Source organism: Dryas octopetala, chromosome 1 (assembly GCF_963921425.1).
Source record: "Dryas octopetala chromosome 1, drDryOcto1.1, whole genome shotgun sequence".
Lineage (NCBI taxonomy): Eukaryota > Viridiplantae > Streptophyta > Magnoliopsida > Rosales > Rosaceae > Dryas > Dryas octopetala.
This window is the reverse complement of record NC_141366.1, coordinates 14302054-14371927: the sequence shown is the minus strand read 5'-3', so window position 1 is coordinate 14371927 and position 69874 is coordinate 14302054. Positions and strand designations below refer to the sequence as shown.

The window sequence follows — 69874 nt, the reverse complement described above, 5'->3', positions numbered from 1 at the left end:
CTTTGAAGGGCATGAAGGAGATGATGAAAAGAAGATAATCTGATAACATTGAGAGCATATCAATGTTGGGTGCCATGGTGATAGAAGGCGTGTATGTAGTAGTGTAAATTGTGAGTTTGCTTAAGCTTCTTGGATAAGTTAAGTGAAGGGGTTGAAATAAGTGTTTGTTGCAGTGAGCTTATATAGGTACAAAGTTAGGGGGTGCAGATGAAGTGAATTGTTGTGGCTATTGTTTGGGATTAGTGAAATATTGAAATGTACGTTGTACAATGTCTGTCTCTTCTGATTTGTTTGGAATTATTGACTCTTACCAAATGAGAGAAAAACGAAAAATGTTAGATACATCCAAATTTTTTGAAATTTACTGGCATGTGATATGTGACTTTGACAATCTTAGTTGTTCAAGAATGTAGATAAAACCTATGTAGTAAGTGTTTTTCCAAGAAGCACTAAAAAGTGTTTTAATTATATACATTTCTTTATATATATATATATATACTTGACATAGTATTCGTATGTTAATTCAAACATAATTAGGACTTTGGCATGACAAACTTATAGTACTTGTCATATAAAATAAGTGAGTACGGCATGAGAACGACATGGGTAGGGTCATCATAACTATGACATAAGTAATGAACTGGCCAAACCGAAGTTTTTTAAGCAAATCAAACATGATTTGGTACAAAAGCGACATGAACACGAGCATGAGTACAACAAGCGCAAACACAAACATGAGCACGAGCACGAAAACGAAATGGGCCGAATTGGGTATGACTTGTTAAACAATTCTTTTCTTAAAAAAAAAATTTTAGTAAAAAAATACTATTAAATTTTAGTTATAAGAAAAGAAATATATAACATAAAATAAATTTCTAATTGTAAACATACAAAAAGAAAAAATGGTCAGTGGGCCGTGCCAAGCAAAGCCCAAACACAAACACAATTATTACATTGGCCAACAAGTACAGGGCACCAATGAACCGAAATTAAGAAACCAAAATTTTCATTTTCAAATTAAGAAATCAATTAAAATTTTCATTTCCCTAGCGATTTTGTAAATAAATTTTATAAAACAAATATCATGACGAAACTCATGAAACAACATTAGCTTAATTTGCCTTTGTATGTTTCTCTCTATCGAGACCTCAAATTTATTACTCTCGTCTCTTGCAATTTTGTTTTGAATGGGTTTAGGGCCGGGGTTTTAATCATTTGAAGAAACTTTGGTTTGGATTGAACTGCCATTAACTTCTGTTAGGGCCCTGTTAGAATATTGTGGCATGCTGGAGAGTCTGACTCTCAAACATTGTTGGAGCATAGACTATCTTGAGATTAGTGAGAGGAACTTGAGGCTCAAAAGCTTGGTTTTGGACAAATGCATGTTTCTTAATGACTATGCTTCAATTCAAGCACCAAATCTAAAACATTTTAAGTACTCTGGTGAAGTAATCAATTAGGATGACAGATGCATACATAAGTAGGGGCTTGGAAGAGGCAGACCTTGACTTTGGGGTTGATTCTACATTCTATGATGATATAGGTGATGTTCTCTATCAAGTCCTCTCTCAGCTTTTCCCTATGAGGGTATTGACAGTTTGCACCTACATGCTTCAGGTACTACTTTTCTTTAAGTTTATATATGTGTGTGTGTGTCATTTCTCTGCTTTACATTTATTTAACTATTATTTTTATGTGTTAATTGTACGTTTGCAGGGTATTCCCTTTGAGAGAGGAACCATTTGGTTTGGATCCAAGGGATTGTTTGAGGGTGACACACCTAACACTTTAAACAGTAATGCATGATTTTGAGTTATTCGGCATTGCATGTTTGTTAAAGAGTTGTCCTTAATTTCCTGAAGGTGCTTACTATTGGAAATTATATATTATATAATATTTAATTTCTGATATTGAATGAAAAATGTAAAGTGTTGTTGTCTAGTCCAACGGTTACAATATTCATAATGATGCATGCAGTTACGTTTGAATTGCAACCAGTCAACTTTGGTCAAATACCAATAGTTGCATCTGTGCAATATTGGTTGTCTGTTTTCAAGCTAAGTTCAGCCACTTTCATATTGCTAAGCGGTGCGACATATTGAAGTAATTAGTTGTGTCTCTTCTAATGATAAGTTTGTAGTTTGGATGCTTTTGAGTAACAACTTTTACAGAACAACCACCATGCTATTTTCAGTAGTCATGTTGGTTAGTAAGCATCTTTTGGGTTCTATATAAACCCTCTCTTTCTCCTTTCGGGATTATAAGAGTTTTCCCCAATTCGATCCTTCTCTATTCTTCTTTCTATCATTCGAGAGTACAAAACATAATTGGTTAGCTAGAGTTCAAAGTTGCAGTGCTTCAACTTGAACTTGGAATTATCGATTGTTGTATCCTGCCTAAGGAACTGCAAGCACAGGGCATGGTCAAAATTCTGTCTTTAGGTCATTGCAATTTGCAAGCCTCACTCACAGTCAATTAGTATTTTTTTTGTCTATATTTCCATCTACTTAATTAAAGTTTGTATACATCTTGGTGTAATTTTATTATTGAAATTTTTTGTTATCAAATCCATATTTCTAATTATTGTTCCTACACTTACCATCAAATTACACCCTGGAAGAATTTGTCATGAGGTGATGTAGTGGGTTCTCATAAGTCATATTTAAGAATAATAGTAATTCAAGCGGCAAAAAAAAAAAAAAAGAATAATAGTAATTCGGGTTATCATCGCTAGCTAGTTCTCTCGCATTCTGTATGCAACATATATCATGATATGATGATATATATGAAATTAAATTTCTCTATTTTCTTTTTCTGATATCTCTTCAGGAATATGATCCTCCATTTGAACTATATCCTCTTGATAGTTTTTGGAGACGGGCCGGCCAGACGGCATGAAATAGTTTACCGGTTTATGACGCGAACGTTAAGGGTGGTTGAGGTAAAAGGATTCAAGGGAACATAAAATGAACTTTAGCTGCTGAGTCAACTACTTTCTCATGGTCGTGTTATCGAAAAGTTTAGGACCTGTTTGGTATTCTATTAAAAAAAAAAAATTTTCAAAAATAAAAAAACAAGTTTTAATCAAAAAAACGTGTTTGGTAGACCATTTTCAAAAATAATTTTTAGAAAAAAATACCTCTTTTTAAAAACAATAAAACATTGTTTTTTTCAATTTTTTTTTACACTTCCTTTTTCCTTAGTTGCCATTATTTTTATATTTTAAAATTTGTTATCAAATTTCATACCAAATAAGTTTTTGAATTTAAAAAATTGATTTTGAAAACTCACATTTAAAAAAAATCTCAATTTTTGAAAAAAGAAAATTTGAATAGGATACCAAACGGCCCTTAAAGTTTTTGTCTCTCAAGAAGTGGGTAGCAATGGAAGAAATCCTGAATTGTACCAAATAATAGCTCAACAATTGCATAGATTTAGACAAGCATCTCATAATTTGCAAATTAATTACAATTGTTTACTCATAATTTGCAAATTAATTACAATTGTTTAATCAACTTTGTGTGCGCAGTTGAAGAAGTTTTAATTTCATACTCAATGATGAATGTGAAGTATTTCTATCTTTTTAGATAGTTGGATTATTAGTAGTTATTAGGATTCTTATGGATTGTTTAACTAAATGATGTAATCCTTCTCAAGTAGCCAATATTTTACGCGTATTAGATGTTCAAAATAATATATAATTCTACAACCGTACATTATAATGAATTAATTTGCATCTTCAAATATAACGAAATTTGACTAAATGACGCAATATCCCTCTTCATTTAATCAATATTAATCCTACACATCTTAAAATATTAGATAAATTACGTCTGTGCATTAATGAATCTATGTGATTCTACACGTATATTAAATTCTAAAATATTTGATAAAATTAATGCGTTCGTGCATTAATGAATCTATGTAATCTTACATGTATTTTAGATTCCAAAATATTTGATAAAATTATGTCTGTGCATTAATGAATCGATGTATATTCAAAAACAAGATTCCAAAATATTAAATAAAATTACGTCCGTGCATTAAAGAATCTATGTGTATATTCACAAGCACTTCAGGCATGCCGTATTAATTTTCCTCAGCTTCCTGTGGCTTGTTCTGCTGTTTTGTATCAAGACTATCGATCTGAGCCTCCAAGAGGCCAGATGGTGCCTAACCAGTTAGTTTGCTTTTTCTGTTTAGGGCCTGAATGCCTCCATTTTACCAAAAAAAAAAAAATGAACAAATTAAATTAAAAATGAAGATATAAGATGTCTTTGAATATTCAGAAATTAAGCTTCTTCAACTGCACAAAGAAACTAGCTTATTAATTGCAGGTATCACCAGAAGCATGCAAAATATTTGTTTACATATATATTAAATATTTAAAGAACTGTTATTTTCAGACTGGGGGAGGCTCTTCTGGTATCATGCAAAAGTGATTGAGCCCTAAGTTGGTATATTTCTGGGCTTCCATGATTATCCTCTTCTTTGGAGGTAATGAGATCAAGCCTTTCCAAGAGACGACCAAACATGAGCAGATATATTACCAGCCGCACTTCATTCGGTGACCCCTTGAAGCCTTTAACCACAACTACCCTTAAGGTTTGGGTTATACACTGGTAAACTGTTCCATCAAGCGTCCAAACTTCTTCAAGCTTTAGTTCAGCTGGAGTTACATTTTCCTGATCAAGAGATTTAACACAGGTATATAGGAAAAATGTTAGACCCCATACCATAGGAAAAGGATAAAAAACGGATTTGCAGACCTCTATCTAATTAAACGTTCAAACGCCTAATTTAATTTGAGCGTTCTGACATCCAGAATATATTTCGAACGTCTGTTTAAGATCCAAATTTTGATCATCTCATATATCATATATAAATGTTACAATTAATTAAAGAGAAGTTGATAGACAATATCACCCATAATTTTATTAAATTCAGACTCATCACCAAAGTCAAGTTCCACCTCTTCCAATCCCCTAGTTCTCTCCACATCAAATGTGGCCACAGGGCCAGAATACTTCAAGTATCTCAGATTTGGTGCCGCAATTGTAAAGTCTGAATAATGAAACAAGCATTTATCCACAACCAAGGTTTTGAGCTTCAAGTCCCTCCCACAAACATCAAGAAACCCCATATTCCAACAGTTTTTCAGACTCAGACTTTCCAGCAACACACATTTCACTAACAGAGCTCTAAGAGAAGATCTTGGCAGTTCAATCCAACCCAATGAAATGTGCTTCAACAGACCAAAATTTTCAAATCCCAACACATTGAAATTGCATGAGAATAGGGTCAACGATTCTAGGACTTGGTGGTTGTAAACAGACAAAGGCAAATCAAACCGTGCTGCATGAGTGTCAAGACCATCTTCATCCCATGTGGGATCAGAGAAATCAAGCCCTAGCACTTTGACATTACGCGCTAGAGCAAACCTTATACAATTTTCTAGGAGAACATTCGATTCTCTAGGCTGAGAAAATGTGAGAAAATACTTATCTATTCTGGGTTCTTGGTAGGTTGCCATCCAGTGTTGCACAAACTCAGTGAAAACCCATCTTTGGTAATTGGAAAAGAAACGTTCGTTGAACTCGATGTTCGTGGTGGAACGCCAAATGAGACGCCAACGCGGGGACAAGACAGAGGTTCTTGCTGCTGCTTTGAAGGGCAGAAAGGAGATGATGATGAAAAGAAGAGGATCAGATAACATTGAGAACATATCAATGTTGGGTGCCATGGTGATATCAATTTTAGGTTCTTGAGTACTGTAGTATAGTGTATATGGTGAGTTTGCTTAAGCTTCTTTGAAACAAGTGTTGCAGTGATCTTGTAGAGGTACAAAGTAAGGGGGACCAGAAGAGGCTAATTGTTGGCTCCTGTTTGGGGTTGGTGGAATCCTGAACTGTACGTTGTACAGTGCCTGTCTTCTTCTGATTTATATGGAAACTATTTGACTCTAACCAAATAGAAAAAAACAAAAATGTACGTTAATAAGAAACACCTAAACTTTGACAATACTTAGTTATGACATTTAATGAGAATTCAGGTAAATCCAAATAAGAACAAATAAGCGCATTCGCTTTTCGCTTTATACTATAACAAAAAAATATAAAAAGTTATGTTATTCCGTATCACTTCGAATTTAAACAAATGGAAGTAAATTTGCAAATGTAAGATTTAAAAGAAACCAAAACTTGCTTAATGTTATGTGCCTCGCAATTTTCCCGCAAAAAATTAACTGAATATTACATATTTTTTATCTCTAAACATTAGAGTTAAACAAGTGAAATTAAGACAGATTTTATGTTTAGTGTTCTACCATCCATTTGATTAATTAATTAATAAAAAACATATAATTAGGCAAATGACAAACCACAATTACTTTATGTTTAGTGTTCCACATCATTGTGTCATTTGAACGAGAAATTATTCTCTATAACCGATACACCGTCATATGGTATAACCAATCCAACGTGTCATAATATGGATGAGTGTTATTAATAGTATACCCAACTAATATAAATATACCGTCCAATAATACTCTTACACATTGGATTGGTTACACTACGTGGCGGTGTATCAGATATATCAAATAATTTTTCCATTTGAACTGCTTAATAATTGTTCGAATGACCAATATTTTTTAATTTGTTTGTTAATTAGGATAGGGTTCAGTATTCTTTTAATTTGTTTATTAAAAGGTGTTGAATGATCATTTCCTCTAAATATGGAGGGTATCTTTGTCTTTTTAAGTAAAGTCAAACAATGGATTTTCATCTTGGACCAATATTTCAATTGATCCATTCAATTTGGCAATTTTCAAATTAAGTCTATCCACGAGATCATTTTGTCTGTTAATTGGAAAAAGTTAATTGCCAATTTATTCTTGATTACAAAATGTAGGTTTGGGCACGAACCCGAAAAAACCAACTAACCCGTCCAGGTCGATTGGTCGGGTTAGGTTGGGTCAAGTCCACATTAGTGCAAGTGAGCCCGCCACAGTCAAGTTGCCAAATCGAGCATAATTAGGTCGATTTTTGGTTTTGGGCCTCCACCGACTGAAACCAAACCAACCGGCCGACTTATAAATAACTTAATATATATTTTTTAATTAGATTTTAGGTTTAATTTTTTATACTTTTATTTTCATTTCCATTTTCCTAGATTTTTCAGTTTCTCAATCTCCCTTTTGAACCTCAGTCCACAACCATCACCATCACCATCATCTTCACCTTCACCTTCGATCTCCTCCACCAGCGAGCTCTACCACCACCATCCGCGATCTTCTCCACCACGTCCATCACCATCGAAGTGACGATCACTACCACCTACATCTCTCTCTCTCTCTCTCTCTCTCTCTCTCTCTCTCTCTCTCCTCCCTCTCTCCCTCCCTTTATCTCAAGTCTAAGATCTTAATCTAATCTCTCTCTCACCACAACTCCACAACGATTATTAAATCGCATATAACCCATCACTATCTCGCCAAACCGATATCTGACTTGTCACCCAACCAAGACCCGCACCAACAATAGACCAAAGAGTTGGTCAGTAACGATTTGGAAGATCGACAAACTGCCACCTTGGTTCGATTAGCGGTTTGGGCACCAATCCGGCCAACGCCCACCCCTAGCAAAATGTTTAAAGTACTAATTAAGATACAATTCGATTAAATTAAAAGCACATGATCAAAATAATAATTGTTCCAAATTTCATGGATTAAAGTTGTAATTTAGGCAAATTTCAATATATAATATTTTAATTTTCTTAAGTATATAAATAATTTTTTTTTTTGGTAATCGATTATCCGGATAAACCTAATTTTATGTTCCAAATTCCAATGATGATGCAACACTAAACGGGGGAGGCTACGCCGACCACTCCATTTTACTGAGTTCACCATCCTACATCAATATTTGTTATAATTCCAATTTTGCCCTTACTAAAATTAACAAATCAAAAAAATCAAAATACCCAACAGCAACTCCCTACCCGATCCCCACCCTCTGTGCCAACTAAGCCACCTCCACCGCCACCCCTTCCCATTCCCCATCACCCCCTTCCTATTCCCCACGACTCCACCTTCAAAACCGCCGCCGCAAACAAACCCAGAACCACCCTGACTCCATCGTCCCTCTCCAATCAGACCCCCTACAAGAAACCCAAAACCCAGAACTCTAACCCGACTCCCCTTTCCTACCACTGCCTCCTACCTCCCTGCTAGTCCCAAGACGAGACAGTGGCCATCGTCAACTCGTCAGTTCGTGCAGACCCTCGACGGCAGCAAGGACGATCCGCTGCTCGCAGTTGCTCGAAGATTTGACGGCGACAGCAAGGATGATCTGCGGCTAGTGGGTGCTCTGACTCGGTGCTCGGGGCCTTGACGACGGAGAAACCCACGCTCCGCCGTTCGTCGGAAAGGAGGAGGGGTGGAATCGGATGGGTTGGGTCGGTTGTTTTTTCATATTTTTTTCTTTTAATTGTAAAGGGTGAAATAGGAAAAATTGGGGTTAAGGTGGTCAACTAAGCAACTTAGGGTGGTTAGAATAGCCCCCTCAACACTAAACGGATACGTTTCTTAAGTAAACAATTAGGGATTGGGCTTGGGCTTGAGCTTGGGCTTGCACACTCTCACTCTCACTCTCTCTTCTGATTCCTAGTTCCTACACCGCCTAGGCTTTCGTCGTCAGTCGTCCCCAACTCCCCATATTCGTGCTCCATAGTTCAGGCAGAGAGAGGAATCGGACTTTGAGAAGCTTCAAGGTTGCCATTGTCTTTGAGGGTGAAAGCAGAGGACTCTGTCTCGGGGTAAGTAGATTTGGTTCTTACCATTAGCTTAAAGAATAGGCTTAATTGTGTTTTTACCACCCAAAGTTTATATTGATTCACACTTTACCACCCAGAACTTTATTTGTCCCACTTTACCACCCAAAATTTACATTGATTCCCACTTTACCACCCAGAAATTTATTTGTCCCACTTTACCACCCAAAGTTTACATTTATTCCCACTTTACCACCCAAAATTATTTTTCGTGTCCGAGTTAACCTTTTTCCGTCTATTCTGTCACTCTAGATTCAGGGGGTAAAGTAGGAATCAATGTAAACTTTGGGTGGTAAAGTGGGACAGATAAAGTTCTGGGTGGTAAAGTCATAATCAATGTAAACTTTTGGTGGTAAAGTGGGACAAATAAAGTTCTGGGTGGTAAAGTGGGAATCACCCCAAATTTTGGGTGGTAAAAACACAATTAAGCCTAAAGAATAATTGGGTTTTGAAATTCATGGAACCAACAGAGATTAGGGTTTTCAGCTATACATTCACGTTTTCTTCTTTTTATTTGTGTGTGTCTGTGTGAGTACATGAAAGGAATAGTGATAGGGGGATAGGGATTTACAGAAGGAAGAGGGTTCAGAAAGAGATGTTGGGAGCGATAGGAAGGAGAGACGGGCAGGAAGAGATGATACTGATGGTAAATCTTCAAGATCAAGACATGGTACTTCTCCATCAGATCGGCAACGTAGGAGTAGCCATAGATCTCACTCACCTCAACCTGCTGGTGATACCAGAGACGAGGAGAGAGTAATTGAGAAGAACCACGAAAGGAGTCATGGCAGAGGGAGTGATAGAAGTACGCGAAAGAAGTCATGGTACTTTTAAAATCCCAATACTTTAAAAAGAAAAGAATTTAAAATCTCAACAAATTTCCTTCCTTAGTATTTCAACTTTTTTTTTTTTTAAACTTTTGTTTGCTAATTTGCGTGACATTAATTTATTCGGCATGATTTGTTTTTTTTTTTTTTTTATTTGTATAGTCCAATGTAATTTGACAAAGAAAAATTTGTGATACATAATGTTAACTTGTTAGGTCTAAGTGTTGAGAAAGCGTACATATGAGATACAAATTCGTGGTATAGAATTTGACCAAATTTCACTTTTGGTGTAATTTAGCTCATTTCCTTTTTATTTATGTACTTTCAATTTTTTCAATTTTGGTCATATAATTTACTAAGCATTATAAATTAGCAATATCGTCTATTAAGTCGTTAAATTTATTACAATTTTGGTGTTGTATATTACAAACAGTTAGCAATTGAAAGACGGATTTAACTACTTAATAGACGAAAATGCTAACATAAATTTGAATTACAAATTTTGTAAAGTATAAGACTAAAATCAAAATAATTGAAAGTATAAGAATGAAAGTGAAACTAAGACCAAACTATAGAGACCAAAAGTGAAATTTGACATAAAATTTTACTTTAGAATATCATGATCATAATTTTATAAAATTTATCATCTTGATTTCAAAATATCTGTTATTTTTTCCCTTTTGACGGAGACAATGATGTCATATATTAGTCAATCTCAAAGCTTTCTTAATAATAATAACAATGATCTCGATGAACATCTTGACAGTCAGATCCTCACTTTTTTTAGTTTTGGTAATCTTAATCTACGTGGTGTTTCTTAAACCACACAAGAAAGAATTCTCTAAATCATAATTTTTTTTATTGTAAACATTAATTTATAATTTATGCAGTGAAGTACTTATCCACACACTTTGGTTTTTTTTTGGCCAAGCACACAATTTGGTTAAATAAAAGGAAAAGACGATATGAATGATGAACAAGACCCTTTCCATTATCCAAAAGAGAATGGGATTCTTTCTTTTACATGAACAGGAAATATTTTATTTGTCAGCATCATGCAGACGTAAACATACACCAACACAAAGTAAGCACACATTTATTATCTTCGAATTTATATATTTCCAATGTAAGATTGTGTTTTGTTTTTAATATAATAACAGAAATGCCTACGCACCTTATTCAATTCCTACTGTCAATATCTCTGCAGAGAATGTAATAAAGATAGGAAAGATCAATAAATTATTTATTGACAAGACGTGAAAATGTGGCATGTCTAGCTACTCAAAAGTCATAGAAAACCAATGTTTGGTGCAGTGTTACAATGTGACATGCTGACTGTGTTGCAATGTGACATGTCGGTGACATTACCAATTCATACAAATCATAAAACATACATAATTATCAATATCTAAATCTTAAATTTTTTTAGACAAAAAAAACCTTAAATCTTTACCCTCGATGATCACCCCCATGTTTGTTTAAATTAGTGGTATTATAATCACATAAAATCTTTTTTCATTTAAAATAAGTGCATGCACAACAAATCATTAATAATTAAAATAGACATTTTCCAACATCTCGAGCACACACAATAAGGAAAAACTGCCACAGAAGCCAACCTGCACCAGGATGATACTGACTTCTATTAAAATCCTGAATACAAAGCTCACGATGGCCAAAGCATACCCACCAAACCAATTGGAATATGCTCTAATCATATTTGAAGATTCTAAACAAGAAATGCGAATACAGTGATGTCCTTGATGGTCCACATTAGAACCTAAAAGGTCCACATTGATGGTCCACACCTAGTCCCTGCTTATTGAAATATTTCTCTCTCAACAACCTTCCTTGGATAAAAGAAGAAAAACAAAAAAAACACTGCCTAGTCCCCCTTGTATAACAGTAATGTTGTTTCAATCATTATTGTTATCTACAATTACACTACTGGTTCATATGACCAAAAAACCAGCAACCATGGAACTTCACAGCAACTCTTCCACTGCCTCTGCCTAAACCACATCTCCACGCCCCCTCCCTTTCCCATCATTTATGTTTGATGTAAATGACTTTCCCAAGTCCAAGCTTCTCACTGCTTTGCCTGAAGAAAAGAGAACAAAATGTTTAGGCTGAAACCATGACTTCATAACTTAAATAAAGGGTAGAATACATGATGGAAGAAACTAGTCAATTCAAGTAAAATTAGGTAGGCTTTGATGGTCCAAGCACACCATGACAGTGGTCACCTAAACACTAAACAAATCGAGTGTCCTATTGGTAGCAAAGGAGCACGATCATCCCCAGTATTAATATCAGACACATGCACCCCAAGTGGCTCCAGTTCAGAGCCAAGGCTCTACCTAACCTTTAATCAAGGAATCTCTGTGTGCAAATCCAAGGTAGGGAAGGCAGCTATTTGGGGTAGATTTTGTGGTTGAAGCAATTATAAAGTAGCAAGTCTAGTTCAAAGAAAACAGCGAGTGTAATGTTGCAATGCCATTACTATTATAAGCCCGTGTACAACCCACACCCTACAAACAAAGCCGTGAAAAGAAAGCAGACAAATAGACTTTGTCTAGATCTACATAGAGTAAACCAATTTGCATCAAAGAAAACGTTACAATACGAAAACAATAGTGGCCCACAACATAATTTAAACCTCAGGAAATAATGGTAAACCAAAAAAATTTATCATAAACGTGTAAAAAGTTAAGGGCGGTAATGAAGCAAAAAAGCCATGAATAAATTTTGAACAATCAGGCTCAATTCATAAAGAGAACATGGGTTTACCTGGGAATACAAGAATGTCCCAAAAATAGCAATAGCAGCTCCAAGAGCATTGACAGGCTGGACAGGTGTGCGGAATATAATGATGGAGGATACTATGACAGATATACGTTTCATGGTGTTTCCTACGCTGAATGTCAAGGGAGAAATCTCGTCCAGGGACATGTAGGACACCTGGTTGTAGAGGTGATAAAAGACACTCTGAGCCGCCATCCACCTATTGCGTGCAATCAACAGAAACTAATATATTAGAGGACAATTATAAATAAAATAATGTATCATCATATTAAACAAGAACAGACACATAGAATTGCTCCTAATGATTAAGGGTCCAAATAACATTTACAACATATGGTCTCTGCAACAACATCTCCTGATGTTTCCGTACTCGAAATTAAAATCTAAATTATGGATGGCCTATATAATGAGTAACTAGCACCTCAACTGTAAACATGGAAGCATTTAAAAAATCAACACAGTTTTACTATTGTTTATCCGATGAACTCCACCAATACCATTACATTAACATAAGAGACCCTGTATTAAATAAATGATGAAGCTACAAACCTTCAGCAAAAAAAAAAAAATTGATTGCAGGAACCTATTATAACTATCAGTTAAATATCAAAGAGGGTTCACAACTTACTACTTTGTTTGCAAGTAGAAAGCCTTCATAATCAGTAAGAATATGGTCATCTAATTAGATGAACTTCTAGCACTACGTTTCAACCAAGATCAGCATGCATTGTCCCTTTCATCATGTGCATCCTACTTAAGCGGATCAAGGACATCTCTAGAAGAGATTTGGCTTGGACAGAAATTGTCACATTGCATTTATTTAAGAGAAAATTCAAAGACTTACAGGACAAAACCATACACTCCTAAAATATTTTCACAAGAGTTGTTGCATATGGATTATCTTGTTCCGGCCATGGAACAACACTTTCAATTATTGATTTACCATGTTCCTTATTTTCTACCATGGAAAAACAAATACAGACTGAAGAACTGAAAATATGGAACCAAACAGTAGACACATGACAAATATGTAATTACCATATCAATTGGGGTCCAATCTGGGAGTAAGCAGTTTCAAATCCAGCTGCCCACATCTGAGGTCCCTCCACCGCAATTGCAAATGGTGTGAGAATTACAAGAGACAAAATAGATAGACAAGCATAATAGTTCATTCCGCTAACAGACTTCCCCTTCATGCCCTTCTTCGAAAAGATGTTCCGGAAGACAAATGCCAAGTTTGATATCATGGCCCCCATAAATCCTGAAACAAACAGTAAAAGGACCACATGTAAGACTCTAGTACCTTAAGAAAAACAACCAAATCACATTTCAGCCCAAATAACCTTCTAGAATGACACTTTAATCCCACTTTAATGACAGAATAATTAGCCACAACAAGACCATGCAACTGGCTAAAAACTCATCCCGCCTTTTGGAGAAACTAGAGAGAGAAAGATGCTGGCTATGGCACCTAACTTCAGATAAAAGGGAAAAAAAAAGGATCATACCATATGAAGAATGGAAATTTAATCTGGTTGCAAAATGTATAAAGCCAAAATACGTAATTTAAGTGTTTAGGTCATGAATGGGGCAACAGTAACACCTAAAGTGGCTTTATTGCGAAGAAGTCCCTATATATATATATATTTTTTTTTTTTCTTTTCCAACATAGCCTAACACAGATTGTAAAAGAAATAATACAAGGTACCAACTTAAAATAACAAGAACGAGAATTTTTTTTTTTAACAATTCCATTTCCTATAAAGAAAAATAAAGGTTACCAGTCATGTTGAAGTTAAGCTCTGTCAAGGCAGCAAGACCACAACCACCAATGATTGGAAGGAGGGACAGGTAGACCGACGCAGGGAAGCTCTCACCCAACAGAAACCTCGAAACCAATACACTGAAAGCAGGCTCTCCACTCTTGATGATATGGGTGAAAGAAACTGCAACCTTAGACATACTGACAGTGGCAGCTACGTGTCCAATTGTATGTGCCACAGCAACCTGTTGTGAAAACAGCATACAATAAAATCACAATCCAAATCCAAAAAAAAAAAAAAAAAAAAAATAGAAATTTCAAGAAAATTGATAATAAACCACCAAAACCTCTAAGTCATTGTTGGCTGGCAAAAAAACTTAAAAACTTTTTCAGCAATTGAGACCTCTCAAACAGAGGCAACCACTAAACTAAGTCGAATAAACTAAATGGCTTTATTGTATTCGAATTACTCCTATTTTTCAATATCAAAACTTCACTTTATTTCTTTTCCTTAAGTTTCTCAGCAACCAAACAAAATGGTTATTTTCACTATAAAAGACGGTCAAAAATCTTAATTCACTTTAAATATCAAAGTTTAAAGACCATAACATAAAGCACAAGAAGTTAAAAACTTCACTTTCTTTCAGATTCCCACAATTTCTCAGTAAATTCAGTTCATCATTCACCCAAAACCAAAAGAGTAAAAGAAAAACTAGCAACCAAATAAAACCCAATTCAACTTACAGGAAACAGAGCCTTCCAGAACTCGAAATCGGTCTTGGGCGCCTCAGCAATCCTTGTAGCCCAAGAGATCAACATGATCAGAGACCCACATGCCAGAGACAAAGTGGAGGTCAACCAAGGGAACGGGTAGGCATTCAAGACCTTCTTGTTATATATATTGAAAACCACATTCAGAGCCCACCACATAGCAAAGTACACACCGATCTTCAGCTTCTTGGCCGCCTCTGATCGAGTCTCGGCCTTCGGAAGCTCGATGTTCGACTTGATCGGCTCCGATCGGTCTGCCTCGTAAGCTTCGCACTTTATCAAACTTCTTCGAGGCTGCTGCTTTGGACACCCTCCAAAGCTCTCGATCGCCGACACGTGTAAAGCCTTCTGTACCGAAACAACTGATCTCTGAGACTTGTGCTGCACCGGAAGAGAGGGCAGAAGCAACGATCTCTGCACCGGCGGCCGAGTTTTCTGCCGCAGAAAGATATCAGCAGACCCATTTGTCACCGTCGAGTATTGTCTCACAGAGCAAATCATGATGCAAAAGCTTAAATCTTTGGATGAAATTAAAGTGGGTTTTCTCTGAAACACAGAAAAAACCCAAAGATCAATACGTCAGAGTCGGTTTTGGCAGAGAAAAGCAGGAACCCAACAAAAGTTCAAGGCTGCTGGAGGAAAAAACAAAGGAGAAAAACTTTGGCTTTGACTTGAATAGCTAGAATAATCACTTAAACCCAGAAAACTGTAGTAGATCTTTCAATATATAGTAAAGATCAAGGCCTTGAATAAAATAAAGGAAAGCAAATATTTTTTTTCTTTTTTTTTTCTTTTCAGACTGCTAATCGGAGTAGCTCTCAGAAAACAGAGCAGCCTAATAAATAAATGATACAGAGAAAAAAAAAAAAAAAAAGGATTTTTAATTTTTATAATTAATTTTTTTGACGGTCAGGTTTGGTGGAGAGGGGTGGGTTGGGGTGTGTTCCTGTGGGACTTTGAAATCTACAATTTCGATGGGTTTCGTCTCTGAAATCTCAGTCCAAAGTCCAAACAGAGAAGTATGTTACTAGTCATGTGAGTGCGCATCTTTTGCATTAAAGTATTTCATCAACTTTCCCTACTTTGACAGGGAGTACTACAAACTCTACGTTTCTGTTTCTGAAAGGTAGCTTTGTGGGGTTTGATATGCTGTAGATTGGTATATGCTTAATTTGATGGTTCCTAGGTCCTAACCAATCATGTGTTGCCTATACTTTCAATTGTGGAAAAAACCTGTAATAGTTATATGGGCTGATTTGAAATCCCATGAGATAGATTTTATTTTGAAATTGAAAAAAGTTTAATGTGATAAAAATAAGAACATATGTGTCATTATGTTATTAGGTTGAGATACCAAATTAGTCATATCCCTGTTACATGAAAGTTTATTTCTTTAATTGTTCTTATTTTAGTCTTGTACTTCTAAAACATTACAATTTGATAACACGTTAGCATTTTCGTTATTAAACCATAAAATCTATTGTGTTTTTTGTCATATATTTTACAAACTACTAGCAATTTAATGATAAATTTAACGACTTAATTAATAGACGAAAATGCTAACAACATGTCCTTCAATTATAATGGTTTATAAAAGTGTAAGACTTAAATAAAAACAATTGAAAGTGCATGAAGAAAGGGAAAGTTGGTCCAAATTACAAGGACAAAATGTAAAATTTAGCCTATAATCTTTGTAGCAAACAAAATAGCTTTGTGTAATTCTATTTGGGAAATCTTATTCACTCCAAAAACAACTTTTTGTAGCACTAATAATGTTAGGATATCAAATTTGAGATATTTTATGAATGCTTAATTATGTATATTTCTTTGAATTATATTTCATTAAATTGTCTTCAAAATTGTCGGTTTTAAAAAATTTCATTAAATAGTGAATTTTATTCAAATAACAAATGCCATGAGAATTTCAGCCTTTCTCAGAGATCTCAGAGAGATGAAAAGGAACATGTGTATGATATTCAATGCAATATGAAAAGGATTCAGACAAAGAAATAAAATCTTCCTTAGGCACAAATGGAGAGAAAGACATACATGGACATACATTGCCAGCAATTTGTTTCTGAAAAGTAATGCCAGCAACTCTTTGACTGGTTACCAAACTGTGTTACCAATTCGGCCAAGATACTCAGATACTGCTTTAATGATTTACCTAAAAGAAAAAAGGAATTGGTAAGATACTCAGATACTGCTTTAATGATTCACCTAAAGGAAAAAAATAATTGGTAAGATACTCAGATACTGCTTTAATGATTTACCTAAAAGAAAAAAGGATCATTTTTCATTTTAGGTAAATCATTGAAGCAGTATCTTGACAACCTAGTATTTACAAAACTTGATAAATATATATATCTTGAAAACACTTTATAAGTGTGACTACAACAGTCCCTAAATGCTTCATAGGCTGAGTAGTACCCTATAATGGCAGGAGTCCAACATGTTCTTGCCTTTCTTTACCTCCTCACAATCTCAGTATTTCATCTTACATATTCAAAACCAAATGGTTTTAGCCTAAGAATGATCCCTAGAGACTCCCCTGAATCTCCTCTATATCCTGGAAACCTCACCGCACTCGAACGAATTGAAAGACTGATTCGATTCTCGAAAGCTAGGGCTCGTTATTTGGAATTAAGATCGGCTCCAAATGCAACAATTGAACCAGAAAGTATAAGCCTCACTTTGCTCCGTGACAACTTTTTTTATATGGTGCAGGCAAGCATTGGCACCGCAGGCACACGTGTGTTCCTACTTTTGGACACTGGTGGTGGCCTCATTTGGACCCAATGCCAACCTTGTGTAAATTGTTATAGGCAAAGATTTCCCATCTATGACTCGGGGCAATCAAGGACATATCGAAAGCTTCCTTGCAGCCATCTTCTTTGCCAAGGTGGTCGTGCCCTATACCAATGTGTAAACAATGAGTGTGTCTACAACATTGGGTATGGGGGCGGGGCATCAACCCGAGGCATTGCTTCCTTCGAGACATTCACATTTATGACTTCTACGCGATTTGACAACCTAATCTTCGGTTGCTCCATCAATAATCAAAACATCCAATTTGCGAAAAATGGTGTCATTTCTGGGATCATGGGGTTGAGCTTTTCCCCAGATTCATTGGTGTCCCAATTGGCCGATGTGACCCAAAAACGTTTCTCATACTGCATGGTACCTTTCACCGAAGCCCAAATGGCTCCCGGCATAGTGAGATTTGGAAATGACATACCCTCACCAGCTGCAACCATTCACACAACTCCATTTGTGACACCACCTGGATCACATTACTTCCACTTGAACCTTTTGGACATAACTGTCGAGACCCGCCGAATCGGATTCCCACCTGGTACGTTCACGTATAGACAAGGTGGGACCGGTGGGTTCATCATAGACTCGGGCGCCCTAATCCCCCAACTTGATCAAAATGCCAATGGGCGCAACGCTTATAGGGAAGTGATGAAGGCATTTCAAAACCACTATGACTCTTTCCATCTTCAGAGGATTGGCAAAGTGCCTGAAGGGTTTGCATTGTGTTACAAATTTGCGCCGGGTTTTGATCAGTTTGCAACCTTGACATACCATTTGGAAGGAGGTGATTATGTTGTTGATGGAAAGTTTGTGAACTTCTATGAGAGGCAGGAAGGTTACTTCTGCGTGGCAATATTGCCTGGAAATGGGAAGAGCATACTTGGAGCTTGGCATCAGCAGAATATGAGGGTAACTCACAATGGCAACATCAATGCACTCCAGTTTTCTACTGAGATTTGTGCTCATGACCATCCTTGATTCTATTCCTCATACTTTAAATTGCAGTTTTGGCGAGTTAATTTGGTGTACTTGTGAAATTGAATTCTAAATAATTTACATGAAGGTCTTTAAACTAACTAGTTTTGCTTCTTCAATATATTGTTCAACATCTAATTCTTATATTGGAGAAAAGCGAGTGACTCGATTAGAGCATTAGTGTAATCCCACAGTGAAAAAACTTGCGAACAATATATCGATCTAAACTAAACCGTGCTAGCTAGAGAGTGAGCAACATTATTACAATACGTACGTACATGGCTTCAAATTAAAAGAAATAAACTCAAAATGCCCAGCCAAGAACCTCACTTATGCAACCAACTCACCTTCTTTGCCCATCCAAGTATCCAATCTCCAGCACCTTGAATCATGTGGATAACCTCTGAAGCATCACTCTCCAGCCAAAAACTTATTTTATAAGTTCAAACATCAAAATAAAAAATGCCTACATACAATAAAATAATGACAATAAAATTGATACTAATTAAATTTAATTCAATTATGTTCAAGTCTCTAAATGAATCCGATTAAAATTCGATCTGAATCTGATGCTAGTCTCGGATATGAATTGATGTGTTGAATCCAATAATCTGAATAAGATCCAAATTCGATAATCTGATTATAAATGAATTGAGAATTGAATTAAGGTAAATCTAATCCGAATCCGATTCGTTTTCAGAACTACTACTTGTGGCTCTCTCCCACCACTTAACTTGAAGAATGGCTTAGAGTCACAACGAGAGAACTGAGAAGTAAAGATACTGATATCTAGCATTTTGAATTAAATAATAGTATCTAGAATTTGAGATTGTATTACCAAATTTAGATACCAACTAATTCAATTAAAGAAAACCAATAGCTCGTGCACTTTCTTATACGACTATAAAAAAGAAGGCCAAAAACAAAAATGGATTACTAAGGTTATTCATTCCTGTCTAAGACAAATATGTTCATGGCTGCAACTCTACCATTTTCCATAACTCTTGTCATTGTTTCCATCTTAGCACTTCCCCATCTCCAAGTCTTGAGTAGTAGTATTTCAAAACCCAGTGGTTTCAGCCTAGAGCTCATCCACAGAGACTCTCCACATTCCCCTTTTTACCCGGGAAACTTGACCCAACTAGAGAGATTTCAAAGGCTCATAGAAATCTCCAAAAACCAAGTTGGCCATTTGCAGTCCATAAGAGAATTCCAATTACAAAAACACAACTCCACATATCATCCCACCATAATCAGCTCACTCATTTACCAACGCTTCCTCTACTTGGTGGCCTTAACCCTCGGCACTCCCCCGGTGCTCAACTACTTACTTTTGGACACCGGCAGCGACTTCATTTGGACACAATGCCAGCCCCTCGAGATCGGATTCCATCAAACACCTAAACTTTTCGACCCCCGGGGTTCAAGCACGTACCGAAAATTCCCCTGCAGCCAATGCGTCCATCCGGGTTTCCAATGCATCGGAGGCGAGTGTGTTTTTGCCACGAGATATATAACTGGTGCAAAGGCCAAAGGTATAGTCTCCGTGGACAGTTTTGGGTTCCTAACCCGCGTGAAGGGGCGTCAGCAAGTGAATAACATCATCTTTGGTTGTGCAAATCACAACACTGGCTTCACTACTTTCAGTGGTAGCATCACAGGGATTTTAGGCATGAACATGGGGACTTTTTCCTTAGTCACTCAGTTGGGGAACATAGCCAACAGAAGATTTTCACATTGCTTGTCTAGAGTCAGTGATCCAAACAGAGCCCCTACCTATCTAAGATTTGGCACTGACATTCCCACTAGAACAGGGCTCCAGTCCACTCCTCTCGTGCCATACCTGCCAATCCCCGGACAATTCGCGGTGAATCTGATTGACATCAGCATTGGGAACCGCCGGTTAGGATTTCCTCCAGGTACCTTTGCATTGAAGCCGGATGGAAAAGGTGGCTGCCTTGTGGATTCTGGGACTGCAGTGACTCACATGGTCAGAGGTCCTTATGAGGTGGTTAAGAATGCTGTGCTGGACTATTTTAGGCCCTTTGGACTCAGAAGAAAATCGTCTTCAGAAATCCCTTTCGATCTTTGTTATGAACTTCCAACAACTTTCAGGAACTTCCTGCGGATGACATTCCATTTTCAAGGTGCTGATCTCCATGTTAAAGAGGAGCATGCATTTTTTATTGCGAGGGAGCAGAGTGTTTTCTGCTTGGCAATGATGGAGGCAGAGAGGTTCACAACCTTGGGAGCTTTTCAACAGCAGAATACAAGGTTCATATATGATGTTGGCCAAAATATGCTCTCATTTGTTCCAGAGGATTGCACAGCTGAGAGAGCCTAATAATTTTCCCTTACATTTTCTCAAATAAAGAAAAGAAAAAAAGTTGAGTATTTGGTTAATCTATTACTCTATGTTCAAAATAAAATAAACCACCTTAAATGTCATTTCCATGTCTTCTTGTGAGCTTTTAGCTAGTGTTGTTCTTTAGCTTCATGAATATTATCACTTCTTCGTACCACTACAAAGCCTTGATTTTCAAGGCTGAAGGTCTCTAAGAAAGTATTACTCATTTCAAAATATCACAGAACAAACAATAAAACCCAACGTAAAAACTAGCAATAATAATAAATTGCATAGAAAATAGATTACAACACAAGACAACCCAAGCTCTTGAAGAATTTGGTCTCTTTGTTTCTTATATTTGTCTTTTGTGTACATTCATGTTATCAATTATTACTATATTAATTTGGTCAATTCTGCTTTTGCATATGTCAATCATGAAATGATCCATTTATCATATACGAGTATACGACAAGATCCTCTCCTTTTTTTCTTTTCTTTCCCTCTTTTCATATGGTTCATTTTTAATTAAGAAAGTATTCTTTTAAAGAGATAACCTCTTATTTTCCCAATTAAAATCCTAGCTAGATTTCTTGGCCCAAAAAAAAAAAATCCTAGCTAGATTTTCAAAAAGAACTCCGATTTAAGGATCCTTAGCTAAAATGGCCATGATTCAAGTTTGTTTAGCAACTCTCTTTCTTCATTTCGTTATGAACTTATGAACCTCTCCAATCCCACTGGTTTTAGCCTGAAATGACTAAAATATCCTCATACAGGGTTACTAACACATTAAAAAAGGTCTAAAAAGTTTTCATAAAATTTCCCCAAATTTACTAATCCAGATTCCAGAGGTCTTGAAACGACATGCCGTTTTATAAACGAGTAAGAAATATTTGTGTGCCGCGAGTTTTCCCAACGTTTTTCTTTCCGGCCTGAAGAGTTGTCTGTTTTCCCAGCGTTTTGCTGTCGTTGATCTTGACAGTCGACGCCCTTGCTTTATTTGAAGTAAATCGAAAATTCTGTTTTCGAATTCTGCTACGAAAAGCACTTCAAAGCAAGAAAAACACTTGGGATTTTGTTTCTGAGAAGAAAATGGGCGACAGAGACCGCGATTGGGATTTGCATCTGAGAACCTTATCAAACAGTGCCAGAGACTCCAACATCGCCAATGATCCTGCTTCCGATTCCTCTCTTCTCCAATCCGTGAGTCTCTCTCTCTCTCTCTCTCTCTCTCTCTTATCGTTCTTTTACTTTCTGTTTGTTTCCCGGGAAAAAGAACAGAACAGTAAGGAAAATCAAAAGCTGAGCTAGTGAGCTTAATTATGCACCACCAAACACACACACACACACCGAGAGACTTCCATTTTCTTTTTTCTAATTTTATTTTATTTTGTTTAATTTAATTTAATGCTTATTAGGTGAAGAAGCTATATGAACTGTGTAAAACTGAGAATTCAGAGGATTTGGTAGCTAGAATTTATCCGCAGATTAACAAGCTTTTTCAACGCTCGGTGGCCTCGCTGTCTCAATCTCGAACCTCCAATGGCCTTTTCTTGCTGGTTCGTTTTTTACCTTTTTTTACAAATTTATCCATATTTGTTGTGCTGCTATCGTAATTTGTTTATTATTTTATCTGGTTAATTATAATTATCTTTATTTTGTTTCCTTTCGTTTCATTGCTGAGAAAAGACTAGGAAATGAAAAAGCTAGAAAATGGATTGATATCAAGTAGTATTTTTAGAAGATACAGAAAATGGTATATGGGATGCTTACAAAAGCACCAGAAATAGGTATATGGGATGCTTAAGGTTTCATATCCTTTTGACTTTACCATGCTGAAGTATTCTGTGAGATGCATTTTGAATATAAACGGTAGCTCTGCTTTCTACTGTGGTTACTAAGGTCTGTGCTTTCCCTTGTGGGATGAGAAATAAATGCTTGTTCTCTGGGGCTTGCACTTTTTTGTAAGTAATAAAATGATGGGTTGTCTGAAGAAGTTTCATTAATTTAAGGGCAAAGGTTAAGAAAGTAAAAGAAAATCTCTTCTTTTGGTGTCTAGTAGATGTTGGTTTTCAGAAGTTTTGGCATTGGGCCATTGGCGGAATGGAGACAAGGCATGTGAGTGAAAAATAACCTTAGGAAATAATTCTCTAAATAAGTTAACTCTTACATTCTGTTACAGTGTAATAACTATTTTCAAGCTTCCTATCTGTGAAGTTTTTTTCTATTAATATATAAATATTATATTGACACAGCCATGGATTTGGTAAACTGTCGTATCCACCATCTCTCTCTTTCCTTTTCTTGGTGCTACCTTTTTCTTTCAAAGGGATGGGGTTGGGATGTATAATTACTTTATTTTAGTCTTCTAAAACAATTACTTTTTTTTTTCTTTTTTTCTAAGGATGTCCTTGCTTACATTTGCTTTCCTGATTTTTCTTTCAGGCCATTCTTCAATTTTATCTTGATTTTGGAGAGATGATTCTACATGATGCCGATCCCAATCTCAGAACGTTTTTCCGTTCATGCTTGAGCCGGTAAATGATGTACTTCATTTCAGATAAATATGTGATATTGAATTAAATTTTTTTCATTATCTATATTGACATTAGTAATTAGTTGTATAGTATATTGAATGGTATCTTTTGTAACCATTTGTTTGGATGTCACCAGAAGAAAAGAAAAGAAATTGCAGCAAGATTAACTCAAAAACTTATTTTGTTCTGGTAATTGGAATGCAAGATAAAATGGAAGAGAGGAAGGTTTTTATTTGTTACTTCATTGGTTTGAAACTTCCCCAACATGAAACCTGAGTCCCCTTGGTAGAGTCTCTTGCAAGCTCCAATACTAGGGTCAACTGCTGAGGGAGAGAAAGTGAAGAATGAAATACTTCTTGCACCTTGTCCTTCTTTACAAAACTTTGATCAACATGTTGTTCGCATATGCCAATTCTGATGATCACTCCAGACTTCCTTTTAACTCAATACTCTTGCATGGACTCATGTCAGAATGGAAAATACTCCAAATTGTGAGGACAGGTGGTCCATGCCTATCAAGTACTCTCTAGATTCTTTTGTACATTGGAAGAGGAAGTTATATATGTTAAAACTTCAAAATTTAAAGTGGTAACTAAAGTATCATCTGTAATACTTGGGATTTTTTGTGTTGAAATGAGCATTTGTTTTTTTCCTCATATTCTTACATTTCTTTATATAATATCTAACCACAATAAATGGTCATCACAAAAAATTTTTTTCTAATTTGGTTGCAGTGAGTTTGCAGATCCTGATGTTGCAGAAGCAACCGTTGACTTTCTCAATGTGAACAAGAAAAAGCTTTTAACTTCTTTCCCTACCTTACTGCCTCAGGTATGATTGAGATCTATTATGTTTGTAAGATAGTATGATATAGTACCTATTACCAAAGGCACGATATAGTCTTGAAGAGTCAATGAATTGATATTATGCAAAATATGTGGAGGGAATTGAGAAGAATGCTGCTGTTCTCACCCACCTTTTTTTCGTTTCTTTTATTCTGTGAGTAGCTTTTCATGTGATCCTTTTCGAAATCAGAATTATCAGACAGAATATTGTTGTCTTTTTTTATGGCCACTGACAGAATATTGTTGTCAATTAGCTTCATCATGTATGTCTCTAACATTAACAATGTGTATGCAGTTCTTTCCCTTGATGTTAAAGTTGATTGCATGGAATGGGGAAAAGTGAGTTCTGTACCTCTTTAGTGCTCAAAGATACATTTTTCTTATACCTTTATTTTTTTATTTTTTAATATTACATTTCATATAATATTTCCAAGTTGTCCTTTTTTATGGTACAGCTGACACATAGAAACAGGCACATGTGTGAATATGAATATTTGCAAATATATTATTAAGATTTTCTAATTGTCATTTAGATTTATAGTATATAACAATTAATTAGAGTCATTGTTCTTAATAGATGATTTTGATTTGATAAATTATCTAAATAAAGAGAACCAATAATTGTCATGTATGTGTTTGCCTCACAGATTAGAAAAATCATTTATGAAGGTTTTTCCAGGATTGATGTCCCCTGGGTCATTTCTTCCATTATTTCCATCTTTAGTGGACCTGCCAAGTGAGTGATTATTCAGCTTTCACATTTATCTTTTGTATTCCCCAATGTCAGATTATCTATTGGCTCATTTTACCTTACAGAGCTTATACTCTCGTGGGGTCCTGCATGCATGCATGTTTGTTTTTGTGTGTTGTTTTCTGTTTGCTGTGCTTTGTGGAGTTATTTGATCCTTTTATCTAAAACCATTCTTATCATTTATAAAAGTATTTACTACTTTTAAAAGAAAAAAAATGATTTAAGTATTTGTTCTGGCCATCATAGATAATTTTCTAGTTGTTAAACCAATATGTCAAGTGCAAGGTCCCACTGTTTAGCTTATAAAGGATGACGTTCTAATGCTGTTGAGGGTTTGCCCTCATACAATTAATCCTCCTCGCGAATGCACCAGTGAACTTATAACTGTATAAACATTTGGTTATTATGCTTGAGTGGAAAGGTGTAAAATGATGGGTTTATAGATTTTCTATTTCTTTCCAATCTCAATCATTTTCTTATAATATTTTTTACCACTTTTGTTCTTTCAAAGAATACGGCACTTTGGGATCAGTCTAGCCCTGTTATTTTTGGCTTGGTTGGGTGTGCTTTATGATGGATTGTTTTTCTTTTAGTTTTTTTCTTAAAGGGGCATGAGATTGATGATTTTTCATTTCAACTATGGTAGTTTTGGTAGTGGCATTGGAGAAGGTAGAAAGGAGCTCAGGATCACTAGTAGGAAACAGCATAGCTTCAATCCAGAAGAGTACGGCTCCTGAGGTTATTTTTTAGACTTTTTAAAATTGCATGAGTTTACTCAAAAAATTTATAAATAGTGCAACTGAGGATACACATTTGTATGTGGATGCAGATGCTGCTTGCACTAATGGATGAAGCTTATACTGGTTCAATGATTGGAGATGGTGGGGGAGACTCTGAATCAGAGGACAGCAATGCAATTGATGTTGTTGACCCTGTGTTCCTCGACTTTTTAAAGGATGAAAATGATGGCATTGCTGTAAGGATCCTTTTTTAGTTTTTAATCTCAATCCTATTTTGCATATTCTAGAGCTGAATACAGCTGGTTTAATGCCAGTGATACGATGTTTGACTTTGTTAGGATACAATGGAAACATAGATTTTTGTTATAGCAAAGGAACATTTCCCTTATTTGTATCTGCTTCTTACTTTCCTTTCATCTTAAGTGGAAGAATGGGATCAATGACATGCTTTTGAACCAGTGTTTCATGTGTCTTTTTATCATCTCAACCAAACACAAAAGCTAGATGACCACATAAAATCATAGCTTTCTTGTAATTACAAGAATTTGAGTAAAGTTGCGGATATGGTCTTTCACTGGTGGATTATGTTTTATTCCTTTAAGTAGGACTTTAATTTTTATGTTTCAGACCACCCAGAAATATCCAAATAAAGAATTACACATGTTTTTAAAAAACATTGGATAGTATTCTTATATGACAAAAAAAATGTTCAAAATTTCCTATTGAGAAAAGATGCTGAACTTTTATTTATGTTGTACTTCAGGAACGACACTGGACGTCTCCTGGGATGGCTGCAGCTTTACAGGCTGCAATTAATACCCCTCAATCTGATAGGCTGAAATATATACTCCACATGGCACCACGCCTGCTTGATGTGTATTTTGCTATAGCATTGCGTGATGTCAATAATTGTATGTTGATATAGCTCTGATTCTTCATTTGAGTTGGGTATAAATTTTCTTTTTCAGAAAACTTATTATTTGCAGAATGCTTGTATAGAAGGAAACTTATTTCATTTGGCTATTCTCATAAAGTATTCTTTATCTTATTCCAGCTTTGATCTGTGCATTGATTCCCCTGCTCATGTCTAGATATGCCACAATATTTCCCGAAAAAATATTTTCCTATGAGGTGCGTATGCCTTTAAATATTTTTCAACTTCCTTTGTTACTTACCATCCTTTGAATCCTTTCTCACTTTTGAATTATCATGATAAATTTCCAACTCATGCGTTTCCAAGAGATGGAGAATCTTATTTCTGAGAAATTATGCATTTCTGCAGGTTCGTAAGAGGCTTTTAGCATTCATGCTTGCCGCATTTCAGCGTTCTCCAGATTTTATTGCGCTTTTGAAGGTAGTCTTGCAAAAACAATATTGCTTCTGTCTTTATTATTGTTTCATTATTTCAACTTCCTCTGTTGTTTTTCAATCTATTAGCAACCATAGGCAAGATTCTCAAGTCTTGTAATTAGAATTCTAAAGAGTATAAACGAAGCAGACCAGATAGCAAGTTGTAGGGAAGGGATTTCAGTTCTTGTGGGTCTTAGTTCAAACCTTACAGTTTAAAGGGAAAAATTAGAAAAAGAATATACTAGATACATACCTTGTCGAAGACTCATTCTTGATTTTATTAATATAGTATATATATTATTGGTAAATATTTTTTCTTCTTTTTCTACTGTACTTCATTGAAAGAGTTGCAATTTCTTTTCAATCTTCTCAGAAGCCTATAATGGACAGGCTTGGAGAACCTTATGACAGCCCTGAAAAAGTCAGTTGTTTACTTCCCTGTTTGTTAAAGTTGATAGGTGTTGTTATTGTGTTGAATATGTTACAGTTTGCTTTTCCATAGGCAGAGTTGGCATTACAATTGTGTTGGGCCATTGGAGAGCATGGTGGGGGTGGAGGATCTCACAAAGATGCAGCTCGTGAGCTTTTTGAGGGTTTAGAGCTACTCCTTTACGAAAACCTTTCATCTAGGTACGCGATGATCTATATGTTAGATTTTCGTCTCATATATGTTCTTAGCAATGCCGACTTCCATTTTGCTGACTTTTTTCTTCCCTTTTTGTTTTCTTATGAAGTCGTCTAGGCATGCGGCAGGAGTCAGCCTTTAGCTCAGATAGCCAAACTTCCAGAAAGTCATCACAGTCGAGGCTTCTATGTTTTGTTGTTACTGCCATTGCAAAGCTGGCCACCAACCACCGTGAATTGCTGCCTAGGGCACGTGTTTCCTTGGGCAAGGTTTGATTGCCAGTTACCATAAGCTGTAACTATTTCCTTACCAGAGTAGTGCCTGTTTTTTTTTTCTGCTACAATTTTCTTTGCCAAAAATTTACATGGGGTGGAGATCATTTGCAGTATAATATACTGGGTGAATTTCTTCTCATCATCTCACAATTAGTGAATTGTTTTGCATCCCCAGGTAGCTCGGTCTCGAATATCAGATGTGAGGGTCTGGAGGCGGGCTCATGATTATTTGGGTTTAATGAATGAACCTGCAATTTCCTTGTCTGTTTTGGGGCCTTCACGACCTTCACATGGACAAATGCAGAACCCAGGTACTGTCAAGTGGAGTGATGGAGCAACAAAGATGATTGCACATATTCCATTTTATATTCTTGGTGAACAAGAAGGTCAGCATCTTTTATTCAACCTCTCATTTTATATGCTTGGTGACAAGAACTGTGATAACTATCTCACTTTTCTGTATCATCATGAGTCATTTTTAGTTGAAAGAATAAATGACAAGGGGAAAAAAAAAGAATAAAGGACATACCCACAAGTCTATATAGTCCACCTAAAACCATAATGTGCTGGGGTTATGAACTTATAATGTCATGATCTCCATGCAATTGTCGCATAAGAAAAATGAGCATAATTTTGCATAGCCACACTTGTTTTTCGAGAAGAGATAAGAAACATTAACAAAGAGAAATTGAATGAGTGCACTGCCTATCATCTTTGGCTCTATTATTTTGGCTCCTTGGGTCTGCTCCATTGTGCTATTGTGTCATTTCTTTGTTCTTTTTGTAATACATAGCCCTGCTTATGCCCTTAGATATTTCCCCGATGCTGATATGAACAAGATGTCTAGCTGACTAGTTCTGTCATTAATTTCAACTCTCAACTTCTTGCAGGTCCACCCTTTCATGATTTTCTGTTTTCAGATATTCTTCCAAGAAGATGAACGCGCCTTTTTCTGTGTATGGGATTTGTGAATTCTGTTGAGTCTGAATTTTCCAGATTTTCTAAGTTCTTTGCCATGTCACATGTGATTCCTTGTTTGTACATTATATTGTATAATGACTCTAGAAGTACTAAAACTTTGACAGGCAGTCTTCTTGTTGAGTTAAGTTATTATTTATTTATTGACAAATAAATTATTTCTATGATTTTTCGACTTTACGAGTTGATTTGCTAAAGCTTTGGGAAAATTTATGCATACCCGACTTCCACTCCCTTTTCCAAAAGGTCAAATTGGATATCTAACTATCTAAGTCCAATTTTTGTTATAATTTCCCATCCCACTCATGGGCTCCGTTGCTCCAATTAGATGTAAATTTAAAATTAAAGCTGCAGAAATAACATTAAAATAATGGTTAAACCACATATTAAACTTGTAATTTGGCATTTTCTATTCCCAAAAACTCATGCGCAAGGGTTTGAGTTCCTGCTGATCTTGTTCAAATGTTTAAAACTACATTGTTCTGTACTCTCATTTTTTTTAAAGAAGAGTTCTGTACTTTCATTTAGTTATTTTTCCATAATTATTAAACCCAAAACACTTAACCTATAAATACAACAGGATGTCATTTCGAATATAAGCACAATATTAGCAAAAAAAAAAAAAAAAAAAAAAAGAAGAAGCAGAGAATGAGGTTTCACAAGTACAAACTACTATTATATACAAAAAATTAAGTTGCGTTACATATAAATATATAATAGACTTAATAGTAGCTTCCAGGTCTAAACACCATATGGCCGGCTTAATTAAATACATAGTGAAAGATACAAGGACTGTTTATCAAGAGAAAATACACAGAGCTCACCATATATATATAATTATATATAGTTCAAGAGGACTTTTAATTACATATATATTTCAAGCGCTATACAACGCCAACATCTTAACCATTCCTGCATATCCATCTGGCTGCAATTGAGTACAACATATATATATAGGTTGTTAGATCAATAATATTAACGGTGATCAAGTGCATTGAATCCATAATATATCTACTATATATAATTATAAATTTTTAATTGCAATTATCTTTCCCATTTTCTTATTTAGTAGCTCTGATCTTCCCATGCCATTTTCCAAGAGCTAAATAATAAAGGATATGTAGGACAATTAATGTCATACAAAACTATATAATTGTCTCAGTGACATCTATTTATGCTTAATCAATTAAAACCCTAATTTGTACTGTGCAATCGATTTGTAAAACACAAGCAAAGTTCATAAATAAAGAGGAAATTAAAACATAACCTTGAAGAAAATCAGTCAGAAAACCAAAATATAGGATTAAAAAAAGAAAGAAGAAAACAGCACAAATCCAAAGCCAGCCAGTTGATCCAATGAAGCATTTGAAGTTTCTTCAATTCTACCATTCATAGACTAGCTTACAGATGATAAAAAAAAAAAAAAAAAAAAAAAAAAATTTAGGAATACTTAAATTATAAACAACCAAAAATAAATTGAAGCATATACAGTTGAGTAACTCACAAGTTAAATTACTGCTTTGTGGATTATTGGATATATACTATTGCCTCCCTGATTGAAATCACAGTCCCCGTAACAATATTGTGTATAATTTCTACTGATTGAGGAGGGATATATTCTTCACGACTTTCACCATTTTCATCAGTGATGTGGAAACCAAGAGTCAGAAGACTTCCACCATTTTCGTCCCGGGACATTGGCTTGTCAGGCAGAATGGTAAACCCCGAGGGCAAGATTGCCACTTCCTCGGGGTTTCCGGCACCGGTTAAGATCCCGGACATGGCGTACACATCAATCGGTGCATAAACTACGTATGAGCCTGTTGAATCGGTATAACTCTCTTGCAAGTACAATATTTCAATATTGCGCGTTTCAGCCTACATGCATATATCAGTCAAGCAGTTCTGTTAATAAAAGTGGAAGTCCATCCACTCAAAGCATTGCATCTTTAGAAGGGCTCCCGATCTTCTGTTACCATGTAGAATAAATTTAAGATCGAGTTTGTGAATAAAATGAAATGGATTTATAACATTTTTTTAGTGTTTATAATGGGCGTCACATTAATTTTAATACATAATTTATAGATTTATAATAGTTGATTAAGATTGAAATAAATAAAAAAAAATATTTTCTTTTTTAGAACAAATAAAAACAAGTATAATAGAGAATCCCAATACATTGAAAATGAAAAGAAAAGAAAATTACTGGACTATACATGCAACTCACATTTATGACTTTCATTATGGAAACACGATTTCCAGGATTATTGCCATTGATGATATAAGTAGCTTCTTCAACTTGATTTCCAAAAGAAAGGATATCCCACTGCATCGTACACACCACGTAAATGGAAAACATGATCTCAATTTGGATTAGAAGTTAATTAATGAAAGGATTAAAATTATTTTACCATCTTTATTAAGTAAAGGTCCTTAATTAATAAAATTGCCTATTAATTATCAGACAATATGATTAATAGTACTCCTTACCCTATTACAAGAAAACAATAAATTGCATAAAAACATAAAACTTTCTCCAAAGTGTGTTACTCAACTGCAAATTGATTAATGACGGTTTTAGATCGAGGAGTCAAAATCTAAGTTCCAATCCCAGCCAAAAAAATTTTAAGTTCCAATAATGATTCTATAACCTAAAGTAAGCAACCCGGCCTGTTAAGGAATAAAATAAAAATCTAATAAATAAGCTTCCGATCGAAGTATATATAGGAGCTTTTGGCAATGATCGATTGGCCTCATTGTTTTCACCTCATGTGTACGTTCTATGAAATATCACATACTACTCATCATTATATATATATACTTCATCAAAATATACATATATATATGTATCTATAATAAAAATTGAAGTGTACATAATAAATTACCTGGTATCGAGAGTTGCCATCACGAAGAAAAGTGAATACTTGGTTTCTTGTGGCTGGAAGGTGGATGGAAGTAACAAACACAAGCCTGGGACCAGGAGGCTTCCCAGGGTCATCCATAATATTGCTACTTTTAGTGGTGACCCTTATATCTTCTCCACCTGGTACAGGCAATGCCATCCATTTGTTTTCTATACATGCACTCATATCAATCAAGAAGCTTCTCATCATCCTCTCCGATAGCTTCAACAGGCTTCTTCTTCCAGCTTGCGATATCAACACTAAATTATCATCAAAACCAAAAACAGCTTACTTAATCATTGTGTGTTAGTCAAACCTATTGCATGTAGTTCAAGTTTTAGTCAATGCAAATTAAAGACATATATATATATATATATATATAATAGACTAGTTCATCAAAGGGGGATTCTAATTAAAGAGGCAACCCTCTTTTTTAAAAAAAGAAGAAAGGGACTCAATGTGACCGAGTCCCCCATTTAGAAATCAATTACGATCATAATATTTATGAGAAGCACTAAAACTATCATTATGGGGAGAATTACATCACTAAAAGATATTTAATTTGACTAAATTTTTTACAAGAATTATTCTCAAAAAAACCTAAAATACAGACGATATATTCGACTGATTAGAGCTAGGCCACAATGTAAGTTAGGCGCCAACAACGTTATCTCTTTCTTTTCTTCGAAAGAAAGATATCCTTTTATATATAGAAAGTTACTTACCCTATATATTTCAAGTATGATTGACTTAATCAAATTGCAAGGAACAAATTAATTGGAAAGTAATTATATACCGCCATCAACTATAAGAGCGCTTCCAGCCATCAAATTTGCTTGCCATTCTAAGTGTCGAAGTAAAGTGGCAACCCAACGCTTTGCGCTAAACGCAAAACCAGAACTCACCAGTGGCTCAAAAATATTGCGAGCCAGTCTATTATCAACTTCAGCATGCTCCACCCATATAACCTATCAAAAGGAATTGCATTAATATTGCTAAACGAAAAATGCGGTCAACTTAAGGAACAAATAATATTAGATATATCACATTTTTTGTACTACATTGCTACCAGTACGTACCGCATCTCATATCTCGAAGAAAATATAGATACAATACTAATGTGGTACAAATAGTTTTAATGAAAATATTTATATTATTTGGTCACCTTACAACATCCATTTGGCATTTCTTGAATCAAGCAGCCTGATGGTTGTCTTCGAAAATTTCTTGATGGAAATTGAAACAATTTTTCCAAGGATACATCAACAACTCCCCACATTCCTCTGTCCAGCTGCTTACAATACCTTGCAAAATAACTCTCTCTTGTTGGAACAAGTGGTGTAGGGGCATGAAACTCAGCTGTCATCTGGAAAATGACAATTAATTACTTGTGAATGTTAGTTATATGGTTCCATGATTGTATGTAATTGCATTTTGTCACATCATAATATATACTAATGTCAATCGCCTACACATTCACGCGCGAGTTACTGAATCTTACATTCACCAATCAACCGTTTATACTCGTGCAGATGATTGACACTTATAACAAAACTCTTTGTCCATTGATACCGACATAATAATTCAAAATTATGTGCATTACTAATTATAAATAAGGAAATATGACAAGGAGATCGAACATGAAGTCGAGGGGATATTATATTCAACAACCCATATTTCCTAGTACGCTACTAGCTAGCTAGCAATAATATATGGTTGATGTAGATGATACTCCTATAGCTATTCTCTTAATTATCTCATTATGATATATATGACTGCCAGTTGTTTATATTTGAGATTTAACATTGTTAATTAGTGCTTTCTTCTTAATAGAATTTTCTTGCTTCTAGCAATTATAAGAACACCATCTTTAATCAGTCGTAATCAAACTAGTTATGCGCTAAAGTAAATATATAAAACATATGAAATGCATGCAAAGAAGCTTGGAGCTGTAATTTGCTTAGGATACCCTATTACAAAATTTAAAGTATATAGACTGAAGTATAATAATGCCATTTATATTACCACTTGGAGGGCTCCATCATAATTTCCTTCCACTCCTGGAGACAATAATCCCACTACCGATGCTCTAGAGACAATATTGGAAAACACCATTGACCACTTCTTCTGATTATTATGAAACAAAATAAAAAACACAAATTATTAATATCAAATCCATAATTAGCACTACTTCAACAACAATTAATTGTTCAATCAAAGGACAACCTACCAAGTTCATCAACAGTTCAACAATGCTGGCTGCCTTCATTTTGACATAATTAATCTCTCTAGAAGCTTCAGCACTAACAGGCTTTTGTCCAAGTGCCTTTGGAAACATTGGCGTATTGTACTGATCGCTTCCCATTGAAAATTGATCTGAATGAATCATGTTGTCCAAGTTTGTCAGATCAGATGGAGACTCTCCCACCTCAACCATTCTAACTATCTCCATCAATGTGGCAGTGATGTGCCCAAACTCCCTCATGTACTCAATGCCACTTAGGACTTCAGTATTGCTTTCCATGTCAAGCTGCCACAGCGGTTCTCGAGCCAAAGCCAATTTTGTGAGCTCCGCCATTGCTTCAGAAGCCAGCTCTGTGATTTTCATTTTGTTGATCTCAGCACCTAATGAGACTGCCATGAATAATTCACTAGCTCTCTGAATGTTGCAGCTGGTTCCAAAATTCATGTATGGCCCCAAATCTGAGAGGTGCATTTGTGAAGATGATGAGGATAAGTCTTGAGGGGATGGAGTTGTGAGTGGAGGCAACCCCACATCTACTTCATATTGTGCATCATAGTCTATGAACTGTAATAAAATTAGCCAAATGGATAAAGACTGAGGTTATTAAGTACGTAATAAACAAAAATAATTAAAACTCAAAATTCCATGAGAAGATTGAGGTTGACATGACACAAATCAGAACAGATCAAAATGATCATGGAGAACTTCTACACCTAAAACCTTGATTACGTTATTAGGAACGAGAAAATAATGTATATGTATATATAGTTAACAGTATCCTAATTAATTTCTCACGTGCAGTCTTTTCCTACACGTGAAGAAGTAACAAACACCAATAGATAGAGAAACATATTTAGGTCAGCCCCACCATGCATCTTCAAGCTAATTATAAGTTTATAACAAACAAATGGGAAATGAAGATTGGAGTTAATTTCCGTACTCATCATCAATCCTTACAACTAGGGACCTGATATTATATTAGATCACAACTAAACCCAAATGCTTAAACTGTTAAAAATGGGTAGATGTATATCACACTAACAAATAGATAACATACTATATTGTCAAATTCTTCATCCTATAATCATAAGCAAAAAAGAACACAGACACAAGCTAGGGAAAGTAAAGCAACAAATATATATATATATATAAGGCCACATATTACATATACTACTGTACAAAGTCCCATATTATACTACTGTTAAAGGGCTAGCTCACTAATCCAGTAATATTCCCCATGAATTAACCAATTACCTTCTCCAAATCCATACTGTGATCTAACCCTAATTCGCCTCTATCCTCCAGCACACCGAAGATGAACGGCCGGGGATCAATCAATTCTTCTTCATTTGGGCATTCACACAAATGAAACAAACCTCAACCCTTTGTTAGGTTAACTGAAGCCCTAGCTTTGGTAACCCTTCGTCGTGCTCGATCTTTCACAGTGAATGAAGAGGTATATTAGATCATCCTGGGAAAATGGGCTGTTAGGGACAGTGCGTGCCAGGTGAAAAGGAACAAGTACGTGGAAGCTGACTTGGCTGACTCTGTTGCTTCACTCTGATTGATTGGTTCGGATTTTTGGAGCCAAATTTTGCTCTAGCTCTCGTTATTCACTTCATCAGAGTGCTGGCTACAGGTGCAATTTGATTGTGGAAGACTCATAGTTTAACTGAAAAAGGCATGTAATTCACGTGACACCTAATTGGACTGGAACACGTCATCATTCAATTATCATATATCAAGTGATAATTTGATACAAACATTATAAAAACAAAAACACTATACTTATAAAAAAAAGAATAATGCTATACTTACCACATTCTTATACCACATTTTTATACCATCTGACGTGTCATTACTTTATTGGACAAAGTTTTTCTTTTCCTTTTTTGGTTTTTATTTTTATTTTTTAGTATCCAATATATGAATGTCATGTAAGTTGCCATATAAGATGGTATGAAATTGTGGTATAAAAATATGGTAAGTGTAGCATTATTGTAAAAAAAACTATAAAAACAAAAAGAACACAAGCCCACAAATATGTAAGAGGGATGTAACTGTTGTTCAAGTCACTAAGCTCAATCTTAAAAAAACCCTAGCCGCCACCCCCAAATACTCTCCTCTCTCCTCAACCTTATCTCTCTCAGCCTAGTATTTCCAAGGGTCGGGGCGGTGGCTTCTGTGTTCCTCACACGCCTGCTACTCCTAACCCCGCCTCTTTTTTCTCATTCTTTTTCTTTTGTTGTTTTGGTTGGTACTATAGGATACTCTAGCTCCTCCCTCTTTGTGAGAGTTTTTTCATCTCTCTTTGTGAGAGCTTTTTCATCTCTCCATGTGAGAGTTTTTTCATTTCAATAAATGAGAGCTTTTCTGATCGCTCTAGTTTAGTCTATTTGTGGCGTTGTGCGCAGTCTATGTGTTGTGCGACATCGGATCATGCTTTAACGACGCTTAGTTGCTCTCTGGAGATCTTTCTTCCAGTTTGTCTCTCGTTCTCGTCACAAGGAGTTGAGATATCACTTTGCTTGCTGGTACCGATCCTACCAGTTATTACTGCCCGATCTGCCACCTTGATCTACTATCAGACACGATTTAGAGATGTTGGTTGGATTGTGGAACTAAACGCGACTAATTCGCCAATTTTCATGGTGCCTCGTTGGCACTGTTTGGCGGCTGTAATGTCGGCATCGTGTCGACATTTCGAGATCGGGCTCTTATTTCGTTGTAAGCGTTTAGCTTGTTTGCTCTATTATTGTAAGGCTTCTTGCCATAACTTTGTATATATTTTCTATGCCTTTTTGTCTATTTTAATGCAATGTTATTGCTTTCTCAAAAAAAAAAAAAAAAGTCACTAAGCTCTTATTAATTAATATCTTCTCTAAATTCATTTTGGAACCAAATTCTAATTTGCTTATATCGAGAGAGGTACAAAGCTCAGTTTGGCTCATAGCCCGAACCCATTTTGTTCGTGCTCTACTTGTGGCAGGCCTAGCTTAATTAATCCAATTTAATTATTTTTAACTACAAGCTCAGCCCGGCCCACAACACGAACTCATTTTGTTTGTGCTCTACTCGTGGCGGGCCTTAAACGGGCTGCTTGATTACCCTTTTAAGTAAATTGTATGTATTTAAAATAAATTATTTAACGTGGAGCACAAATCTAGGTTCTTTTAGCCTCTAACAACACAAATCTAGTGTCACTTAAACAATAAAATTATAACTATTAAAAATGAGAATTAAATACATTTAATAATAAAATATAATTTTTTTAATTATGAGACATAAACTTAATAAATTAACAAAACCAATAATAAAATGAGAGAAACTTAACTAAAATTTTATTTCTAATATTATTTAAAAACTATATATTTTCAAAATCAAGTTTATTAATGAATTTTCTTGGATTTCTCACTTAATTTAAATTAATTAATGGCCCTTCTTTGGGTTTCATACTTGTATGTTAAATAAGACTTTCATCATAGTTAGCCTCATTGTGCAAGTGGCATTGGATGGTGAATGAATGTTCTCGGACCAACAAAAAAAAATGGTTGCAGGTTCAAACCCCATCAAGGGTTCAGGCCCGCTCGAACCATGATGGGCTCAGACCCTTCCGACCCATGATAGGCTCAAACCCACCCGACCTTAGAGGCTCAAAATTAAGCCTTAGCCCGATGAGGCTCTCCACTCATTACCAATTGATTTATGTACAACTGGTTCACCCATGTGTTAGGTAGTGTGACCACACAAGCTCCACGTCATTCAAAATGTTGTCTACATGTTTAGCTTAAGTTATGCCAAACGTGAGGAAATCGATTTATGAAAATGTAAAATGTTGCCCCACTTTAGAAATTTATAGCCTTTAAGTGTTTATTAGGAATTTGGGCTTATCCACCCATTTGCACAAATATGTAAGAACATTGTTCACTGATTCCCATTAATTAATTTCATTCGCACTACTTGAAGTTGCACCCACACTCCCACAAAACTGAAGAAATTAACAAAATCCTAAAGCCATCAAAGTAATGCCTGAAATTAAAAAAAAATTAAAAAAATGAAGCCATAAAAGTATCAAAAGAGAAAAGGCCGGAGAAGCAATGCATGCCTCTTTAATTATATATTAACAGTACTTCAACATGTTGGCTGATGCTTTTCTCTGATTGGTTAGGATTTTGGAGCCAAATTTTTCTCTAGCTCTCATAATTTACTTCATGAGAGTGCAGGTTTCAGGTGCAATTTGATTGTGGGAGAGTGATAGTCTAATCGAAAAAGGCATGTAATTCACGTGACACCTAATTGGCCGGAGTGGGACACATCACCATTATATTTTCTATTTTTCTTGTTTCTTTTTTTTGTTTGAAGGTTTAAATTTGATGGCAGATATCAAGTGATACTTATATGGATAGTTCCATTTGAAAAAAAAAACAAAAAACAAAAACCAAAAAGAACACGAGCCGACTTGATATATAAAAAATAAAAATAAAAAACAGACACAAGCCCACACCTATATAAGAGCATTGTAACAATTGTTAAAGTCACTAACCCCCATTAATTAATTCTTATCCAAATCCATATCGGAGTCTAACCTTAATTCGCCTCTATCTAGAGGTGTAGAACAGGTCGATGCAACTCATTTAAGACGAGCTCAATAGTGCTTATTGTGCTTGGGCTAGTCCATTTAATAATTGGGATGGCCGGGTCTAATCCAATTATTTAAAACCGTAAGCTAGTCCCAACCCTTGGTTTCGAACCCACTCGGGTTCGTGCCGTGCTCATGTTGGACCTTAATGTGGCATTGATGCTTCCCAAACTCTTTCATGTACTCAATGATAGAATTTGAGTGTTGCTTTCCATGTCAGGCTACTAGAGAGGTTCCTAAGCCAAAGCCAATTTTGTGCGCTCCTCCTTTGCTTCAAAACCTATTTTCATTTTATTGATCTCTGTATAATGAGACTGCCATGAGTAGGTCACTGGCTCTCTGAATGTTGTTGGTTCCAAATTAAACTCATTTATGTCCCCAAATTTGAGAGGTGCACTTGTGATGATGATAATGAGTCTTTGTGGGGATGGAGTTGTGAGTGGAGGAGGTAACCCCGCAGCTCCTTCATATTGTGACTAATAATCTATGAACTGTAATTAAAGCCAAAAGGATCGACATGACACAAAATCAAAGCAGCTCAAAATGATGATGGACAACCTCTAAACCTAAAACCTTAATTAAGTTATTAGGGACGAGTCAATAATGTATAGCTAACAATATCATTTCTCACGTGCAGTCTTATCCTATGAGGGAGCTAGCTAGGCAAATACAAATAGAAAGAGAAACAATACTTTATAGGTTAGCCCAATCTTGCATCTTACAAATTCTAACAAACAAATGGAGAATGAAAATTGGAGTTTTCGAACTTACCAAAAACCCTTACAATTAGAGATATGATATTATATTAGACTACCACTAGACTCAAAGCTTAAACTATCAAAAATGGGTAGATGCATGCATAACACATCCACAAGGAAAAATAAACCCACAATTATATACGAACGATGTAATACACACTATTGTTGAAGTCACAAAGCCCGATTAACCATTACCTTCTCCAAAACCATACTAGGATCTAACCCTAATTCGCCTTTATCCTTCATCGCACCTACTGGAAGCAATATACACTCCTACAAAACTGAAGAAATCAAAACCTAAACCCATTAGAATCATAAACGTACACATCAAAGTAATACCATCATAAAAAATAAAATAGAGAGAAACAGAAGAAATCCATGCCTTGATCTTTGATTATATATGTCCCTAGCTTAATGCAAAAAAATAAAGAACTTGCTTCTAAATGGGTTAAAGCTCACGATTAGTTTGTGTTTTGCTTCAAAATTCTCAGAATTGCTCAAGTTTTCCAGATAATCACCAATTTACTCCAGTACTCCACTACTGCTCAAAGCATGAGTTGACGAGCAGATCAGTCCTCTTCCGGTCATTTTTGTCTGTAATATGCACATACATATATACCTAACCATGTCAAATATATCAATCAACCCATGATTTTAAATCTACAAAATTAGATTAAGCTTGAAAAAAATTTTCTATAAAGTGGGAAGGAAACATATTTCAAGAATTAATCAGGATAAATAAGAAAATAATACTTATGATAGTGATGAGTGAAACTGCAGCAAGATCTCTCTCAATCTTTCTATGAAAGAGGTTGGTTTATTAGCCTATTAGGTCATAGTGTGGAGTGACTTGACCTCTTGGTACAATGCCAGGAGAAAACTGTAACTGATGAACAAGTGGAAAGCTGACGACTGCTTCATTCTGATTGGTTTAGAATTTTTGGAGCCAGATTTTTCTCACTCTCGATAATTCTCACTTCATGAGAGTGCATGATTCAGCCTTCAGGTGCAATGTGATTTTGGGAAAGTGATAAGCTATCTCACTGGAAATGGCATGGAATTCACATAAGACTTGATTGGAGTGGGCAAACATCATCGTTTTCTTTTCTATTTTGTTGCTTTTTTTCATTTTTGGAAGTTTGTATTAGATATAAAGGTGTCGAATGAGTTAGGCCGATATGAGAATAGGTACGGGCAAGGTAGGATTAAATTGAGCACGGCACGATATGAGCACAAAGTGGGCTGAGCTGGCCGGCAGGAGTATGACACTGGCAAGACACGATTAAAATGGACACAACACGAGCACTAAATGGGTTGGATCAGAAAGAAAATGACACATATAAGTGGGTTGAGCCAGTCTTGACCGAAATTTTTAGCCCATTAAGCGTAGTGTGAGCACAACACGAGCACTGCACAAAATTGGCCCGCGTACGGACATGAGCACAAAATTTGCATGAATTAGACACTCAACCGTTCTCACTATCTTCATCATTGTGGCATTGATGTGCCCAAATTCCCTCATGTACTCAATGTCACTGAGAATTTTAGTGTCGCTTTCCATGTTAACACAGAGGTTCTCGAGCCAAAGCCAATTTTGTGAGCTAGCTCCTCCATTGCTTTAGAAGCCAGCTTTGTGATATTCATTTTGTTAATAACTGTACCTAATGAAACTTATTCCATGAGTAGGTCATTGGCACTCTGAATGTTATTGGTTCCAAAATTTATGTGTATGGCCCCAAATCTAAGAAGTGCACTTGTGATGATGAGGAGGAGGCCGAAGAAGTCTTGAGGGGATGGAGTTGTGAGTGGAGAAGAGAATCTCACTTCTACTTTATGTTATGCATAATAATATGTGAACTGAAATCAAATTAGTCATAAGGATATATCAAGATGTAGGTTATTAAGCTAGTAAAGAATAAGTTAACAATATATCAAGTTAATTAATAACACTTTCCCTCACATGCAGCCTCATCATATATGTACGTAAAAAGGCAAACAATACAAATTAATAGATCAAGAAAGAAACGTTGGTGCAGCCCTATCATGCATCTTACAAACCAACAAACACAATTAAATTAATTTCAAAGGACCTCTTGCCATCAGAGCTCGGATATACCATACATGTTAGACAAATAAAACCCCAAAAGCAACAAAAAAGTTAGGAAATAGGTCAATAATAAATATATCAAACTAACATATAGATAACTTTATACATGAACCATAGATTTCATGAGGCTTCCAAATTCTTCTTCCAACAATCATACGAAAAAAAAAAAACAAGCACCACAAATATATGAGCAATGTAACCCTAGCTAATTCACCTTTATCCTCTATCGCATTTGAAGCAGAACATACTCCCACAAAAATGAAGGAAAAAAAACCCTAAAGCTGTTAGGATTATAAATTAATATATATGACAACAAAATAGTACTTTGAATATTCAAAAGAATTTTTCTGCCTTTGTGGCTTCTTAATTTTTTTGCCTTTGTGGCTTCTTAATAGAAAGGTTTCCAATTGGTAAAAAAAAAAAAAAAAGAATATTCAAAAGAAAAAAAAGAAAGAAGAACCTACAAAAGTATCAAAGAGAAAGACAACCAATGCTAGCTAGCTTAGTGCAACAAAGAACTTACTTCTAAATGGGTTCGAGCTCACGATCAGTTTGTGTTCCTTCAATATTCTAATAATTGCTCAAGTTTTCTATATAATCGATCACCAACTCCGCTACTGCTCGAAGCCTGAGTTGATGGGAAAGTCAGTCCTCTTCTGGCCATTTTCGCCTGTAACATGCACATATATACCAAAATATGTCAAATCGATCAACCCATTATTTTAATTCTGAAAAATTAGATCATTAAGCTTGGAAAGGTTGTTCTGTGAAGTTGGTATATAAAACATATTTCAAGAGTTAATTAGGTAAAAAAATAAAATAATACTTAGAGATCGATGTGATGAGTGAAACTGTGTGCTAGCTAGATCTGTTAATCTTTCTGTAAAGGATATTAGTTTATTGCGTCATGGTGTGGAAGCTGGATTTCTGGAGGGGGAAAGCTAGTATAAGTGATGAACAAGTGGAAAGCTGACTTGGTTAATGTATTGTTGCTTCACTTTGATTGATTTAGGTTTTGGAGCCAGATTTTCTCACTCTTATAATTCCCCCACACGTGCTCAAAGTCACTTAGAATTTCAGTTCCATGTCAGACTGCCACAGAGGTTCTTAAGCCAAAGCCAATTTTTGGCTAATTTTTTGAGCTCCTCTGATTGCTTCAGTAGCCAGCTCTATGATTTTCATTGTTGATCTCAGCACCTAATAAGACTGCCATGAGTAGTCACTAGCTTGCTCAATTTTGTTGCCGGTGTATTTGTGATAATAATGATGATGAGGAGTCTGAGTTGAGTGGATGAAGTACCTTGTGAATGGATAAGGCAACCCGGCCCACATTTACTTCATAATGTGCATAATAATTAATTTATGAACTGCAATCAAATTAGCCAAATTAAGATCAAGACTAAGGTTATTAAGCTACTAAGAAATGAGTAAACAATACATATCAAGCTAACTAATACCTTCCCTCATATGCAGTTTCATCTTACACGTGAAGAGATAATAAATTAACAAAAACAAATTAATAGAGAAAGAACGTAAGTGTGCAGCCATATATATATATATATCCTGCATCTTACAAACCAACAAATACAAAATTAAGTTTCAACTTTAGGACCTCCTGCATGCCATCAAAGCTCTATAGACAAACAAAATCACAAAAGCAATAAAAAATTTAGAGAATATATAGGTCATTAATAAATATATCAAACTAACATATAGATAACAATCATAACATTATACATGAATAAGTTTGATGAGACTAGGCTTTCAAATTCTTCATCCAATAGTCATAAGAGAAAAACAAAACACAAGCCCACAAATATATATATGTGTGTGTGTGGGCTTGTGCTCTTTTGATCTATTATTATAATATTAGAACACATTCCATTGCTTGTGTTATATATATAACACAAGCCCAAAATTTCTTGTGTTCTTATATAAGAGCAATGCAACCACTATCAAAGTCACTAAGCCTCATTAATTAACTTCTCGAAATTCAGACTGGGATCAAACCGTAATTCATGCGTCTCTATCCTTTATTGCACTACTTGGAGCTGCACACGTACTCCCACAAAACTGAAGAAAACAAAAACCCTAAAGCCATTAGATCTTCCCAAATGCAATCAAAATAATACCTCAAAATAAAAAATATAAAAACAAAGAAGAACCCAAAAAACTATCAAAGAGAAAGAGAAGCAATGCTAGCTAGCTCAGTGCAACAAAAAACTTACTTCTAAACAAGAAATGATTAGTTTGTGTTCTTTCAAAATTCTCAGAATTACTCAAGTTTTGCAAGTTATTCGGCCTCTTCCAGTCATTTTCGTCTATAACATGCACAGACCGTAAACCATGTCAAATCGGTCATGCAACCCATGATTTTAAATCTGAAAAATCAAATTAAAACAAAACTAAATCTTTAATTCAAGATTTAATTAAGATAAAATTAATACTTAGAGATGGACGATGATGATGAAAGCATGTAGGGGTACGTATGTGCAGAGACAACCAAGATGTTTGCCAAGAAGCAGCCACCTTTAAAAAGTGTGTAATAGCTCACCGATCAAGCGCTCTTGCACCGAAGATGAACGGGGCTAAGCGATTTGTGAAACATTGAAAGTACTGCTAGATCTCTCCATCTTTCTATGAAGGAGGGTTTATTAGGTCATTGTGCGTGGGAAAATGGAGAAAAATTGAATTTTCTTTCTAAAAGACCTGAAACTGAAATTGAATTATTAGGTCATCTCTCCATCTTTCTATTTTTTCCTGAAACTGAATTTTCTTGTACAAATGAGGGTTAATTGCAGTCCAGTACCTCAAGTTTGCTTCAAATTTCAATTTAGTACCTCATGTTTAAAATCTTGCAATGTCATACCTCATTTTGCTAATTTGTTGCAATGTCATACTCCGTCAGTACGACTGTTAAGAGATCTCTTAAATGTTGATATGACACTTACGTGGCACTCCCACAATGCTGACTGGATACCACGTGGTTTAACAACATGACACATTATGCCACATGGCATAAAAATAATTTAAAATCTAAAAATTGAAAGAAAAAAAATTAATAATTACGTGCCATGTTTCTAGATTTTTAATTATTTTTATGTCACGTGGCATGAAGTAGCATGTTATCAGACCACGTGACATCCAGTCATCATTGTGGAAGTGTCATGTAAGTGCTACATCAGCATTTAAGAGATCTCTTAACAGCCATACTAACGGAAGTATTACATTGCAACAAATTGGAAAGATGAGGTATGACATTGCAAGATTTTAAACATGAGGTACTAAATTAAAATTTGAAGCAAAATTGAGGTACTGAACTGAAATTAATTAACCCTAATTTTTTTCTTTCTAAAAGACCTTGGTACAAGAAAATTCAGTTTCAGAAAAAAATATTAATATTTAATTATAAGATAGAACATAATAATATTAGATAAGTTTTTTATAAGCTAGACAACATTCCTAGTTGCGAAAGTGACAAATTAACCGGGACCCTAGTCTTGTAAGCCCAACACATTGTAGAATATCTTGTTCAACATTCAACGTCTGGAGATACTTTCGTCACATCTTAACCTAAGGTTGAAGAATGAGCCATACTTGTCATTCTTGTATCCGCTTGAAAAGAAACTTGTAATGTTAATAGCCATACTTTTGACCAACCGAAACATCTTAATAGCCAGAGGGAATGAAAGCTGAAAAACTGAGTTACAAAAGCCTTAGACTGCCACTTAATTTTCGTTAAGGGATTTTGACTCCCTCACTAGCTTCTTGGGCCAAATCTACATGCACCCTCCCTGTAAGTAGGGTGGTTTTACACTTATATTTGGATTTATCTCTTAAAAAACTGAACACTTTTTTTTTTTAACAATTAAATACATTGTGATTCTGGTTTTGATTTCCAAATTTTTACCTAATTAAAGAAACCATAGGTCCATAACCAATCAAAATGGCATTGACTATTTATACTATTATATTGATCACAAATATTTGAGAGATGAATCGTACAAATTTTGAAATCCAAATTATTTTCTTGTTTTTTTAACTTGTTTTTGTTTGACTTTTGTTTATAACCGTATATTTATTAAGCAAAAATATGAAGCAACTGAGATGAAATAAAATAGTAGCACTTTTAAGTATGAATGGAATTACATAAATCTTTGAATTTATATTACACGGTTAGAATTAAAATAAATAAAAATAAGACAAGTAGATTATCCAAATCTCTAATTCTGAAATTAATTAACAACATTAATCATCATCCATCTTCTTAATCCATTAGATGAAAACCACAGCTGCTTGGTCATCAGCTGGCTCTTTAGCTAAGGATGATACGTTGATTAATTATCAGTTTATTTAACTGAGGGACATGGAAGTCATCAAGCTGCTGAGGCCTACTACTTGTAAAGAAGCCTAATGCCACTAACAAACTTGATTTGGCAATGAAGTTGTCTACCCAGAAACCTGGAAAAAAAGAGAGGCACGCAATGTTTTGAACCTATATATGTAGTGGTGGAGATTTTTAGCTCGAAGTGGTAAAGCACTTTCTCAATTATTACTCTACGTAATTTGGTGGAATATTTTAGAATGCTTGTAGCATAGTGTATTTCTCTCTGCCTTTAATTTGGACATGAATAAAATTATTTGTATCATTCTGATTATTTTGTGTATCATTTCTTTTTTAATAAAGATAAAACTCATCTGTATAATATTTACATAAATAAGTTACATTTATATTAAAAAAAATGCTATACAATATAATTATTGAAATAGTACAAATAGCATTATTCTTTGATCAATAAAAGACAGACTGGTTTTTGAAGCAGCCCTCTAAATCCTTGACTGCATACGGACAAATAGCTAACATGCCATATAGCCTGGGGAATTGAGAAGACAGTTAAGCCACTTGCAATGGTTCCAATCACATTGCACTGTGAAAGTCAGGACAGGGTGAACCCTAGGACAACTTCTTGTCCGTAATTACTTTCCCTAAACCGAAAAGATCTAGGCCACTACTCACTAGTACTTATATGGACATATACATCTGGTACCGCATGAAATTGATTATAACACACATTTTGTGTTTAGAAAAAAAATTTCACATCGAAAGTGTAAGGTTCTGTATAGTAATTTATAAGGGTTTAGGTTATTTTTTTTATTTCCAATTGCTTTTGAAATGAATATTTAGATTCCTTCATAATATATATTAGAGCAGACTATCTACGTGTTAGGTGTAACGGCCACAAATACGTGTTCCCATGTCACCTAATATAAATTATTCATATGTTAGACTTGAATGATGTCACACACGAAGGGGCGTGTTGAAAGAAAGATCTCAAATCGAAAATATTAGGCCTTGCATAATGATTTATAAGGGTTTAAACTACTCTTCTCATTGTCAAGAAAGTCAACACTTGGTTCAACTAGGTAGAAGGGGATCCAATAAACCATGCAATCACTGTCATTGGTGGCCAAGCATGTGCACCATGTTTATGTGCTAGCGACGCATCACTGTTCCTGTTTTCTTCATAAATTAGACACTTATACACATATATGTGCTACATATTTACAGGACTCGTTTCTAATGGTAAGTCCATTTTTGGCAGGAGCTAGCAATGTGTATTGATTGCTATGGGGTCATGCATGGCCTGTGCTGCAACGTACAACTATCTCAAACGGACAAAAATACCAGCATTTTGTAATGGGTAGTGCTATTTCAATTTCAAGCTGGTCACTTGGATTTTTCTTTTTAATATTTAATCCAATTTTATCCTTAAAATTTGAAAATAAAAATCCGCTTTGGCTATCTCGCTGAAGACTTAAATTAAGTTAATAATTCTGAAGAAAAAAGTTTGAGGATCTAGAAAGTCTAACCATTTCTCATGTCATTGAAGATCATACATTTGAGAGGGCATTGCTTAACTTGGAGGTCCTTTGCAGAGAGCCATGGAGTTGCCCCCATGGCGCTTTCGAGGACAGTACCTTATGGTTTGGCTGTAGATCTTGACTATAACGCAAAAAGACAAATAATTTAGGATAAATCAAAAGTTATTGGTCATTGTATAGTGATCGATATCTTCATTTTGGATTAGATATTCTAATTATTTCAAAAATATTGTACGTACTTATAAGAATGAACTTCATAGCTCGATCACGACTCTAAAAATAGGTCAAATTAGTCCTTTACATCAGATCTGGAATCTCAAGTGGTACGATCAGACACAAATTTCAGCTTCTTCTCTCTTTCTAAAAATTTACTTTTTTATAATTAGAGACAAAAAAAAAAAAAACCAAAGTTTGGGTTTGGGTTTGGTGACTCATTCATCTGTGTACCCAACCAAACATGCATGTGGTGGCATGTGCAAAGCAATTGGTAGGGCACACGTGCATGAATGCCCATGTGCCATTAATTTCATTCGTATGTTTCTATAGCTAACAAGCTAAGTATATACCCAACAATGTATGATAATTGAACCCTGAAAGAACCATTCCTCTAACTATGACAAAAAAGAAAAATCAAAACCCATGATTAGATTACATCTTTGAAAAGGAACATACAAAGCATTCGACCTAAATTTAGGAACAATTTCTCGAGGAATCATGTGTTCGTTTGGACCCACCAAAAGTAGTGCCCTCAATCGACCACTTCGATCTGGTCTAGCTCCATGTCATTAGAAAGTGACCCATCACCCCCTCAAATTTGTACAAACTAAACTAATATAGCAATTTGTTGTCCTGCCCTTGGGGACCTATATGTGAGTCACCCACATTTTGGTTACCATTCATGTTAGGAATATAGACTTGTCTAGCTATCATTAATTTATTCTTCTAGCTATAAATTAATTAATTAAACCCTCAAGACTCAAGAGGTTGAAGTTTAGAAAGTGGATATATGTGGCACGTGTAGAGCCAATGTGGTACCTCAATTAGATTCCCTGTTGGTGAATAGATTGGTGCCCAACAACTAATTGGACTGGGTAGGTTTAGGCCCTTTTAATGGGGCATGATTGACAGATAATATATAGTATAGTGTTTTCTTTATGCAAAGAAAATCAGCATAAAATCTTCAACCAAAGAATGTCATAAGCTGATAAGCATGATGCAAAGTCAATAATGATTGATTAACAAATCATTAAGATATCTAGTACCTCTACGGGAGTTCATCTATAATATGATTTTGTATGTCATGTGAACTGGTTCGAGAGTAATTCATAGAATAAATGACACAAAATGACTCATATGGGTTTCAATAAGATCATATCTCAACATAAATAAGCTGAGATATATCTCAATAGAAAGGGTCTGATATATATATATATATATACACTTAAAAATTGAATATATAAAACTATTTATATGATATACCAATTTTTACTACAAATTAAAGTGGTTAAGAAACATGGGATTATTTATGACAAGATCACAAAATGACAGTTTAAATGTTTGCATAAAACAAGGGCAAAAGTCTGGTTAGCGATACTGGGTAGACAAGACCACTCACAGATTATTATTCCAGGCAAAGGGTGATCCCATGGTGGAGATAATTTTGGAATCATGTGCTTCAAATCAAAGGGTTTTATGGGAATTTGGAGCTTCTTATTCAACTAAGGTTGATTTTGTTTTTATGGCCAATAACTGCTTAGGTTTTTTTTTTTTTTTTTTAATGAATGGAGATAGCTTCATTACATTAGCAACAGTTACATATCATCATCTAGATCAATACCATCCAACCAGCTAAGACTCCCAAACCAGTTTATCTGAACTAGAGAAAGAAAATTTGGGTAGGGCATACACTACACGGCTACAAATATTACAAGAACGAAAATTAAAACTCAGAGATTCAAAGTTACTAGCTAACATTTTAATTTCATCAAAGAGCACTCCATCAGCAGCCAAGGAAGGGTTACAAGCATGTAAACCTGTAACGACCTCTTTGGCATCAGTCTCTAGGACAAAGGGATGCGATCCGATCCCATAGCAAGCTGCAAGCCAAAGCATACAGCATAGAGTTTAACAACTTTAGGCGCAAAAGTCCCAGCAGGGAGCTGCTTAGAGAAACCCAAAACTAGGGTACCATTCTCATCCCAAATAATAACACCCAACCCACACAAACAATCTCCCTTGGGTTAAAAAAAGAAGCTAATAATTCTACCTTGGGTAATAATAATTGATAAGCTCAAAAAGAAAGATGCACTTGATTATTTGATTTTTTTTTTTTCAATACATTTGCTCTATCGATGTGGAGCACAATTAATTCTTGAATATCTTTGGCAGTTTCCTGAATGATGGTAGATTTATGGTAATCGGATTGTTTTTTATGTGATTTTTTTGTTTAATTTTTAATTATAAAAGTGTATTGCAAATTAAATGATGTGTGAGCAAAAGAAAAGATAAATTAATTTATTACATTTTTTTCATATTCATCAATTAATAATTCTTAAATTTATAATACATGTATAAATTAAAACAAGTAAAAACAATTAAATACATAAAGGAATCTCAATCTGAATTTATGTGACGTTTTAGGTGTTTCCTTGTTTTTTAGTTATATACTGATTGGACTCGTATATGACATATGTTATGCGTCATGACCACCAAAGCCAATAAAAAATAATTAATTAAATTCAACGACGGCAAAAAGTCCCAGCCATAACTAATAATATTAATCAAGCTACTCAACGAGTTGCCAATCGGCAACAAAAGCCAAAGTCATAACTCATAACTTCATAAGCCATGTTTGTTTTTATAAAACAAAATTAATTTTCAACATTTATTTTATGTTGTTTCTGGTTAAGTCAATTGAACACATCATTCAATACAATGATGATGGGAGCTGTGTATGCTTTCAAGTTTTCATCGCATGACTTAATTAGAAGAGAAATAATGTTAGCACGTGAAATTTAGATTTTAAATGATGTGGTAGTGGACGGTGTATGTTTCAGTGTATTTTTTATTGTAAATAAATGAGCTTAAAACGAATATTAATGTTGATTTATGAGACATTACCATTTATATTTGAGATTCAAATTTGAAATTTTTAGCAACACTCATTTATGTCAAGTAATTGACATTGCAAATTTGCAAAAAAAAAAAAAAAAAGATAAATTACTCCCAAGTTTCAATTTTTAAAAGATTTTTAACTAAAAGTCAAAAGTAAGCTATCGAGTGCTCAATACCTTTTCGAGAGCTCAATGGATGCAGATGCATCCTCTATTTGCATATGTATATGCATTTGCAAATTTAAGTTACATATGTTTTTTTTTAGGTTGTAGATGCATCTTTTTAAGTTATATATGATATGCATGTTTTAAGTTGTAGATGCAGATTTTAGGTTGCAAATGCAGCTTTCGAGTGTTTTGCAAGAATCATTGAGAGAATTACCAAGCACTCGGTAGAATTTTTGAGCAGACTGAATTGTGGGTTAAATTTCTTTCTTATTTTAAATTTTTATTTAAAACACCCAAAAAATGGATTAAGCACTCTAGACAAGAATTATTACAAATTAATCGTGCTTTAATTAATGAAAGCATAATCAAGTCTCAAATTAATTGTTGATGGTGGGCCATCGATCTTTTGTTGAAGGACAATAATTATTATTTAGGGAAACGAGAGAGAGAGAGAGTTGAAGTTACATATCATAAATAACATTAATTTCTCCTGAGAAATATATTTAATTATAAAAAAAAGACTAATTAGAACTAGTCCAAAAGTCTTATGTGACCAAATAAGTGACTTGTTCAACGCAATTTAGTGGAAAGATAAGTGCACCCCAAGAAAAATGTAGCAAATCAATCTAATCTCGCAGACTCACACCACAAAGGTCAAACTCTCTCTCTCTTTCATTCAGTGGCTGCAGCCAAATTTTTCTCCAACCCCCTACATCAAGATTCCATGGCCTAAATATATTTTATAATTTATACTACTTCTCAGAATTAACTAAGTTCCTTTGTTCAATACTATATATACCTATTCTCATCAACACTTCTATTCTTGAATTGCCCAACAGTTACTACCCACCCCCACTTATATATATAATCCAATCCTAGCTTCTATTCTCATCTTATTATTGATTCAAACAGATATGGAGGACTCCATGAACTCTTTGATCAGAAAAACGATTTCTTCTAATTCAAGAACCACAGCTGATAATGATCATGATGAGTCCCCTGAGGAGAGCAGTTGGACTATGTACTTGGAAGATTTCTTGATAAACAATCATCCTGCTGATGGTCATGAACACAGTAATTCTGCTTTCTCCTCAGGTTATTATGATAATCAAAGCCATTCAATAATCTCTGATGCTGCTTCTTTGGCCACCAACAAATTGAGTAATACTAATAATGAAGATGTTTTAGGGTTTGGCAACATGGATAGAATTAGTGGCAAAAGATCGAGTATCAGTAAAAGAAAAACCAAAGCTTTGTTTGATGATGCTTTGGAGGATACAGCTAGTTCTCCTGTAAATAGTCCCAAGGTGAGGATATATCCTTAATTTTGTTTTTATTTCCATTTTGTTGTGATTTCATGTTACAAGTCAAATAATCTTCATTTTCCTGTTTTCTTTTCAATAGCTTTGTAATCAAAGGCAACCGTCAGATATGAAACCAGAACTTCAGAAAGATGTTATAGAGATGATAACTCTGGTAAAACAGCAATTACCATTATTCTCTCTTCATGGGTTTTTTTTTTTATTATTGCATTAATATATTGTCTTTTTATTATTCTGGTTTAATTTTGTGGTGAACAATATTGAGTTATATATATATTATATATTTACATGATGGGTGTCCCTTTAAGTAATTTTTCTTGGTATGCTATGTACATATATAGGAGAAAGGAAGTACTTCTGGGCATGTAGATGAGAGGAGTGATGAATTGGGCTTTAATGGGATGGAAAGTGACTGCACAGAACTGAAGAAAAGAGGACTTTGCTTAGTTCCATTTTCTATGGTATCAAACTATTTTGGATGATTTTATGTAATTGTCATCATCCATCCATATACCAGTACCATATATGCACTCAATATATAGACCCGGCCCTCTCTCTCTCTCTCTCTCTCTCTCTCTCTCTCTCTCTCAATCAATCAATCAATCAATGCACCCGGCCATAACCGAATATATATCATATATGCTAAGATGACATATATATGTACACAGTGCACTCCTATGCATCATTATTTTCAGTAAAAAGAGAACAAAAACCAGTTGTTCATCATGTGTAACTGTGTATACCTTGGAGACAATATATATTTGTCATAAAGCATATTGCATTAATGCGTAGATCGATAAAGAATATATGTAACAAACTAGTTGAAATTATCATGAGGTAAGACTAATTACTATATATTGTGATTAACAGTTGAGCTGAATGAAAGATTAAATGTATACTAAATAAATCATTAAAATCAATCTGTTGATCGAGGAGATAAAATTAAGTATGCTTCCAAATTTATCATGATTTTCCTTTCCTTATTTACTTCCCTAGTTATAATGCTAGATATATATATATATATATTAATGATTTTTTACCACACCTCTCATGACATGGTATATTCTCAAACTATGAATATGAATTATACATTCAATAAATTAATTAATATAATTCTACCTAATCAACAGTATTTATATACTTAATTCACATTTTGATAATATATAGAACTTTTTTCAGTAAATATAAGTAATTGATCGATATAATTCATATAAGTTATATGCATTTGGTCCCACTGTGAATAAAATTGTAATTCAAACAAAATTTCACTTAATCAATAATTCTAATTCATAACATAACATATCATTATTGTTTGACCAAAAAATTGTTTTTCGTATATGTAGCAAAACAAACGCGGATGAGTTAGTGTCTACTGTACAGATTCCACAATACCCCAAAAAATGTCTCGTAGACATCAAGTAAATGAAAACGTTTTCACTTAAAGAAAATTTTATAATACAAATTCGTATATCATACAAACACTTAAGGCCCGTTTGGTATCCTACTCAAATTTTCTTTTTTCAAAAATTAAAATTTTATTTTTAAATGTGAGTTTTCAAAATCAATTTTTAAAATTTGAAAACATGTTTGATATGAAATTTGAAAACAATTTTTAAATTTAAAAAATGATGACAGCTAAGAAAAAATGAAGTGTAAAAACAAAAAAATTGAGAAAAACGATATTTTATCATTTTTAAAAAGAGGCATGTTTTTTAATTTTTTTCTAAAAATCGTTTTTGAAAATGGTCTACCAAAAACGTTTTCTTGACTAAAACTTATTTTTTTGTTTTTGAAAACAAAAAATAATTTTTGAATAGAATATCAAACAGGCCTTAAATTTCAACTCCTAAATCCGCATATTCGCTTATTAATAGTTGAATTTATATTGTGAATCATCATTGCATTGTTCACGTATAAATTCATACCATAGACGAACTCTTCACTTAACACTTCAGCAATTAATATTCGTACAAAAAAGTAGGGGCTCCAGCTACATTCTGCATTTAATGTAGCTTTTCTTCTATGGTTTGGCCAAAGTGCTGCATCTTCTGTTGGTAGTTGCTACCTCGCCAGCTAGCTCGCTATCGATCACATTTCCGACCTAATTTTCTAATTTAACAAGAAAGTAATTGAAAATATTTCTTTTTCTGAATTTAAAATGGCTTTTTGTCAACGAATAACAAATAGAAAATTGATGTTACATATAATGTTTCTTTTGCTTTTCATTCATTAAAAGAACAAAGTCATCGCACATGAGCTCGATCCATATAAGGGGTTGACATTCCCTACCTACCACCACAACTATCAAGTACTACTGTATTTCAATTCACAATTTTTCCACCATAATTAATTAAGGTCAAGAGTAGCAATTAAGATTAACTTTCAGCCTCGTGTAAGCTTTTTGCAACACAAGGTAAAATCCATGCAATGTCCTTTTTCCTTTCACGACACCTTTCATTTACCTCAAAAGCCTGTGTATATATTTTTTCATCGATCGTAAAAAAATTACTGTATATGCGTACTATTTTTTACAAATTAAGGTGTTACAAAGTCTTGTTTGTACCCAACAACAGCAGTTTTTCAAGTTACATATCAAGTTGAGGAGACTTTGTGAGTGTGTGTAGTTAACCATTTGAGGCCTGCAGATATTTATATAAATTTATGGGGAGAGTTAGTGGCCGGAGCTACTACCATTTAAAAGTCTGAGTGTAAAGGGAGATTCTCATTTGACACAAGAAAAATTAATGAAGATATATGTAATCTCATAGCGACTTTCAATTGATATATATATATATATATATATATATACAAACACAACCTAGCTAGCTAGTCAACTTAATTAGGTATATAATATTTGATATATAGGATGTCCCATTTAAAATGGGGCAACTAGTTAACACAATTATTTTAAGGAGGGTCTCTATGGCCCTATTCCTAATGGAATCCACAGCCCCACCATGAGACAGTAGTACTAAAGGCTTAAAGGCTTAAAGCTAACACCATGCATGCATGATCATATTCTCTCTCAAGTCTCAACGAATGTCAACCAAAAACAGGATATCATTAATTAACTTAATTGGTTGGGAAATTGCTTGGTAGCCCTTTAATAAGATTAATGCGTACATGCCCCATTGCCCCCCCATGCTTTCAATTACTAGGTTGGTAGCTAACAATGCTCCCCACAAACTTGAGAGTAGGTCCATAAAGGCATAAACCATAATTTGTCAGTGTCAATTGGGACATGCACTCAGCACATGCTAATCAAGCTAAGAAAACATGCATTTTCATATTAGGCCCATATATACTTTTTAGCTATATATGTATGCTTGCAGCATGCACCAGCTATGCACCCTAGCTCGATGATATTGATCTAGTGCCTATCAGGAAAAAGTAATCAGATATATATACATCTAATTAAGACACCTGGAATGTTCCTTAATTGATAATTCACACGCACAGGTCGATACTTTCCTGGCAGAGAGGCAGAGCTAGATAGTAATGAGAGATTATTAATATTAATTGCTGGCCCTTAAGGCATGCATTTTGCAAAGTTGAAGCAAAAAGTGAGATCCTTTTCTTTACTATTATTGTTATGTGGTTTTGGGCCTTTTGGCTTTTTGCTTATGAATTATAGTAAGCAATCAAAAACAAGCAAAATACCCACACCACTTGTTCTTGTTTTCTGTAAAATTAATTAGGTTTGCAATTTTCCAAAAAAAAATAATAATAATAACAACTTTGCGCATCCGGGGAATCGAACCCCGGTCAGTACCGTGGGAGGGTACTATGATACCACTACACCAGATGCGCTTGTTGGTTCTCAAGTGGTGTAATATATTATATATACAAATATATCAACTCCTATTCCCACAACAAAAAACTTAGGACGTGAAAATTATTTACAATTCTCATGAGAGCACATAACAATTGGTACATGTCATTGTGTGCATAGTTTCTTTTTCTCTTCGAAAATTAATATTTGGCTTCTTTTACATGTACTCGTTCCTCCTTATAAGTCAATCACCATCAAGTTAGCATTATTTTCTTGTTTAACAACCAATTGCATCCTTATAAGTTATACGTCAAGGCATATCAACTTATAATTGGCTTGTAAAAAATAATGGCCCAAACATTATTATTTTTCTTTGTTTTACTTCTGCTACCAAATAAATTTTAGATCCATTGAGTTTATGTACCAAATTATAATGTTTTTTCATTTCAACTATTAAAACATTTATGTCATTACACTTTAGGTACTAAATTTCAGTTTATGTACCAACTTTAAAAAATATGGTTATATCGAACTGTGACTGTCTAACAGTCATAACTTTTTTATTGATTTGTTGTTTTTTCAATATTTATAAGGCTTAAACTTTAATATTAGTCTTTGCGTTATAGGACTTCATCTCCCAAACCTAAATCAAAAGTATGAAACCCTTAAAAATTTGAATTTTTTATAAATTTTAAATAGTCACAACTGTGACTGTTCGACATTTACAACTGTAATTGTTCGACAGTCACAACTGTATAACAAACTGATTTGTGACTTAATTCAAATGTTTTACTTTAGGTTAGTACCTAAACTAAAAAAAAATTAGTGTCTTGCTGCTTTATTAAAAAATTATTGATATTTGATATTTAATCCTAATTTTCTAATAAATTTTTCCTTTTATTTTTCTATGCCAACTTATGTCACTTTGATAATGTCAAAAGAAATTCCAGTACCTAAAACACTTTTCATATTTTTGGCAAAAATGGATTTTAAAAAAAAATTATAAAAATGATTAAAAAGAGAAGAAGAAGGAAACGCATCCGGCTTCCATCCTAGAAATACCCTTCATACTAAGGGCCAGTTTGGTATTGCTGTGTGAAAAAACAGCTGTGAAGTAAAGTCAGCTATAAAGTAAAGCAGCTGAGTGTTTGGTAAAGTATGTTTTCAAAAGTGATGTGAGTGCAAAAAACAGTATCAAAGTGTTTGGTAAATGTTAATGTAAAAGTGAAGTGACTGTGTATAATTACTAAAATAAACATGATGCTAAAAATGTCTTTCACTTATTTGTTTTGTAAAAATAAAATGTGTTTTACTTGTTTTTTAAATTGTTGGCTACAAATTTTTATTAGCATTAATTTTTCTAAGAACAACATTATTAAATAACTATGTTTATTATTTTTTTAGGTATATTATAATTTTAATCGTGCAAATAAAATATCATAATTAATTATCAAAATATAAAATATAACTAACAATGAACATATTTTTAAATTTAAAATAAACAAATTTAAAATATAGAAATCAATGAGGATATTATGGGTAAAATAAAATATTCATTGTTGCTGTGATTCACTGCAGCTTTCAAAAGCACCTAGAAACCTGCTTTCTGTTTTTGTTGTGGGGAATTGAGAATTGTGGGAAAAAGCAGTTTTTAATTTTTTTACCAAACACCAAAACTGCTGTAGGTGATTGAGAATTGTCATTCACAGCAGCTTTTGGGTCTTCCACCGCAATCCCAAACGGGGCCTAAAAAGTATATTGAGCATAATAACCGATTCATATGGGAAATCCAAATGCTCCTTTGGCCTTTTTCCAAATTAATCATGACTTTTTAGATTAAAAAATAATGAGAGAAACTGAGGGAAGGAATCTTCACCAAAAAAATTGTGACGATATATCCAAATTCCCTATCCATTTTGAATATTATTATGTTATTATCATTTATTCAATTTGAAATTTCTGATATGCAAGATATTCAGCACCTTTTGAATCCCTAAAATGTTCAGGTTACAGGTTTATTTATTCTCAGGAAGCTTCTCTTGCAACTCAGGTATCACTTCAAAAATATCACCTACAAGTCCATAGTCAGCAACCTGTGATGCATATGAAAGAGTTCATTAGAATGGAAAATATCAACAGCAGGTAAAGCCATTCAATATGTAATCTTTCCGCAAACAGGGGCGGAGCTAGAATTTATAATTTGGGAGTGCCAAAGTTTAAAAACTCAAAGTGAGGGGGGGGGGCACTACTAGCTTAATCACAAAATTTATGGGTAATATAACATAATATGTGTCATATATTAGAGGGAGTTAGGAAAAGAGTGGGGGGCCATGGCCACTTCAGGCCTAGCTGTGGCTCCGCCCCCTGTCCGCAAATGCTTGCACCTAAGAAAACTACACACAACGCAGGTTTTGCAAAGTGTAAAAGCCTTAAACCTTATTGCATAGTTTGGTTGGTTCGCATTTTGAGAATATTTTCTCTGTTTTTCTTTTGGCAGCTGAGGAAGCAAAATTTCTTTCTTTAACTTTTGGCTTTTTGAGCAAGGACTGAAATGTGAGGACTTTAAGAATGGTGCATCATAACCTTCAGATCTAGAAGGCCAGTGTAGTAATTACTAACCTTGACGATTTGAGAGAGAGAGAGAGTTCAAGCCATCACCTGAAATATGGGCGCATCTACATCTTTGTTCACAGCAACAATGACCTTAGAATCTCTCATGCCTGCTATGTGTTGAATGGCTCCTGAAACACCAAAAGCCATGTACAACTCTGGGGCAACTATCTTTCCAGTTTGGCCAACCTAACAGACAAACCAATCAAATTATAAGACCAGGGGAAGAAAAGAAAGAATATCAGAACATAAGAATAATTATAACATGCACAAGAGATGTGAACCATCATAAACCTTTATCAAAGGCATTTCTGATCCTCAAGATAGTGCAAGTGGTTAAGATTGATGAAAACAATTTATATATTTAAGCATAAGGAATGATTACGGTGAATAATTTCAAAAGATGGAACATTCAATTTCAGAAGATCTCCTGCCTGTGGAAGAAGTTAAGAAATTTTGAGAAGAGAAAGAAGTTAAGCAATCAAAATATGAAAGAAAAACAAGTATATATATTGCTTTACTATTGCTTTGACTCGAAAAAATACTCCAAAAGAAGCATATGGACTGCAAACTTTTCCTTCTCTCTTTTTTTTGACTTCTAGGAGAGGGGGTTTAAAATTTCTGAATTGAGACTTGACAAGCTTTCTAGCTGGGATAAGCAGCTTGAAGCATTTTTCTCCTTTCTGTGTTGCAAAATGTCAACTAGTAGCAGATGACTTTTAGCAGTTTCAGGATCATGAAGAATAAACAACAAATTAAATGAAACGTCAAGGATCCCATGCCATTGCATATTTAGAAGTCAATACATTCTTCAAAATTGGAAAGAACCATTATAAAAATTACCTGCAGGTCATTAGGAACATATCCTGCATCAACAGCAGCACGGGTAGCTCCAACTAAGCAAAAGAGAAGAAAGAAATGTCAGACTTTTCTTATCCATATTGCAACAACAGCATATGCCTATAAGTTCAGAATTCTTCTAACTTATGAATATAATATCTACAACAACTCAACTAGATATCATACACATGAGAAAGCATGAGACGTCATCAAAAAACACACACACACACACAAAGCAACAACAATAAGAATAATACAGGTGCAGGGAAAAAAAGTTGGAGTTCTGAACACCAAAATTACAATGAAATTACCAGCTGCACCAAGTTTCTCTGCTAGTTTTTCAATCATTTTAAAGTTTTCAGCACTTTTCAATGCGCGTCCCCCAGTAACCACAACACGAGCATTCCCAAGATCAGGGCGTTCTGTATCCTGTAATGTGTGCTTTACATATCGAGATTTACCAACGGAGTCTGCAAATGAGATTTAAAATCATGTTAAGTGATGGCCTAGGTTTTAATTGCAATTAGGTAGCAAATTTATCAGCCAGATGCATCTGACATACAAGAATCACTCAAGACATTGTTAATCCTGTAGCATCACAATTATCCAGAGTAAATAAATTCGCAGATAGACAAAGACAAAGTCACATACACTTCTTATTAATCAAATTAAATTTTAAGGTACATATTGGCTATTAAATACTTTAGGCATTAGAAAATGACAAACAGACCTTCACCAAAGGTGGAGAGATCAACCTGGGAGATAGGAGCTTCATATGATTTTGAATCAGCTGAGATGGGGAACACTGGAAAGGATGTTGATCTAATGGTCAATAAACAAGGGCCAGCACCAGTGTATCGAACAGTACAAAGTGCATTTCCAGCATATACTGGCCTGCCAAATGAAAATACCATCTTACTCTAGCCCAATGAAATCGACATTTACCTCGGATACAAAGTTGAGAGTCAACCAATATCATGCTTAAGAAGGAGCATGAAACTAACCCCTGTAGCACCTTGCTAAAGCCCAAAAGTGAAACACGATACCGAAGTTAAAATGTATGTCATGTTGTTATTGCTTCTGATATAGGTAAGTTGATGCTTTGTCAGGGAAATACGTGAGTTACTAACTATACGTGGTTGGATTTGATTAATTCAACCACTTTCTGTGCCAAAAATAAGGAGAATAAAGAGTACCTCAGTTTTAAAGTACAGTAAGCACATATGTAAAATTTGCCTACATTTATCTTTATTAAATTGGCATAATGTCTGTAAATAATGTTACCATCTCCCTTTACTGCATACAGCAGACTATGATGACTACAGCAAGATTTTGCTTTACTTTTTTATTTTGCTTTTCTTTTGTTTGGATGAATATATTACCTTTGTCACCCTGTAACTAATCTCTTTATAAGAATATATTGGATTTCATAGAAATTGGAATTGAATTGATCCATGAGGAATCACTTATCGAAATGCAAGAAACTTGGACAATGAGAATCCTCCAACATTTTTCTCATGTAAATCCTATTTTAGACAGCTGACAGTTGATTCATGACTCATTGCATCATATTTTCAATTACCTCAAAAGGTACAAGTACTTGCTTGGATAATTGTTGATGGAAAAGTTAATGCATGTGATGTTATTCAAAAGAAGAGGCATAATCTTAGCTTATTCCCCCCTGAATGCATTATGTATAGTCATCTTTTTCTCCATTGTCTGATGTAATGTTAATATTGTTTTCAATGGAGTGCCAGCCAACTGTGATGTACTGTTGTTTAGTTTATTCTAATAAAGCAACAATTTACCTATGAGGAGGAATGGTCACAATTCACAACACAACAAAATTACCTGACAAATAGACGAGGCTCAGAAATTTCAACCACATCCGTGATCGGAGAAACATCTAAAAGGGCAGCTGCCCGCGGCAGTATGTTCTTCCCAAACGAACCCGAAGCAGTGATTACATGCGAGTACCCACCTTTCTTCTGAACAAAATGGACTAGTTTAGCCCAAGGTTCTGCTAGAGGATGACCAAATTCATCAGAATCAGCCACAAGCACCTGTACAACAACAATTATCATTCAGTCATTCACCAACCATCAGAATAAGGTCCCACATCCCAATGGGTTACCAACCCATTTGGGAAATTAAGGAAAGCACACCAAAACAGCATTTGGGATACCTGAGAAACTGAAGGGTCGCATGAAGCCGCATGTGCAGCGGCTTCATGAAGGGAAGGACCAGACCCTGCCAATAGCAAAGATATAGAATTGTCCTTGCTTAAAGAGTTTGCAGCTTTTATTGAACTCACTGTTTGGGGTTTGATAGCACCATTTTCATGTTCAGCTAAGACCAATGTGCTTATCTATTCAATTATTTGCAAAAATAATTAGATAAAACTTCGGCATATAAACTGAAAATAATATTTGAATTGGGACTATCTTCAAAAAACAAACATGAAATGCAATAATCTGATTGAAATTATTTCTCTGAAAGTTGATTGTTTGTAGTGAATGAAAGTGAACTTACGGTTCTAGAATTGGAGGTTAGACTTCGAGCCAAAGTTGGTGAAGTAAAGGAAGGAGTAATTCGTTTCCTCAAAGCTCTGAGGGCTGCTCCACTTGCCATCTCTCTCTCTCTCTCTCACTCCTCTCTGTGGCTTTGGGGATGATGATGACGATGAAGACGACGACGGAGGTTGATTAACGCAGGAGGAGAGATTGCCTAATACCCACTGTCAAAATTCAATGGCGTGGCACGTGACTACTTATCTGTAAGGGAGTAGGCCAAATTTCACTTTTTAGTTCCTATAGTTTATGTTAGATTTCATTTTGGACCGTATAGTTTTAAGGATACTACTTGGGTCACCCTTGGGTACTCCAAGGTCACCCCTCCCCTCAAAATGATAATTTTGGTAATGCTGGCGCATGATCTGACTCGTTCACTTTTTAGATCATCTATTATAGATCATTTCTACAAAAACTCAATTCAATCGAAAATCGTTTGATTATATAACTGTTGTTGATTAAATAGAAAAAATCAACGGTTTGGTCAAAAAATCACTCTTTAATTGAAAACCATCAATTTTTTTTACTTAATTGACAACAGTTATATAACCAAACGATTTCTGATTGATTTGATTTTTTGCAGAAATGATCTATAATAGGTGATCTAAAAAGTGAACGGTTCTGATCATGGACCGACATTATCGAAATTGTTATTTTAGGGGGAGGGGTGACCCAAATATTTTCCTAGTTTTAATTGCTGTTATTTTAGTTGAGGGCTGCTATTTGCACACCTTTTTTTTTCTTTTTGCACACCCCTATAATTTAATTTGTGAATTTACCTAATTAATACAAAAGGAAAATACATTAAAGGACAACCCTTATACACCTATCAACTTAGAAAAAAAAAAAAAACACACATACACACATACACACATACCACCTCTACCCGACCCACAGCTTCCTGCCTACCCCTCCCTCACCGAACCACCTCCATCCCTCCCTCTGTTTCACTGGACCCGCCCAATCCTTACCCCCTCACCGGACCACTTCCCTCCCTCCCCATCCATCTCTCTCCTCCCCGCATGCAGCACCACCCTTATCTCTCTCTCTCTCATCCCCGGCATGCACCACGACCCTCCTCCCTCTCTCTCTTTCCCGCAGGCAGCACCACCCTCATCCCTCTCTCTCTCCTCCTCACATGCAGCACCACGTCCCTCCCTCCCCCTGTTTCAACCGACCCACCCACCCAGCCCCTCACTTGACCACCTTATTCCCTCCCACACCCTCCCCGCACCACCCTTCTCTCTCTTTCTCTCCCCTGCAGCACCACATCCTCATCACAGGCCATTCGACACTGGTCCACTGAAACGATTAGTTTCGTTCGACAGACAGCCACCGAACAACTAGGAAACGTTCGGCGGATGACTGCCGAACTGAAACTAACCGTTTCGGCTGACCAGTGCTGAAGGCCTATGACAGGGAGGTGGTGCTGCGGGGGAGGAGAGAGAGGGAGGAGGGTGGTGCGGGAGGGAAGGAGGTGGTGGGGTGAGGGGCTGGGTCGGTTGAAACAGGGGGAGAGAGGGAGGTGGTGCTGCATGTAGGGAGGAGAGAGAGGGATGAGGATAGTGCTGCCTGCGGGGAGGAGAGAGAGGGAGGAGGGTGATGCTGCATGCTGGGGAGGAGAGAGAGGGAGGATGGTGGTGTTGCATGCCGGGGAAGAAAGAGAGGGAGGGGGAGGGAGAGAGGTGGTCCGGTGAGGAGGGATAAGGTGTTTTTATTTTTTTGGTCTGGGGTTGTCCGGTGAGGAAGGAGGAGGGAGCTGGGTGGGTTGGTAAAGGGGTGTGTTTTTTTTTTTTTTTTTTTTTTTTGAGTTGATGAGGTGTGTTAGATGATGAGTTTTGGTGAGAAATTTTGTGAAAATGGATAAAATGAGGATATTATGGTAATTGGGAGGGGTGTGTGTATGAGAAAATTTAATTATGGAAGGGGTATGAGGGTGTGAAATGAGAAAAAGTGGGAAAAAGGTGTGCAAATAGCAGACCTCTTTTAGTTTTGTAGTTTATAAATTGTTACAATTCAAAAACATATTAGCATTTTTGTTCATCAAATCGTCAAATTTATTGTGTTTTTAGTCATATATTTTGCATGTTATTAGCGATTTAATGATCAATTTAACGAATGAATAGACAAAAATGCTAACATATTCTTGAATAACAACGATTTATAAATTACATTATCAAAATTAGAACAATTAAAACTTTAAGGACTAAAGTAAAACCTTACCCAAACTAAGGACTAAAATAAAATTTAACTAAAGTAACATGTTGCATGACAAATTATTAAAGTAGCTTTGATTCCTTTTTTTTTTTTTAATAAGATATTAGAAGTTTAGAACATGAGAAAAACTACTCGGTGATGAAAGTGGATAAGTTTGAAACTTACTAAATTTCAAATGGGAAAATGGACGACACTATATTGTCTATTTCTTTTTTCTTTTTTCTACCACAATGGGGGGTTGAAAGTGGTGATCAATGAGAAAAACAATTTCTTTATTTTTTTGTCTTAGCAAACAAAACAAAAAATCCTTGTTTTTTTTCTAGCACATGTAACACATTATACAATATTGTGAAAATGCTAATTTAGGGGTGAGCGTGGGGTGAATTAGGATGGCTTGGTGCCCAAATCGCCGGCCGAATCGAGGTGGCGGTTTGCCGATCTTCCAAACCGTAACCGACCAGTTATTTGGTCAGTTTTTCAGTGCATATCTTGGTCGGGTGTAGGGATGGCAACGGGGCGGGTCGGGGCCGGGGGTGCCTCCCCCATCCCCCGCCCCCGAAACTATTTGAATCCCCGAACCCGCCCCAAATCCCCGATTATGTAAACGGGGATTCCCCGTCCCCGACCCCGCCGGGGAATGGCTTCCCCGAACCCGCCCCGAATCCCCGCCTCAATGTCCACTTTTTTTTCTCCCCTGATTCAATTCAAACCTGCTAGCAGTAATATAATATTTACAGATTCAATTCAAACCTGCTAGCAGTAATATAATATTTACAGATTCAATTCAAACCCATATTTACATTTTCCTCATATTTACATAGTTAAGCAGTATGATACAAACCTGCTAGCAGTAAATCAGTAATTATTAATACAAACCTGATGAATATATTAATACAAACCTGCTAGTATCAAATTATCAATAGATTCAATTCAAACTTGCTTAACATAATACATATCAAACTTGCAGAGTTGCAGACCTGTTATTAATGTTTCAATGCATCAAACTCACAAATTAATGTTCTAATAGTCCATAAATGGATAAAACTAAATACATGATACATCCATCAATTGATAAGAAAACACATCTATGGCATCAAGCTTCAAACATGGTTTAGATATCTCCTTTATGGCATCAGTACATCACTCATATATGGTTGGAGTATGCTTGATTCTCCAAGATCATAAAATGTGTTGCAAACCTGCACCAAGAGAGATATGATTGTAAATTTGTAATCACTTGCTGGCTCAGTTGTAATCACATAGATATATAGGGTTCTTAATCTGCTTTTCAGTTGTACAAGAATAATTAATTTGCTTGCTTTATCCTATTGTGATAGGATCCTATTTTCCTCATTTTCAGCACCATGGCCGGAGCCGCTGGTCATTTCTGTAGAGTCCATCTATAAAAAATAAAAAGCAAGAAATGATACACTTTTATATAAGTTGCTGCCTATACAAGTTAAAAGCAAGTATAGATATTTGGACTGCCAGTATAGATAATAAACACATTCTTACACGCACACACACACACACATTCATATATCAGATATATTGGTACAAATTTAGAGAGGGAAGAGTTAACAAATCTTTCATCTCTCTTTAGGATAAAAAACAGGCACCAACCAAAATACTAATTAGCCAAGGACAGAAATTTAATTGGGAATAAGCCTCCACAAGCATAATTCACAACAAAAGCTGCAGTACAGATTAAAAGCCATCAAACTAAAATAACCAACTAAATCTCAACCCCATCAAAAGCTGCAGTACAGATGGTTGCGCACGGCAACCTTTCAATTCTAAAATCTGTTAAATCGAAGGGAATTAAAAGCAACACTCATTCTTGACCAATTCAGAAAGCATCAACAAACAAAAACAAAAGTTTAACAATTTTGGAAAAAAAAAATATATATATATATATAATTGTAGCAGGAAAACCAAAATGCCTGGTTAAATTACTGTGAAAAGGTCTATGAAAATCAGAAAGAAATTTATAGCTTTCATTAGTAATTATGTTCTTGCTCAAACCCAACTGAGCCATAAAATGAATTTGATACCAGGAAACAAAATCCACATAAATTGTAACACTGGAAACTCTTTCAACTTGTCCTTCTCTCAGGTATTTGGCAAGCCAACACAGAAAGAAGCAAGAAAAGTAAGCAGCAACATAATAAAAAATAATAATAATAAAAACAAGAACAACCCAGAACAAGTAAAAGCCATCAAACTAAAATAACCAACTAAATCTCAACCCCATCAAAAGCTGCAGTACAGATGGTTGCGCACGGCAACCTTTCAATTCTAAAATCTGTTAAATCGAAGGGAATTAAAAGCAACACTCGTTCTTGACCAATTCAGAAAGCATCAACAAACAAAAACCAAATACATACCAGAGTCCAGACAGAGGGGAGTAAGCGAGACAGAGATGGTGGTGACTGGTGAGAGGGCGAGACAGAGATGGTGGCGAGAGGGCGAGACAGAGAGGCGACTGGCGAGACTCGAGAGTGCGAGACAGAGGGGCGAGATGGTGGCGAAAGGGCGGCACGACTGCGCGAGAGAGACCGAGTGACTGAGAGATCGAGAGAGACCGAGTGACTGCGCGAGAGTCAGAGTCTCAGAGATGGTGGCGAGAGGGCGAGACAGAGAGGCGACTGGCGAGAGGGCGAGAGAGAGACCGAGTGAGTCGAGTGACTGAGAATCTGAGATAGTTAGAGAATAGAGACTGAGTCTGAGAGATCGAGATTAGACTTTAGGGTTTGGACCAGTGCAACTGTTTGGTGTATTGGGGTTTCAGGTTTGGCTTTGGGGTTTTGAATTTGGGGTTTTAAAACATATATATAAATATATAATTTAACAAACATACATTAATATATGGTATATACCCTAGACATATATATTTGTTAATTTACTTAACATATATATGTTTTTTCATTTATATAAAGCTTAAGGTTTAGGTTATTAATTTTATTATCTAAATTGTGTATAAATATATAAATTGGAAGAATAAGTTTAGGGTATAGGGTATAGGGTATAGGGTTATTAATTTTATTATCTAAATTGTGTATAAATATATAAATTGGAATAATAAGTTTAGGGTATAGGGTTAGGGTATATATAGGGTTTAGGGTTTTATTATCTAAATTGTGTATAAATATATAAATTGGGTTTAGGGTTTAGGGTTTGGGGTTAGGGTATAGGGTATAGGGTTTAGGGTTTAGGGTATAGGATATAGGGTATAGGGTTTAGGGTTAGGGTATAGGGTTTAGGGTATAGGGTATAGGGTATAGGGTTTAGGGTTTAGGGTTTAGGGTTTAGGGTTTGGGGTTAGGGTATAGGGTATAGGGTTTAGGGTATAGGGTATAGGGTATAGGGTTAGGGTATATATAGGGTTTAGGGTTTTATTATCTAAATTGTGTATAAATATATAAATTGGGTTTAGGGTTTAGGGTTTGGGGTTAGGGTATAGGGTATAGGGTTTAGGGTATAGGGTATAGGGTATAGGGTTAGGGACTTAGGGTATATATAGGGTTTAGGGTTTTATTATCTAAATTGTGTATAAATATATAAATTGGGTTTAGGGTTTAGGGTTTGGGGTTAGGGTATAGGGTATAGGGTTTAGGGTATAGGGTTTAGGGTTTGGGGTTAGGGTATAGGGTATAGGGTTTGGGGTTAGGGTATAGGGTATAGGGTTTGGGGTTAGGGTTTGAGGTTAGGGTATAGGGTATAGGGTTTAGGGTATAGGGTTTAGGGTTTAGGGTTTAGGGTTTAGGGTTTTATTATCTAAAGTGTGTATAAATATATAAATTGGGATAGTGTACTCATAAGAAGTTGGTGGTCTGATGGTAAGGAGCTGAAGGAAGGAGTTTGAGGTGCCAAGTTCGATTCCCAGCATAGCACTTATCACGTTTAAATTTTGGTTATATATATATTTAGTGTAAACGGGGCGGGTTCGGGGTCGGGGGACCTAAAACCATCCCCGCCCCGCCCCCGACTCGGGGCCCCGCCTAAATCCCCGAACCCGAACCCGGCCCCATTTATTCCCCCCATTAGGGTTTTAATCGGATCGGGTCCCCGCGGGGATTCAGCCCCGCGGGGATTTTTGCCATCCCTAGTCGGGTGGCAAGTCGGAACAATCGTCTATCGGTTTGGCGAGATGGTGGTGCCGAGATGTGATGCACTGAACGCAGCGCCTCGCCTGCGATTTGATAATCACTATAGAGTCGTGGTGAGAGAGAAAAAAATCATAGACTGAGAGAGAGAATATCAAATCAAAGAATGATATGGTGATCAGTGGAGGAGGAAGACAACGCTTGTCTGCAAAAATTGATTTGGGGGAGGGTGTTTCATTTTACTAATTAGATTATGATAAAACAAACTTAGGATAAAGGTTTATTAGATAAGGATAAGATTAGTTTTCACTTATCCTACTAAAGAAAAGATTTGGATGCATAAAAAATAATAATATAATATATATTATATGTATAGATTAATAGATGGGCTGGTCGGGTTTGTATTGGACAAGTAATAGCCAAACTTGCAACCGACCCATTTATTGTCGGGCCAGACGGGTTGGGTTAGTCAATTTTTGTGTGGTGATGTGGACCCGGGCCAACCTGACCTAGATCAATCGGGTCGGCTAGTTGATGGCTTGATGCCCATACCTAAATGCTATGTATGTCGAGAATACAAAGTTAAAAAAAAAATAGTTGAATTAAATAACATTGTCTAAACGAAATACTAACCATTTTGAAATGGTGTGTACTGATTTACAACATGAAATTGAGATGTTTTGCACACTATGGGAATGGGATACCCATAAAATTAATTAGTAAGTCTCAATCTTATACATGGGTAGCCTTGAGGCTAGGCGAAGCAGCCAGCATGTAAACGACACAGGCCCTGAAATGTTAAATTCTCCCAAATTTATTGATTCCTTAATTACTATGTAAGTCTCAATTAATTTACATAAAGAGTGTTGCTATTTGCACTTTTTTTTTTTTCTTTCTATTTGCACACCTTTTTTTTTCTTTTTGCACACTCCAAAAGTTTAATTTGTAAAATAACCAAAAACACCCAAAATAAAATTACCCAAAACCTCATCCCTTTATCTTTCATTCCTTCTTTCCTGTCACAGCACCCCACCCCCCGGTGAGGAACCACTGCCGACCACCCTAGCCCCGCTCCGACCCTCCTCTCTCTCTCTCTCTCTCTCTCTCTCCTTCCCTCTTACCCGCGAACCACCCCACCCCCATCCTTCCTCTCCTCTTTCTCTCTCCCCAAAACCCAACCCCAGCCCCTCACTCTCTCTCTACAACTCTGAGCCCCTCCTCTTACCGCACCACCTCCCTCAGTCCCTCTGCACCCTTCCCCTTCTGCCATCCCCCTCCCCTCCCCCTGCCGCACCACTTCCCCATGCCGCACTACCTCCCTCTGCAACACTCCCCTTCTGCCTCTGCACCCCTCCCCTTGCCGCACCACCTCCCCCCTGCACCCCTGCACCTC

General features: G+C 35.4%; 8 protein-coding genes, 1 long non-coding RNA gene and 1 other non-coding gene across 14 annotated transcripts; 4 read left to right on the top strand and 6 right to left on the bottom strand.

Annotated features, from left to right (window-relative positions):
* Positions 1–4385: 4385 nt before the first annotated feature.
* On the bottom strand, positions 4386–5725 carry LOC147298241 (putative F-box/LRR-repeat protein At1g56400). Its single transcript, XM_086246567.1, has 2 exons — positions 4919–5725; positions 4386–4685 (listed from the first exon to the last, which is right to left on the bottom strand). Exons 1-2 carry the CDS (start codon positions 5723–5725, stop codon positions 4386–4388), a joined length of 1107 nt encoding a protein of 368 aa, XP_086102693.1.
* A 5600-nt stretch (positions 5726–11325) lies between these two features.
* On the bottom strand, positions 11326–16011 carry LOC147298240 (glucose-6-phosphate/phosphate translocator 1, chloroplastic-like). Its single transcript, XM_086229390.1, has 5 exons — positions 14965–16011; positions 14240–14465; positions 13497–13719; positions 12444–12657; positions 11326–11754 (listed from the first exon to the last, which is right to left on the bottom strand). Exons 1-5 carry the CDS (start codon positions 15490–15492, stop codon positions 11743–11745), a joined length of 1203 nt encoding a protein of 400 aa, XP_086085516.1. The 5' UTR covers positions 15493–16011; the 3' UTR covers positions 11326–11742.
* A 1416-nt stretch (positions 16012–17427) lies between these two features.
* On the top strand, positions 17428–18786 carry LOC147298239 (aspartic proteinase nepenthesin-1-like). The gene has a single exon (XM_086246477.1). It carries the CDS (start codon positions 17428–17430, stop codon positions 18784–18786), a length of 1359 nt encoding a protein of 452 aa, XP_086102603.1.
* Positions 18787–19756: 970 nt separating this feature from the next.
* LOC147298238 (aspartic proteinase nepenthesin-1-like) lies at positions 19757–21127 on the top strand. The gene has a single exon (XM_086246382.1). The coding sequence runs from the start codon at positions 19757–19759 to the stop codon at positions 21125–21127; it is 1371 nt and encodes a 456-aa protein (XP_086102508.1).
* Positions 21128–22050: 923 nt separating this feature from the next.
* LOC147298237 (AP-5 complex subunit zeta-1) lies at positions 22051–29397 on the top strand. 2 transcript variants are annotated; one of them, XM_086246877.1, is made up of 16 exons: positions 22051–22330; positions 22546–22686; positions 23573–23664; positions 24399–24495; positions 24805–24848; positions 25157–25245; positions 25907–25998; positions 26090–26236; positions 26764–26911; positions 27055–27131; positions 27283–27354; positions 27724–27771; positions 27853–27980; positions 28085–28244; positions 28426–28636; positions 29141–29397. In XM_086246877.1, the coding sequence occupies exons 1-16, from the start codon at positions 22220–22222 to the stop codon at positions 29188–29190; spliced, it is 1707 nt and encodes a 568-aa protein (XP_086103003.1). In that variant the 5' UTR covers positions 22051–22219; the 3' UTR covers positions 29191–29397. The 2 variants fall into 2 exon arrangements, with proteins under 2 accessions (XP_086103003.1, XP_086103011.1); XM_086246885.1 differs by lacking the exon at positions 29141–29397 and having other exon boundaries at positions 28085–28269; positions 28426–28562.
* A 1358-nt stretch (positions 29398–30755) lies between these two features.
* Positions 30756–40361, bottom strand: LOC147298236 (homeobox-leucine zipper protein PROTODERMAL FACTOR 2-like). Its single transcript, XM_086246289.1, has 9 exons — positions 40308–40361; positions 39969–40046; positions 34362–34940; positions 34157–34258; positions 33297–33497; positions 32928–33099; positions 32114–32391; positions 31465–31554; positions 30756–31106 (listed from the first exon to the last, which is right to left on the bottom strand). Exons 1-9 carry the CDS (start codon positions 40359–40361, stop codon positions 30756–30758), a joined length of 1905 nt encoding a protein of 634 aa, XP_086102415.1.
* An 11321-nt stretch (positions 40362–51682) lies between these two features.
* Positions 51683–52949, top strand: LOC147298235 (vascular-related unknown protein 3-like). Of its 2 annotated transcripts, XM_086229403.1 has the most exons (4): positions 51683–52139; positions 52233–52351; positions 52449–52520; positions 52708–52949. In XM_086229403.1, the coding sequence occupies exons 1-4, from the start codon at positions 51959–51961 to the stop codon at positions 52846–52848; spliced, it is 513 nt and encodes a 170-aa protein (XP_086085529.1). In that variant the 5' UTR covers positions 51683–51958; the 3' UTR covers positions 52849–52949. The 2 variants fall into 2 exon arrangements, with proteins under 2 accessions (XP_086085529.1, XP_086085528.1); XM_086229402.1 differs by having other exon boundaries at positions 51683–52351.
* A 3156-nt stretch (positions 52950–56105) lies between these two features.
* Positions 56106–56176, bottom strand: TRNAG-CCC (transfer RNA glycine (anticodon CCC)). Its single transcript has one exon. It is a non-coding gene; the product is annotated as a tRNA-Gly (tRNA).
* Positions 56177–57917: 1741 nt separating this feature from the next.
* On the bottom strand, positions 57918–62338 carry ETFALPHA (electron transfer flavoprotein alpha). 3 transcript variants are annotated; one of them, XM_086253954.1, is made up of 9 exons: positions 62121–62338; positions 61774–61956; positions 61440–61651; positions 60534–60607; positions 60319–60393; positions 59900–60058; positions 59592–59644; positions 58797–58937; positions 57918–58231 (listed from the first exon to the last, which is right to left on the bottom strand). In XM_086253954.1, exons 1-9 carry the CDS (start codon positions 62217–62219, stop codon positions 58154–58156), a joined length of 1074 nt encoding a protein of 357 aa, XP_086110080.1. In that variant the 5' UTR covers positions 62220–62338; the 3' UTR covers positions 57918–58153. The 3 variants fall into 3 exon arrangements, with proteins under 3 accessions (XP_086110080.1, XP_086110089.1, XP_086110074.1); XM_086253963.1 differs by lacking the exon at positions 60534–60607 and having other exon boundaries at positions 58758–58937; positions 60319–60482; XM_086253948.1 differs by lacking the exon at positions 60534–60607 and having other exon boundaries at positions 60319–60482.
* A 3049-nt stretch (positions 62339–65387) lies between these two features.
* On the bottom strand, positions 65388–67581 carry LOC147298232 (uncharacterized). Its single transcript, XR_015119920.1, has 2 exons — positions 66763–67581; positions 65388–65574 (listed from the first exon to the last, which is right to left on the bottom strand). It is a non-coding gene; the product is annotated as an uncharacterized LOC147298232 (long non-coding RNA).
* Between the last annotated feature and the right edge of the window lie 2293 nt (positions 67582–69874).

Excerpts from the sequence above, each read along its gene's own strand:
- LOC147298241 (XM_086246567.1), bottom strand. The coding sequence starts at position 5,725 with ATGTTCTCAATGTTATCTGATCCTCTTCTTTTCATCATCATCTCCTTT. Across the intron at positions 4,686-4,918 it reads ATAAAATTATGGGTGATATT|GAAAATGTAACTCCAGCTGA; the intron begins GTCTATCAACTT and ends TCTCTTGATCAG.
- LOC147298240 (XM_086229390.1), bottom strand. The coding sequence starts at position 15,492 with ATGATTTGCTCTGTGAGACAATACTCGACGGTGACAAATGGGTCTGCT. Across the intron at positions 13,720-14,239 it reads GCTTAACTTCAACATGACTG|GATTTATGGGGGCCATGATA; the intron begins GTAACCTTTATT and ends TGTTTGTTTCAG. Across the intron at positions 12,658-13,496 it reads ATTGGACCCCAATTGATATG|GTGGATGGCGGCTCAGAGTG; the intron begins GTAATTACATAT and ends TGCACGCAATAG.
- LOC147298239 (XM_086246477.1), top strand. The coding sequence starts at position 17,428 with ATGGCAGGAGTCCAACATGTTCTTGCCTTTCTTTACCTCCTCACAATC.
- LOC147298238 (XM_086246382.1), top strand. The coding sequence starts at position 19,757 with ATGGCTGCAACTCTACCATTTTCCATAACTCTTGTCATTGTTTCCATC.
- LOC147298237 (XM_086246877.1), top strand. The coding sequence starts at position 22,220 with ATGGGCGACAGAGACCGCGATTGGGATTTGCATCTGAGAACCTTATCA. Across the intron at positions 25,246-25,906 it reads ATCTTTAGTGGACCTGCCAA|TTTTGGTAGTGGCATTGGAG; the intron begins GTGAGTGATTAT and ends CAACTATGGTAG. Across the intron at positions 27,981-28,084 it reads TACGAAAACCTTTCATCTAG|TCGTCTAGGCATGCGGCAGG; the intron begins GTACGCGATGAT and ends TTTCTTATGAAG.
- LOC147298236 (XM_086246289.1), bottom strand. The coding sequence starts at position 40,361 with ATGACCGGAAGAGGACTGATCTGCTCGTCAACTCATGCTTTGAGCAGT. Across the intron at positions 34,259-34,361 it reads TTGAACTGTTGATGAACTTG|AAGAAGTGGTCAATGGTGTT; the intron begins GTAGGTTGTCCT and ends CATAATAATCAG. Across the intron at positions 31,555-32,113 it reads ATGGCAACTCTCGATACCAG|TGGGATATCCTTTCTTTTGG; the intron begins GTAATTTATTAT and ends TGTACGATGCAG.
- LOC147298235 (XM_086229402.1), top strand. The coding sequence starts at position 51,959 with ATGGAGGACTCCATGAACTCTTTGATCAGAAAAACGATTTCTTCTAAT. Across the intron at positions 52,352-52,448 it reads CTCCTGTAAATAGTCCCAAG|CTTTGTAATCAAAGGCAACC; the intron begins GTGAGGATATAT and ends TCTTTTCAATAG. Across the intron at positions 52,521-52,707 it reads TTATAGAGATGATAACTCTG|GAGAAAGGAAGTACTTCTGG; the intron begins GTAAAACAGCAA and ends GTACATATATAG.
- ETFALPHA (XM_086253948.1), bottom strand. The coding sequence starts at position 62,219 with ATGGCAAGTGGAGCAGCCCTCAGAGCTTTGAGGAAACGAATTACTCCT. Across the intron at positions 61,652-61,773 it reads GCGACCCTTCAGTTTCTCAG|GTGCTTGTGGCTGATTCTGA; the intron begins GTATCCCAAATG and ends GTTGTTGTACAG. Across the intron at positions 60,059-60,318 it reads TCTCTCCACCTTTGGTGAAG|ACTCCGTTGGTAAATCTCGA; the intron begins GTCTGTTTGTCA and ends TCTCATTTGCAG.